Raw genomic sequence first — 72089 nt, 5'->3', positions numbered from 1 at the left:
GAGGTGCCTCTGAAGCCAGGTTCATCCATCCTCAGCTCCCCAGCTGAATTTGTCCCCTTTCTTCAGTTCAATGCCCAATTTGCAGAGTGCCATATGCTGTTGTAGGTGCACACAAGGCTGGTGGGTTATTGGCAGAAGACATTTCAGCAGCTCCCAGACCTGAGGGCATGCTGAGCTGCACTGTGCAGAACTTGTGCCCTTCTCTACCTTCCCTTATCTGCATGGTCCCCTCTATCTTCCTGGCATTGCTGAGCCACCCCATGGTCTTTTCTTAGTGGATCCTCATTTTCCCTTCACCAAGGGTGGGTTCACACATGGGCCAACCCCCCACTCTCCTTGCACAAGGGATGCTCAGAGGGTGTGAGGGGCACAGGAAGGATCTGACACCCCTCTGGGATGGGGTCACCTATGGGAGATGAAACACCCATGCCCAAGCAGTGCCATGAGCTGGTATTGCCATGCCAGCCCTTGGTATTGCCATGCCAGCCAGATTTGACCTCTGAGGATGCTATGGGGGTTTTCCTCGGTGCAAAGATCTGGTGCCCCTCAGTTTCCCACCGGACAAGAAGAAGAAAACAGGAAAGGCTGTGGTCTGACAAGGAGCTGGCTCTCCTCACTCCCACTTCTCACTTAAGTCTTCTTGCTAGTGATATCCTCAGCATTGAGGCTGCAGACAGTTTGGTTGGAGGCAGGTGAAGTGACTCAGTGGTTGAGGACCCCTGGTCTGTAAATCATTGCAAAATAGCCTGTGTCATCCCTTGGGAGAAACACTCACAAACACTCTTTCACAGTGCAAACGAACAAACGGAGCAAGGAGAAATAATAAAAGAATGTTTAATGTTTCATCTAATTTTGCATTGGTTGCAAATGAAGGGCTTTGGGGGAATAATACAGAAGCTGGACTGTGGCCTTATTCCTAAAAAGTTGAATAGTCTCCCAATTAAAAAATTCAATGAACAACAGAGGAGAATTCTCCGGGTTTCTCCCAGCCTGCTTTCGAGGGTATTTTTAAGTGCTTAGTCAATATTAAAAGGGAGGGCTGTGTTAGGGTGAGAAACTGAACCCAGATGTGAAAGTCTTCAGCTAATTCCCTAAATCCTTGGCCAGAACCAAAATGCATACAGGCATTTGTTCCTACATATGGACACACAGATATGTACACATGCATGTATACAAATATCTTTCTGGGGTTCAAAAAACTCCCAGATATTTAGCTTTAGTTTGGATTTTGAGTCAACACTCGTTTAAGTTCTTTCATTTCCCACACCTGCCTGTACACATGCTTTCTCCGAGAGAAAGCCCATCCACATCTGGGGAGGCATCAGGCCGGAGGAGCTGTTAGTTCATGAAGGCAGGAAGCAGAAAGATCCCAAGGAAGGCAAGTCTCATTAACACAAGCAGCTTAGCAAGAAAAACGATGCAAGCAGAAATGTCTGGAGAGATCAGGAGGGTTGCTCAGAGTTAAACGTGCTCCTGCCTGTCCCAGAGCGAAGCAAAGGCTACCTGAGAACACAAACAGAATTTTATTTATTTTTTTTTTTTTTTTAAAAAAGGTAAGAAAGAGGTGAGGGAGACTCAGTAGGTGGTGCTCTTCCCTCTGAATCCACACAGGGCCTGGGGAGAGGCTGGTTGTTGATGGAAAAACAGGTGGGAAAAAAGCTCAAAAACCAGCTCCTGGTCCTGGCTCCTGGTCCCAGTGGTGGACGTACCACCTCAGCACCTGCTGGGCTCCACCCTAGTAGCAGCTGCATTTTGGTACATGAAGGTTTTAAAGCACAACATTCAGCTTCTGGCTGCTGCCTAACCCCTAAATCCACCCAAATACTAAATGCAATGAATGTCAGCAAGTGGCTTGAGCCAGGGGTCAAGGTCCCAAGAGGTATTCAGCCCTCAACCTTATTTCTGACACAGCTGATATTTTAGCACATCCAGGGCACCTCCAGTACACACCAGGACAAAATCCTTGCAGGAATGGGATATGTTGATTAATCTGGTGTTCTAGGAGGAGGGAATCGAGTAGCACCAGCTCCAGACCCACCCAGCCCCCATGCTGGAGGGAAGGAGAGAGCCCGATTGATCCAGTAACACAGAGCCATATATCAGCGCAGCCTCTCCCATTACTTTCCCTGATGTATTCCCATACGATGAGCTGATCTGAAAGTGATAAAGGGAAGACCGGAGCATTTTCAACACACCACTAACTCCAAAACTGGGCTCAATAATCCTGCAGATTGATGGCACCTAAAAAGCAGGGAGGGAGAGGCGGGCAGGCTAGCAGGGAGTTTATTTAATACTCACAGCATTAACCGAGCATATATTTATCTGGGTAAATGAGGGGGCAGGACAGGTACCATGGCCAAGGAAATGTCTCTCCTGGCAAAAAGTAATCTGGGGCTCTCAGGCTGGGGTCCTGGGGTAAGTGAGTCAGCCTGTCCCAGAAATGGCTCAGGTCCAGAATGGGGAACCAGAGCTTGCGTGCAGAAATAACAGCTTTCCCACAGTTCACTTTTTTCCCCTCCTCCCTCACTTTTCATGTGCTTGTGGGTAATCACAGTTACCTCAGAGCCATTCAGTCTGAACAACGGAGCCCTGGACATTGGTGGGACCTTACTTCCTTGCCCTCCTGGCTGAAGGAGTTTCTGTTTCCATTGCCTTCAGATTGAGAGTGGACCAAATATCCTCTCAACAGTTTCTCCAAGGCCAGACATCATGGGGAACATGTTTTCTGGCCAAATCATAGAATCAAAGAATCATTTAGGTTGGAAAAGACCATTAAGGTCATTGAGTCCAAACATTAACCTAACACTGCCAAGTCCACCACTAAACCATGTCCCTAACCACCACGTCTACACATCTTCTAAATACCTCCAGGGATGGTCACTCCATCACTTCCCTGGGCAGCCTGTTCCAACGACTGACAACCCTTTCAGTGAAGAAATTTTTCCTAATATCCAATCTAAACCTCCCCTGGTGCAACTTGAGGCCATTTCCTCTTGTCCCATCACTTGTTACTTGGGAAAAGAGACATTTTCCTTCAGGGTCCCAGCAGGGCCCTTTGTAGCGCACAGGCAGCTTTACTTCCTCTGCTGTCATTGCAATAGGGTCCACTACAGCTTCTGAGGTCTACAACCAAACAATGAAAGCTACTGTTGGAGGACAAAAATCTTGGTCAAGATGTCCCCTGTGCTTTGTCCCACCAGTGAAGCAACATCTTGGAGGCAAGAGCTGCATCTGAGCCATCCTGTTCAATAGCCCCTGGCAGATGTCCCAGCCAAAAAGGTGCCCCAGGACTGTCCAGCATCTCCACCACCCTGGGTGGAGTTGTCATTCCATTGCATAAGGAGCTGTTTAAAAATCCAACTTTTTCTCTCCAGTTGAAACCTGTTGCCTGATCCTTCAGCCAGGGCAAGGAGACCTTGCACTGCTCTTCACGAACCTCACAGGCCCCTGGAGTACACAATGCCAGTCCCAGCCGGCATCCTCATCTTCCAGCTCCCCCAAGCTGTATCTCTACATTTCCATCATCACCGTCAAGACCTCAAGCCAGCAGGGATTTCGATCTCAGGAGGCAGCTATTGTGCTGTAATTAAACAGCAATTGATTGCAAACAGGGTTCTTTTGTGTTTGGGATTAATGAGAGGCAAGAAGATAAATTTGGTCACCACTAATTAACCCCAATTACAGAAGCAATAAATTAGGAGTGTACCAGGCTACATGGCATCCACTGCCACTGTCTGAGCCATGGGGAGGGTCCTGGGTCCTTCCCCCTTCCTCAATTTCCCCCTACAAGTCTGTGAAGCTTTCAGAAGTGAAATGAATCCAGAGAAGGGCTGTGGGGAGTGGTGGATACACTGGGATGTGATGAACGGGTAGCGGTCAGGATTTTGGCCACGCACAGAGCATGAGGATACTGTCATGAGAAAAGCAAGCTGGAAGAGCCTTTTTGATCCCTAATGTCCCAATGGGGAATTGATGATTTCACTAATTCTAAGTACTTATCCCTGGCAATTTTTAAGAGCTTTGATTTTGCGTGCTGGTTGAATATGGGCAGACTTTGTGGGATAGGAAAGCTGCATGTGCTCAGTCTGGGCAGCGTGCATTGCCTGCTGCTAACAGCGTGTTATCCTGCTGGATCCTGGGGGTGAGGTCCATGAACAGCTGGAGAGGGAGTGAGGTCAACCCCTGCTCGATCCTCAGGCAGTGGGTGAATACAAAGCTGAACAAGGCTGGAATTACAAAGATTTCCCCCAGCTCATTTCAGTCCTGGGGCTGAACTGCCATGCTGGGTAGTGGGCTGCAGTACCCCACTCACACCATTATTCCCCAGACAGAGAAGGGGTCGTTTCCTCCCTGCTGCCTTCCTCTGATTTGTGTGACTCCAGACTCCATCCTGCCTGCTGCCCAAAAGCATTCCCAAAGCATTTCTGTCTTTAACCTCAGCTGTTTTCATAGCTGAACAGCTTTGAGGCTGGGCCATTGACCCTTGCACCAACAAAGCATTAAAGTGGATGCTTAAGGTTTTCCCAGGACCCGGGGCCTTCCAAGCTTTTCTTTGCATGAAAGCCATGCAGTTGCAAAAAGGATTCATGCCCCAGTCCGAGGTAGAGCAAGCTCTGGTGTTTACCTAGGTGCAAACCCCCCCATCCCGCACAAGTGCTAAGGGCACCACAGGAGCTTTGGGGCACAGAGAGATCCTTGTGCTCTCAGAAAAGCACCACAGTTGTGGGGAGGGCTGCAAGAAAATCTCTGCAGTGACCCAACCCCCCTCAACAGCCTCTGTCAGCCTTCAGAGAGGAAGCCAATTCCCAAATCTCAACCTAACACTTGCAGCACCATCCCTGGCAGAGCTGTGGCAGGCATAAAAGGCTGGTCCTCACTTGGAGATTTAGAACAGGTTTAATATGTGAGCATCTAGATGAGACCCCAGCTCCCTCTCAGTTGGGGATTGGAGGTGACAATTTCCTTGTTCCCACCAGCTGCTGCGTCTCTAGTCCTGCATCCCCTGTGTACATCTGAGACCCTGGCCCTGGTGCCTGGGGTTGATAATGTGCTCTTTCTCACTGGGAGGAAGAGCAAAGGGTTGAATCACAGCCTCTGTCTGCAACCAGCCTCCACCCCCAACTCACTTTTTCCTATTGCCATTCCCACCTGGGGGGTGCATGCACATCCAGAAGGGGGTCAGCAGGAGCCGGTGCTCGGAGGCCAGGGCAGATCTCCATGGCTAATGCTATAATCCTCCCCCCTTTCAGGCAGCAGGAAAGCCCAGGCCAGCAGGATCCCTGTGCAGACAGGGTGTAAAAAGCTGTGGCAGCTCCAAAGCAAACACTCCCACATCTTCATTCCTTCCACCCTATTGGCCATTGATTTCAGATAAATATCCGTCCGGCCCTGACAGGGCTCAATTCTCCTAATTATAGCCCTATTGACATGTGATCTTTAGCTGCTCAGCTTGTCAGGAGCCATCTATCAGGCAGACAGATTTCTTTGGCTCGGAAGGAAATGAGATGGGAAGGGGGGAGAAAGGAGGAACAGGGACTAAGGAGGGGGGAAATGGCTGTATTAATGTGCCAAAGAGATCCTCTGGCCCAGATTTCAGTTTATTAACAAATATGTTGTGGAGGGCCCCGAACACCAGCCTTTAGGGCAGAAGCAATAGGAGAAGAGCCAAGGTTAAGAGCTCTTAGGTTGGGAAAAACGTATGTGGATCACTGCAAAAGATCGCTGGGCATAAACTGCTCATATTTCACAGGCCTTTCCTCTTCACACACAGATGAACTGATTTTTCCAGGTCTGTGCATCACAGAAAGAGCAAAGATGCCTCCTGCCAGGCCACACTTACTATCTGCCGTTGCTTTCTGCGATCAAGCCAAGGAACTCCTTGCTGCAGGATGTTAAAAGTTTGCATGGATAATGGGCTCATTCACAGAGGAAAAATCCCTTCCCTACCATAATACAGGAGCAACATTTCTGGTTCATGAGGTCCCTGATCATAAATTGTTGGGTGCAGGGAGAGCACTGTTGGAATGCACTGGTTGTTCCTCCTACCTTGCATTTCTCCAGGCATCAGCTGTGGGCTGTTATCAGAGGCAGATCACAGAGCAAGACAGACCCTGGTCTTGACCAGCTCTGGAGAGAACAAAACTGCTGTTTTCTTCTCCCAGTCTCAGCCTTGGACTGGCAAGATAGGGCTAGGGCTTGTACCCAAACTGGATCCACTGGGATGCAGAGGAACATGGCCAGGAGACCTCACTGGGGCACAATTGGGGAATACACACCTCTTCCAGCCTTCCTTCTAATGCCATTATACCTGGATTGCATTGGTGCAAAAGCCAGCTGGTCTGGGGGGGGTCTTCCTGGTTGCTTCTCCTGGTGTATGGACTGCATGGGTAAAGCCAGAAGCTCTGTGGACCAGGAACAGCTGCTTGTATCACCCTCAGAGCCCAGCAATGAAGGAATAAATTCATTTTGCCTTTTGCCTGGCTTTTTGTCTCATAACCTCAGGACTGCCTCAGTGGCTGGGGAGCTCATCGGTGGCTGCTGTTATGGCATCCCAGGCTGGGATACAGGAGAAATCAGGTAGGACGGATGGGACCTAACTCTCCCACCAGTCCTTGCCCTTGGAGAAGGTGCGAGCCACCCTGCGTTCCCCACACCAGGCAGCCGTCAGCCAACATTGGAAAGCGGTGTCAGGCCGGCACTCAGTCAGCGATCAGGGAAAGAGCCCTGTTAGCTGACTCATATCCTGGTCGGCAGTATCTGTATTGTGAAAGGACCCAGACAGCCGGAGTGTCTGGAGATAACAGCCTTTACCGGGGAGCCCTGAGAGCGCAGGGTTCATTTACAAAGCTGGGCTTATTCGTGGCGGGCCAGCTCTCTCTGTATCTGCATTATCGATCCGCTCCCCCCCTGCCCCAGCCCGTCTGCAGTATCAGCCCATCCATGGAGATAGCTGTCTGCAGTACCTGCTTCCACCCCAGCTCGGGTATCCGGCATAGCCTTACTCTTGCAGCACTTTACGAACGGCAAGGACTGGCTTCACGGAAGTGCTGAGTGCTCAGAAAACCCAGCTCCGACAGAAAAAGCAAAACTCCGAGAAACTCCCATCTCCTCTGCAGTGGGAAGGGAGAAAATAGCTCTGCTTTGCTGCTGGGGAAACTGAGGCATGGGAAGAAGGACCAATTTTCCAACATCTTTGGTGCTTACTTCTAAGGCTTCAATGGAGTCACCTGCATCTCTCAAATTTCCTTTGCGTTGGTCCATGCAATGACACAGCCTTGAGAGAGACAGGACTGATGCATTTCTACCATGCAATGGGATGAGGAGAAGTCACCAACGGCACAGTGGTCCAGAGCCGCTGAGCTGCATGTCTTGATGCAGCACAGTCTCCACGCATCAGCCATGGCTGGACTTAACCCATGCCAGAGATGTTCAAGACGGCATCCCTTCACATGCATCTCCCACACTGCCAAAGCTGTTTGAGAGTGCTGCTGACCCACTCCATGATCCTGCAGGATCTGCTTTGCTGACTGGGCACCATGCTGCAAAAGCCCTTGGGGTGTGGAAGTCAGCTGGCCCTGCCAATATGATTCAGTCCCTGCTGTGCCTTCATCCCAGGCATCCCTTCATTCCTTGGGGGTCTCTGGTCGAGTTGGGGACTCCCCATTACTGGTGGCTGCACAGATTAACATGGGATGCCCCCGAGAAGAGGACATGCTTAGGGGATCATGCTTCCTCACAGTCACCTGCATGCCAGGGGTGTGTGCACACCACAGCTTGAAAGCTTTGGCTTCCAGGGCAAACCTGAATTGCCCAAATGAGGAAGACAACCCAAGGTGTTTGGGCTGGGATGGGGGATCCTCATGGTTACACATCTCTAGGCAGAGCTGAAGCCATGTCAGCGAGACCACTGCATGATGTTTCAGCAAAAATGGCTGGAGACCACCTTTCCAAAGGTGTTTTGGAATATAGAGATGTGGTCATTTGCCATTTGAGAGGGCAGAAAAGGAGGTGGGAAGAATGCAAGGTCAGCAATCACTGGAAAGAGCACTGACTGTCTTTAACAGTGCAATCTTTTCTCCTGCTCCCTGCAGAGAGTCTGTCCCACCAACTCTGTATCCCTGGCTGGGTTATCCAGAGCATCTCATCGCCCCTCCATCTCCCCATGCTGGTCCACCACAAGTCCCCAGAAAAGCCTCGTACCTGAGCTGCAGGATGGCAGAGTCCTGCAGGTAAGGTGCAGAAGTAGTTATGGCCAGCAGTGACTCTCCACACCTTCAGCTGGTTCCCATATTACATTTATAGCTGCCATGTATACATTCATTTCCATGTACACATTTATAACCTGATCCCGTATTTTCCACTTTCTGTTTTACTGGAATGCTTCTGCCTGCACGCCAGCAAAAGTTTCTAAAAGGCAAGTTTATTCCCTCACGTGGAACCCTCTGAGAAAGGACATGCAGCCCTTGAAAAGTTTCTTTTTGACTCCTTGGGAGCCTCACTGATATGAATTCCTACTTCTTAGATCCCCCCAATTCTTTTAGTGTCCAAGCAAAACCTTGCTTTCAAATCACCTCAAGCAGAAACAGAATGACATCTTTCTTGTCAAATCAAGTGGTGTGTAGACTAGAATTTCTTTGACTCCTCAGTTAAGCATGAACTTCAGAAAAAGGAGGAGGTTGAGCCCTGAGAGCTGCTGGCAAACCGAGTGCCCCATTGCTGCATCCTTTCAGTCCCCGCAGTCCGAACTTCGCAGTGACACGACAGGTCTTCTCAGCTGGGCTATGGTCCCAGGGAAGTCCCTGCCTCTCCAAGGGTTTAATCCCAGAGGGAAAACCTTATGAAAAATCGGGAAGTCTGGGCAACACGGGGCTAGTTCTAGGCACAAGCCAATGCAGGGTGAAAACAATTTGGTGACTCCAGAGGAAAGCAAAGGGGATTCACAGGAACAGAAAAGCTGGGTCAAGGCTGGCTGATCCTGATGAAAGCTGTCCCTCAGCTCCCCAATCTCTCCCTCTATCCTCATAGCAGGAGCAAATCAGTATTTTCACCCTGGGAAGTTAAAATGCAACTCAGACTCATTGTAGGGAGGTAAATAGCAATTGCGATGAGGAGGTCTCATTCTCTTGCACCAGTTTGACACTGCTGTGATATCCCTGACTACAGGGTCAATTATAATGATTTATGCAGGATCAGCATGATAAAAACAAGGTCTTAACACACACGCATGCCCTCTGGGCTGACATCACTTAGCCTGGACCAGGATCAGTGCCTGAGGGACAAAGCAGGCTCAGCACAACCCCACACCATGCAGCAAAGCCCTCACCTGCCCCACACCCCCACGGGCATGGGAAATGCAACACCCCAACCACCGCTCTGCATCTCGCCAGCCAGTGGAGCAGCAGGCGCTGAGTCAGCATCCCCATCTTGCCTTCCCTGCATGTGACATCCATCCTGGGGAGAGGCAAAAAAACCTCCCACTCGACCGACACACATCTGACTGCAAAGAAAAGCACATCGGCTCCCCTTCGCCCCCAGCCCCCCGGCAGAAGCACCGGCAGATCCTTCACTTTAATGTTAACTGAGTTTTAGCGTTGGCCCCGGGCTCTGCCATTTATCTACAAGGTTCCGAATAGCAGGAGAGCAGAGTTAATAAATCTGCTCATGTGTCGCCTGTAATCAGGCCTGTAAATAAAGTGGAGCTGTCAGGGAGCGGCAGCCCGTGCCGCCGGGCTCCTCACCGTCCCGTGGGCTCGGGGGTGTCGTGTCGGTGCTGTCCTCGTCATGGGGAGCACAGTAGGATGTTCAACTCCATCTGCCCATCCTGCAACCTGGGGTTGCCATCAGCTGCTCTTTCCAGCGTGGTAATATTGTTTTCTCCTGTGCTGGACCAAGCTTCAAATGGTTTAAGGATGATTAAAACTTGCACTCCCCAAATTTGGGAAATCTGCAGAAAGAACAGAAAGAACAGAACAGCTCCTGGAAACAGGGAGATTTACTATCTCAAAGCCAGCCATGAATCATGTTTGTGCAGACCACCAGCTCCAGGATCACCCACTAAGAACTTCCCACCCCCATTTTCCCCCGAAACTGCCCATCTGGGTCTAACCTCTCCAGTAAGATACCTTGATATCTCCAAAAAACATCCCAACTCTGAGAGGGGAAACTGAGGCACACTGGGAAGGAAAACGACACACCAAGGTCACTTAGTTAATCAGTGGCAGGATCCCAACAGCAGCCTGCCGCTTCCTCTGACTGCAAGCAGAGGGGAATTGATTCCAGCCAAGTCCCCCAGCAGGCGCGGGGACTGCAGAGAGGTTCGGCAGAGGAAGATTTCCTGTAAGATGGGAAGTTTTCCTCCCACTGTGCCCTGCTCTCCCCATTCTGGTCCGGCTCTGGGAGGCAATCCAAGTGCTACATATCTTTAATTATTAAGCAATCACCCATTGTAGTTACTTATGTGCTGCGGAGCCTCCAGGATGTTCCTGCCAGCAGTACCAGGGCGTAAAGCATCCCTCAATGCTTCCTCCACAGCAGCTGAATCACCCGGCTCCATTAACTGACATCCACCGCAACCCCGCACACAAGCACATCCCCCTGCTCACCCCCCCTTTCCTCTGCCAGTGGCCTCCCCTCCCCATCCTCACTGAGCCCCTGGGAGCCCTCCTGGCCACTGCTACCAATTGCAAAGCAGTTACAGGAAGGCGGACAGAGGTGCGAGCTCATCCATCACGGCCTAGAAGGAGCCATCAGGCTGGGGAGCATCCTGCAAATCAGCAGATCACGGCAGCTCTGGGGAAGAGCCCAAGAAAAATCTTCCTTGTCCCTTCCTCATGCTTGTAGGCTGGATTTGCACGAACTCCTCTTTCCCCACAAATCCTGAGTATCCCTAAATTGTCATTCATCAGCTGGTTTGGGTAGGGTCTGGGTCAAGCCAGCAAGGAGAAAACTGCACCAGCAGCAGGGGCAACCCATGTCTCATGGCTTTCACCCACAGGAAAGATTTATTGGACAGGGAAGCAGCTTAGTATGGGGTGGCTCTTGGAGAAGCCCCAAGTCGAGATGAGCTTTCTCTGTGCTGGTGGTATCAGCTTTTCAAAAAGCTGTCACCATGCTTGCGTCATTCTCCTAAGGCACGAGGGATCGGCTTGTACAAGCAAGGAGCCCGAATAGGTAAGATGCTCCAAGGTAAGATGCTCTCAGAGGATGTAGCAATACACCCCGGCCTCTGTCCACCACTCTTGGCACAATTGAGACCATTTCAAGAACATCCCATCTCCATTCACCCACCGATAAATGTCTCTCCTTCCTCCTCTCCATCCCCTAAATCCCTCCAGGACAGAGTTAGCATGAAAGATGCTGTGGTCAGAGCATGGGAGGGAGACTCCTATCCACAATTACATGTGTCCTAGATACCACCGTCCCCCGTGACTGTTGCTGGCCTCACACCACGCTGATCTCCTCCTCATCTCCAACAAGAGCTGTGGAGCAAAGCAGTTTTCAGCAGCCCAGGGCAAGGTGAATCCCTTGCCTTCGACTTCCTCAGAGCTCATGCTTGCCAGAAGAGCTGAGCAAATATTTTTCATGGAGCATCAGAAAAATGCTGTTTGGGTAAACTCCAAACTCTTCCAGAGCAGCACTTGCAAAGGAAAAGTCTTCAGAGGTTTGCAGGTAAACTGGGAAGTCTGAGTTTGGTTTATCTATTATCATGGCATGAAACATGGACACAAACATGAATCACTTTTGGCTTTGAGATAGTAAACCTGCCTGTTTCCAGGAGGCATTATGCTGTTTTCATATTCACAGATTCTAAAGATTTCCCAGATTTGGGGAATGCAAGTTTTACTCTTCCTTAAACACTATTTCTGAAATGTCAGTGTTTTCTGAGGGTCCAGATTCCTCTTTCCAAGCACTGAGCAGGCAGAGATACACAACAGGATGGAAGAACATGGATTTACCCTGCCATCCCAAGCTCTTTGGCCCGCTATCCAAGCGCACAAGATGGTTTAGGAAAAGGTGTAACATTAGGGCCGCTGTTCAGCAAAGCTTTCCAGGACACTCGCAGCCTCCAGCATATGCTCCAGGACTTCCTAAACCAGAGGTGGGTCGCTGTGTTGAACCCACACAGGTCTGCGGTCCAACCTTGCACTGCTCCCACTGACTCAAGTTTCTCTAGGGAATTAGACTAAGACTGTGCGATTTTCACCCCAAAAGATGACAGCTCCCACCACCGTACAACCCATGTGCCAGTGTCTGTAGCAGACCAGTGACTACACCAAAACGTACTTGCAATGCACAAAGCAGAAGTCCCTGTCCCAGGAACGCGAAAAAAGGGGGCAGGCTGACAGGGAAGTGCTTCACTGCTGCTTTACAGATGAAGAGGTTTGAATTGAGACATAGCTCTTTAAATCTCTTAAAATAAATAGGTCGTTTTTTGATTGTAGTGCACTGGTCTTTGCTGTTTGATGCAAGCTCTTCAGCAAAAGTGAGATATACTCAACGTTACCGACCTGGAATTCATTAATCATTTTTTCTTCCCTGGCAAAAGAGATTTTCCCCCTTCAACAATCCTCTTTATCAGGTAAATGCCCAATAATTTTCTCTACAGCAAGGTAAATCCCAGCCATTATGCCAAACAGTTCCTCAGACACTCACATTGGGAAAAAAAAATATTATTTTGGTAAACTTTTTATTTCCTGTATTTTGGTGCCACTAGGCATCTTAGATGGTCTCTGCTTATGCAGAATAATTGTCTGTTCCCAGCACACACCATCCTCTGGGCTCTGATGGACCCCATGGAGCCAAGTAGACCTCTCCTATCTCCAGTGCTTAGGAGAGAGCTTATTCATTTTTCAGTGTAACAGTGGTGAAGTACCCCTGGGCCTGATGGAGCAGCTGATGACGGTTCAACATCTTCATCAGTGACCTGGATGAAGACGGATCCTCCACAAGTTTGTGGGTAACAATTAGGAGAGGAGACTGGCAAAACAAACGGCAGAGTCTTGGTCTAGAGGGACCCTGAGAAAGGCTGGGACAACAGGAATATCATGAAGGTCAACAAGGAGGTGTGCAAAGTTCTGTGCTGGTGTTGGAGTGACACCAGACAGATGGGAACTGGCTGGGAAATATATGGTTGAGCAGCCGTGGTGCTATGGAGTGACAGCGGATGCCAGGTTGAACATGAGCTATCAGTTACTCTCATCCCAAACAGGGCAAAACACATACAAGGCTACAGACTCCAGGGATCTTCCTATCAGCCACTCTAGGACTGAACCAGTCACCCAAATCTTAAACAAACACCACTGTGTCCCACCATTCACTGCCTGGTCTGGACCTCATGGACCTGCAGCATCACAGCCTTTCTCCTCTGCCCTGAGCCCATGCAGCAGCCTGAGGTCACTGCATGGAAAAGCCCCTCAGCAATGTCCCATAGTCAAGGCATGAGGTCCAGCTCCCAAAGAGATTTCCTTGAAAACACACACTCAGATGCAGTCTGCTCCTGGTCACTCAGCTCAGCACGGCTGTCCTCCCTGCGACACAGAGAGATCTGCTTTATATTTAACGAGGTGGGAAGTACCGATGAAACCCTGACCAGACAGGAGCTTTGGCACAGTGGTAAATCCAGCATCCTATAGCTCAACTCCCTCTGGTGAGTGTCTGCCCATCCACCCTTGGATGAGCTGCATGAATGGAACTGCAAGCTTTATTGATCTAGACAGTGGTGAGAAGAAAGAGGACAAGCCCTGGAACATGGCCAGGGCAGTGGGAACCCAGCACAAGGAGGGATCAGATGATACCAGGGGTTTGATCTGTCATTCCTTTAGAGACCACCCAGCCAGGGTCACTCCGACCCAAGTGGCTCACACCTGATGGCTCCCCAGCAACGTGCAAGGAAGGAAAGGGCTATGTTTGTCCCTGCAAAAGAGCCTGCTATGTGTCCCTGCTATGTGAGCCTGCAAAAGAATTTACTGAAAAGTGAACACAATTAGGGAAGACAAAATAGGAACCAAATCATGGACACTTAGTTCCCAGGTCATAGCAAGAAATTTCCCTCAGATGGGTTCATATCTTGCCTTATGCTGCAGCCAACATGGACAAGAGGAGCCTGATCCACAGAGCCATTTGTGGGGATGTTGGTATACCCCTCAAACAAGGGCAGCGATGTTCAGTGGAGCAGCCACATGCTGACTGTTGTGGTTTCACCTGGCAGGCAGCTAAAACAACACACAGCCGTTCACTCACACCCCACCAGTGGGATGGAGGAGAGAACAGGAAAAAAAAAAAGGTAAAACTTGTGGGTTGGGATAAAGACAGTATAATATGAAAGAAAAGGAAGATGATGATGATGATGATGGTGATGATGATAATAGAATATATGAAACAGGTTATGAACAGCACAATTGCTCACCATCCACAGACCACTGATGTCCAGCTAGTTCCTGAGCCGTTGTCCAAACCCCTGGCCAGCTACCTCCAAGTTATATACTGAGCATGATGTCATATGATATGGAGTATCCCCTTGGCCGGTTTGGGTCAGCTGTCCTGGCCATGTCTCCTCACAGCTTCTTGTGCACCCCCAGCCTCCTCGCTGGCAGGGCAGTATGAGAAGCTGAAAAGTCCTTGAATTAGTATAAACATCACCTAGTAACAACCAAAATATCAGTGTGTTATCAACATTATTCTCATCTTAAATCCAAGACACAGCACTGTACTAGCTACTAGTACGAAAATTAACTCTGTCCCAGCTGAAACCAGGACACTGACACATTGCTGCTTTTTAGCCAAACTCCTCTCCAGAAAAAGCCCCCAGAGAATGAAAGAAGTCCTATGGGTGAGGAACTGCAAAGGAACCTGTCAGTATTGTATCTAAAAACTGAATCATACACCTGCCCAGGCAGAGGTGAGCGAAAAGACATCCAAAAACTTAAGAGGAGTTTGCGACGTCCCATTGATGCCCATTAACTTTGCCATTTTCTGGCTTTGCCAGCCAATCTTTGAGGACAACATCTTGTCCCTCCAGGTCATTTGCAGCAGTTTCCCACTGGTCTTCACTGAGGAGCTCACCATTGCCATCATCACTGAAAAGGTGGGAAAACTGGTGTTGAAGGATGGGAAGTGATTTGACCAGGAACTCCCACAGCAGAGCCAACAAGGGAACTATCGTCCCAAATCCTGTGCCCTTATTCCCTGTCTGTCCTGTCCCTGAACTGCCTTGCCTTTTCTGAAGAGCTGTGTTTTAAGGAATCTGTACAGAAACCACCCCCAGGAGTCCTTCTGGCTCTCCACAGGCTTCTTGATTACCTCGAGTTGCATTTCCAAGGGCCTTGTTGGACTCCTCCAGCTCAGGAGGGAGCGCAGACCACTCCACTGCCTCAAACAACCTCTTGATGTTAAATTCCCCAATCTTCTAGTGCTGAATCCACCTTGAAATTGGTCTCGAAACCTCTCTTTGCAAGCAGTCAGGAAGGGGGCTTAGGAGGGGAGGTAGAAGGGAAAAGAAATTAGATACATTTTCTGTGAGAAGAAGAATTAAAAGGAAGAAAATTCAGCTCTGCAGCAGAATAATGGAGCTGTGTCTGGGAAATGCCCCGTTGTGAATGAGCAGTGAGGAGAGGTAACCGTGGGGAGGAGGCACGCGAGGTATGCTGGCAGAGGTGGGAGGACTCCAGGAGAACCACTGGCAGCAGCAAGTTGGGCATCTTGCACAGGTCATCCCTGGCCAAGGTCAAAAGCCAGGGCCTAAGGGGGAGGCTCTGATGGGGTTTCCTGGCAGGGGGAGTGCAGAAATACAGGAGGGATTTAACCACAACCGTAAGAAATATTAAAAAGCTGTTTTCCCCCGCTTTCCCACTGTGTGTGCATCTCGGGTGTAGGATGGACTCTTCCCATGGAGAGAGTCACAACCTATACCTGGGATGAGGGCTAGTTCTATTTCAAGCTTGGGGGACCAGATTTCTGTGAAATGCTGAGGGGTAGAGAGAGGATTTTATCCAAACTGGTTGCTCTCCTCTAGCATACGTCTGCCCATCACTGAAGGAGGCACTTTTGGCTTTCTCCAGAGAGGAACAAGAACAGCATCCCCTTAAAATCAGAGGTTAATAGTTGAGCAACCACAGAATTATTGAGTTGGAAGGGACTTTAAAGATCATCTAGTTCCAGCCTCCCTGCCATGGGCAGGGATACTAGATCAGGAAGGTGATTCTCCACTGCTGGGACACAGAGACATCAATGTCTCTTCTCAGTTCTCCTTGCAAAACCCGGGCAAAGAGGTGGATTGGTGACATCTTCAAAGCTGGAAACTTGATCTTCATCCAGCCCTGCTGAAGGCATGGAAAATGGGAAATTTCTCTTGTGCCAGTTTCCCCAGGGAGAATGGTTTACAAATCTCCTTTCAGGACATATGAACTGATTTGAGGTGATAACTGGAAAGGACCTAAGTCCAGTTAGGGACTGGATACCAGCACTGCCTGGTTTTCATTGCTCACCCCGAATCATCCTTTTTGGGGGGAAGGCTATTTCTCCCTCCTCTTTTCTCCCCCTACTTCCCCCTCATCTGCTCCAAGCTTGACAGGGACAGGTCAGTCAGTCCGTCACTGCTAATCTTTGGATACTTTTAGTGTCACTCTAATGACAGCACACTTCTCTGCCGAGTTGCCGAGCCACCGCAATAAAAGCCTCTTAAGACCAGCAGCCCCTCTGAGCAAAGTGGTTTGCCCGCTGCCGGGGCCCTTCCTTCCCCCTGGAAATGGCATCTGGCCAATTAGCCCTGCCGCCCGTGACAAGAATCGGACATGAAACCTTCCACTTTTAGATGCATTAAAGCCCTTCGCAGGAAGCACTCAGAAATGCACTGCTCGTCCCCTTCGCCTGCCCTCCCACCTCTCCCTGCTCCCACTCTTCCTCTCCTCTCTGGGGACTGAGCAGCTCAGGGGATGCTTTCACGAGGACCCAGGGTGATTTGGCTCATTCCCCCACACACAGTCCCTCTCTGTTTTGTGGGTGCTGAGGACCTATTTCCACTCTGTTAGGCTATTAGGGCTCTGTGGTGCATCAGGATGGCTTTGCCATATGACTGTGGGCTTAGCCGTGGCTTGCCATAAAAGAAACCTCGGTCAGTTCCCAGCAGCTCTATCCAAATCAGTAAATTCAAAGGTGCCCAGCCAGCACTTTGGATGCCGTTACCCTGTTTTACAGGGTAAGAGGGTTAGATAGTGTAAAATCATCCATTTCTTGCCCATTGGCCTTGGGAGCCAGCACTGGGAATGTTTAACTTTAGAGAGAAAGCTTTTGGGACTACCAGCCCCAAAACAGATCTTTTTGCCACCCCTGTTCACAAGGAAAATGGAGTCAGATGGCAACCAGGGGGCTTCACAAGGCAATGCTCTTCCAAGCCCCACTCTTCCTGTGGTTTGGCTGTTTCAGTGTTTGGGTTTCACCCCTGTCACCAGAAATACATGTGAGTGAGAGGGCAGCACCCTCTTGGATGGGATGTGAACCCAACAGCACGGTGTCTCTGCGTTTGGGGTGAAAGTCTAGGGCTTCCAGCCAGCTGTCTCAGCCCCACTCTATTCTGGGCCCTCTGCTCCCTCCTCATGGGAGCCAGCATGTCGTTTCCCACCCCAAGTGGCTGCAGAGCTATGCTGTGCACTGATAAAGAGTTGGTGAATGAAGTGTGCAATAATATTAATAATAAATAAGCTTGTCTGTTGGTTTAGAGGATTTTGCTCTGCTGCAGGGCTCATCAAGGCATCCGTCGGGACCTGTTGCATTCAAAGGCAGCATCGCGTCCCTAAACCATTAAACTATCTCCATAGCGGTGTACAACACATTCAATCGCTTCAGACATCATGCGTTGGTACAACCCCTGAACCCCAAGTCTCAGCACCACGGGATGCAGGAAGGCAGCATTAGCTCTGACACAACTCAATGGCAGCACAGCTCTCACAGTGTTTCATTTCACCAAATTTGGGTTTGCAAGGTAAAAGTTTGATAGCTCAGTATGGTTCCGTTCAGCTCAGCAATTCGGTTGCGTTCAGAGAAGTGCACCCTGGGGAAGGTGAGATACGTTATTCCCATGCCCTGGCGCATGTCCCAGGCAGTGTAGGGATGAAGTCAGCGGGCTGCCAGGGGCAGATGGGTGTGCTGAGAGCTGTAGGCAGCCAGCATGAGCTGGAGCGTGGATGAACCAGAACCAAGAGGCAGTAAGTCACCAGGAGTCAGGAAGGGCACAGTGGGAAGCTGGGATTGCACCATGCAGCCCCAGCCATTTGGAGGTTTGTGACTGATTGTGCAACTCGCTCACTTGACTTTATGCAAGGCGTTGGGTATGTTTCAGGCTCTCCCATTAGAAAGCAATGTCACCGATCCTCCTGAGTCACTGGGGCTATGACTGTATTAGAAATCAGGCAGTGGTAGGGAACATGCTCAGGCCCTGGAATTCAATCACTGTTAAAGTATTAGTGCAGTCCCTGGGCACCTGTGGACCAGCCCAATTAGTTGCCTCCCAAATGATTCATAATGATGATCCTGCAATCACCATGGGCCAAGAAGCCATCCCCAGTAGGGCATTAGATATGACCACTGTGTTGAGAAGGGTAAGAGATCTTAATGAGGCAAATATGGCCATTCCATGCATGTGGCCTCTGTGCCACAGCCTGGTCCCAAGCATGTTTAATTTACTAATAGAGATGTATCCTGGGAAGCTAAAATCAATCTTTCTGACCTACCATGGAAGAATGAAGAACCAACACCTCAAGGCACTTTGGTACCTAACTCCCAGCTCTCTGAGGATGACTGAGCTTAAGGGATGTCAGCTGAAGGAACAAAGCAGGGCAGACTTGTACAGACTGGAAGAGCCTTTTTTGTCTCTTTTGTTTGTGGTCCAAAAAGACACAGGAAAATTCAGCTCCCCAAACTGTGTGAGATCCATCAGAGCTGGGTAGGAGACACACAGCTTCCAAATGTTCAACAAGCAGGACACTAGTGAGAGGATCATAATGATGCTCACCTGCTTCGCAAGTCTGAGTTGCCCTTCCTTCACTGTATGAACCCTTTTCTAAGGATAGGTCTAACCTCCCTTTGAAGCAGGAAAGACGATGCCCAGTATTGACTAGGAGAGTCGTGTCCCACTATACAAATCAGAGAAAAGAAGAGTTCAACTCATTAAAGACACCCTGAAGGTGAGGACATTTCCGAGAGGGAAGAGATTTAAAAAACCAAATGGGTGGTGGGCACCTCCACTAGTGTCAGCCATCAGAAAATCAGTGATCTTGTCTAATTCCAGCTCAACTAGCTGCCAAAAAGACACCGACAGTGAAGGCATGGTTCTTCCTGCCTACTTGAGGAGGAGCCCAAGGATCCCACGCAAGAAGCTGTCCCTGGAAACCAAGAGAGATCAAGCTGCAATTCAAACTGTGCAGAAGCCTGTTTGGGCATCTCCAGCCGTAGCTATTCTTCTCAATAAACATCTCATGCTTGGGAAGCATTGCCTGTTGCTGCAGGAGAAAAAGACCAGTGATCATTTCTCAGTCACAAATGCTATGGAATCACCTTTTCCTAAACTGAAAATCAAGACGTCCAAGCAAAATCAAGAGGAAATCAAGAGGAACCCTTCTTACCACTGAGTAGATGACCTTTCTCCTTCCCATGTTTTGAGCAGCCAATTGGGGAGAGTTGCCTTCTTCCTAGTTGCCATCATGCTCTTCTTGGCAAGAAGGGAGGATACTAGGTCAGCACTGTCTCTGTTGGAAGGGGGTCCTACGCCAGAGCCATGACACCCCACTTTGTGGGGCTGGAGAAACCCCAGGAGCCATAGAGGGGATGAGGAAGCAGGGCTGATGGAAAATGGACTGACCTGAGAGCTAAGGGACAGTCTTGGCTTGAGGGTCACAGTGGCCAGCACAAGGCCAGGTGAATGAAAGCATGAGACCTCTTGTTATACCAGTGGATGAAAACACATGAGCCCCAGAAACCACCCTGGCTGCCCCACACCTGTGTGTCTGCATCCCGCATCCCACGTCCACATCCACATCTGAGCTCACTACAGCACATCCGGGAAACAGCCAAATTTCCTTGGATCCTGCCTCTTTCTTTGGCTCTTTCTGCATGGTGCATCTCAAGTGCAGTCAATTAGAGCCATGGATCAATTAAGCATTAACGGGCAAGGAAGATAAATTACTCAAATGGGCAATCCCTGAGTCCGGAAAGGAAAATTCCCTCGTGTTGATTCATGCAGATTCTCCTCTTTTTCAGGCCTGACCGGATGCTCCTTCAGCTCTCAGCACGAGGCCTCACACAGGTATGAGGTGCCGTGCAGTCTGCAGCAGGGTTATTTTTCCCTTTAGACATTTCACTTGGATTGCACGGGGAGACCCACTCACGTAGGGCTTCATTCCTTCCCCCTCCTCCCCTCCTTCATTCTCCCCAACACATTCCCGGCAGCTTTTCAGCTTGGGAAAAGCTTTGCAAAGTGAAAAGAAGCTGAACTCATTCCCCCTTTTCCTGCCCCAGAAGGCAAGGTTTTGAAGACATGCATTCACACTGTGTCTTGCCAATGAAAGCCCAGGCAAGGGAGTGTGTGTGTGTGTGTGCGTGTATTTGTGTATATTTCCATGTGGATATTACCAGTCCTGACCTGGCTGGACTGAGTCTGTTTGCACATTTGAATTTGCACTTCCTTAGTAGCTGGAAGATTGAGTGGGGAAGATCTGGGGACGGGTATAAAGGAAAAGAAATCTCCTTCAGAGACTCCAATTCTGGCACAAATCTCTGTGCTTAGCAGCCTTTTCCCAAATTCTGGCTCCCGGGCCATCCCTTTCTATACAGCTATGGGGCACTCGATCACTCCTCCATGCCTGTGCAAACACAGAGCCCCAAGCTCAGGGCAGGATGGGAACACCATCTCCTGAAGCCTCATGGGGATAAATTTTATAGCTCTTGTGAATCCATACTAAGCTGCATCACTTTCAGCAAGGTGTCCTTGTCAGAGACCCTTTTGGGCGTCTGGCATCACCCACTCCTGAGCTGGAGCAGTTTCAGATCATGTTTGTCTATGGGAGGTCCCAAGTTTGGTCCCAAATTTATTCCCAAGATACAGGGGATGTAAAAGGTCCCTGGTGTTTAATATTTTGTGGGTTTATTTATTACATTTGGCTCTACATCTATCTTGTTTGGAGGTGCCTGGACACTGACAATTTGCAGCCAGGGCAGGCAAGGCAAGACAAGACAATGCAATGAAAGGAAAATCCTCCCCTTCTCATGGCAGTTCCCATGTCTATGCCTGCTTCATCCTTCCTTTTCCATTCTCTTAAACCTCCACAAGCCCTGCTTATACCAGCCATGCACATGCAGAAACTCTTCCTTCCCCTCCACACTCCTCCTCCTCCTCCTCTCTCTCCCCCTCTGGCTGCTTGAGAAATTCAAACCTTCTTCCTATTAGGAAGAAAAAAGGATGTGCTATCAGGTTGAAAGAGAAAGCAGAGGAATGGGTTAAAGGGGTTTAAATTGGAGTTTTATGGATATTTCTCTCCTTTGTGAGAGCATTAAACTTTTCTTTCGTTAAAAACCAAGAGGACAGGAATGGGAAAGGAGAGGAGAGAAGGGAAAGAGAAGGTGGGGGGAAAAAAAGCCCTCAGATATTCATGTGTGACACAGCTCAGGGAGGTGAGACGTACGGCTGATTTGCTTAATGCTGACAGGTCTTTCTTCTTATTGGAAAGAAAACACAGCGGGGATCCTAAAATGTGCCGTGTAAAGGTCCATGGCAGGAGCATTTCCAATCTTCCTTGGTGACGCTGCGGGCCAGGTATTCACACAGGCACATCAGGGAAAAATAACACAAAAAGTTCTTCAGTAGACTCCCATTAACCCGCTGTCTATGGTAATGTTGAGCCTAAAGCCGTTCCAAAGCGCCCGGCGCTCCTGCGCTAGCCGGCACGAGGATGTGTGTGTGTTGGTGTGTGTGCATAGGTGTGCTTGCCAGCCTGCACACCTTGGGCAGACAAAAGGACGAGGGGGGAGAAAAAAGGGAGAAAGAGGAGTGCCAAAGCAAGGGTCAGGGGGGAGGATGCAGAGAAAACAAAGACAGATTAAAAAAGGGAGGGAATCTGAAAAAGGAGAGACAAAATGAAGGTTGGAGTTAGGATGGGGGATGTTTCCCATGTGTTTCTGCTCGCTGCTGGGCTCACGTATGGGGGTCCCACAGGCTGGCCCAAGGAGGTGTCTCCCAGGAGAGGGCAGGGGAAGTATCTGGCAGGTGGGGTTCCTTCCAGGGCCCACCAGCCCATCTCTTCCCAGTGCCCTGGGTTGCTGTGACTCCCTCCCCTGGGAGAAGCACCCTCTGGCCAGCCTGACTGTGCTGCCTGTCTCCTCCGATGAGTGGATGGGCTGTCCTGGGGGATTGCACGTTCGCTTTTCCTCGTGTCAGCGCAGTGGCCGGCGGGACATGTCACAGCAACATCATACACAACGCACAAGCTGACACAGCTGATGGCCCCTGATGCTGGGACAGCTGAGATGCTCAACAGATAACGACAAGACTCAAGGGCAATCTCCCAGCTGCAGATGAGGCCATGAGGATGACTGGTATGTCACCTATCCAAGGGGAACATCCACCCACCATTCTCCTCTCCACACCTGTTGGCACTGTCTCCCTTGTGACAAAAGCTGGAGCAGATATTTATAGAAAGTCATGAGAACAGATGCATACATGGCTGTAACAGCAAGGTCACAAGGAGAAGCTGATGTGAAGGAATAGTGGAGGCAAAGAAGAGGAGATTTAGAAGCAGGATGAATACCTGCAAGGAACAAGAGTCAGGGGGCTCAAGGATTAAGCCAAAGCTGGAAAGGTGGTGGGATTTGGATCTGGGAGCTATATGCTGGAGAGCACAAGCTGATGGCACAGTGCAAGTTGGATGTTTTTCTGAATGGTCGAGCAACACAGCAGGAGTGGCAATAATGCAGAGGGAACAGTTTACAGCTCCTAGTTGTAGGGTCAGCACCCGCATGGTGTATCAGCCGTTCAATTTCTCTGCTCTGAGTGATGAGAAAGGAGCATATAGTAAGTCAGATCAGCGTTGCAAAAGCAGCACTTGAGGACACCTGAAGGCAGAGATGTCCTTGCTGGAGCCACCAAAGAAACAGAAGCACCAAAGCTTCTTCATGGGATTCATCTCACACTCACCATGTGAATGTTTCTTCTGTAGCATCTTCATCCAAGCCAGGCATCCTGGGGTCCCTTTTTGCCTCATAACTAGCCCAAAAAGTCAAGTTTGGGGTATAGTTCCTCTCACCCTAAAGTGGATCTTGTTCAGAAAAATCTTCTCTACCTGCCATTGACTGTCCAACCTCTTGTGCAAAGTGAAGGAGCTCTTTCACTCCTACTCCCCAGCAGCTCCTCCATACAGGGTCCAGGGCACACAGGCCTTTGGGTAGGTGGTATTCAGATGCCACGAGCAAAGGATCCATGAAGGACCCATGGAGCAGGTTCATGGCATGGCATGCCTTGAATTAGCAACTAGGTCTCTTTTGGGAGAGTCTGTACAGACCAGAACAAGCAAGAGGTACCATATTACAACTAGAAGAGGTACCAGCAAAGGAGTACTGTGGTGAATCCCATATTTGTTCCCATATTGTGTCATACATTGAGGAGACAAGACAGATGGAGCAGAAAAGTCATATTGCTCCTCTCCCCATTCCACTGTGCTGAAGCAGCAGTTTTTCCAGCAGAACGAAGTGAGGAATTTCATGGGCTACAGGTCAGAGTTCTGTTTCCTTCAGCTGGAATCTGTGAGCAGGTTGGTGTCCATCTGAGGGCTGGAGATGTGGTCGGGGAGGCTTGAGCACTTTTACTCTCATCCTTAAAATGCATAACAGAGAAATCATGACATAAACCACATAAAACCATGACCGCCCTGGTTTTATCCGCACTAACCACAAAGGGGTGGTGGACATACAGCTGACCTGCAGGTCCCTGAGGTAAATGAGGAATGTACCACCCTGGTTTCTCTTTCTGCTACTAACTCACTTCTCCATGCTTTACTTTCCCATGCCTCTAAAGTGGAGGTTATGGTGTTGACCCCCTTCATCCAGTGCTTGGGGATCAATTGATGAGAGGGGTTGATGGTGATTCCTGCTTGATAGCTATGCAGATAGCTAGCTGATGAGATTTCAGCATTCAGACATGCGGCCATGTGGCCCTTCCCGGCTGTTTAGCTAACGTTTCCAAGGTTACTGGTGTCACTTAACCCTTCAAAACCCAGGCAGTGGTCCAACAGCAGAGCCCTGTCTTTCTGAGAAAGTCCTGCAAGAAGCATTAAAACCCTCTGTCTACCATCCACCCTGGTCCATGGTAGCCATGGTCCTTGTCATTGTCAGCTTCTCTGGCTTCTGCACATGGACGTGTCCTAAAACAGCAGCTTTAGTCAGCTGATGTTCCTTGTGCTGCTCACAGAGATGCTTCCCATCCCAGCATCCCAATCCCAGGCTACCTTGGGATCACCATTTAAAGCAGCCCTGTCCCAGAAGACCAACTATTCTTCTCTAAGACATGCAATTCATCTCCCATTGACTTTAGGGCTTCACCGCTCAAAACTCTACCTTGAAAATATCTCTCTGTAGTCATCCACCAACTGGCATGGAGGCTGTAAATCAGGAAAGGCACATTGCCATCACTCAACTACTATGAGAGTGAACCACCACACGTCCTGAGGTATGTCTTTGTCTGTATGGGAAGAATGGCTCTGGAGAGACCTCAAGAAAAAGGGGAAATCTCTGTCATTCTCTGGCTAAATCAGGTATTTGGGAAATGACTCCTTGTCCTTCCCAGGATTTTATGCCAAGCTGTGAGTCCCTCATGTTCCCTTTTGGGAAAGTAAAAGTTTTTTTCTTGCAAGTCTTGGACTTCCAAAACTCATTTTTTTTCCTGGCATCCTCCAAGACTGCAGCTCCCTGATCCCAGTTTGGCTATGGACCTGCCTCATCATTCCTTCTACCATCTCCTACTGGTGTCAGCTCTGCCCCTTGAACAGAGATAAGGTTAAAGGAGAAACATTCAGGAAAAATACTTTCCCCCAAAGCTCTTTTCTGTTGGCAAATATTAGGTCCACTTACTCCCATTGCAGCTCTTTCTGTGGTGAATCTTGCCAGGCAAGATGAAGGGAGGGACAAAGGGTTTCTCCAGTTCATAATTAAATCTTGGAGCAGCCTTAGAGGTATGATTCTCCCTGGGCTGCCCATACCTTGTCTCCCCACAGGGCTTGGACTGAGGGGACGCAGCCCACTGGTCTTTACTGGCATTTTCCCACTCTCCTTAATTTCACAGCATGAAACTGGGAAGGAGCAGGTGACTTTGCCAAGCACCCTGGCCCCTATGTCCCCCTGGGAATCTCTCCCTTCAGCCTCCCCTCCCTTACCCACCAGTACCAACATGCACAAGACTGGCTCAGGAGAAGGACTTGGTCCCTCTGCTCTGCTCTCCTGCCTCATCCCACCACCATCCCGGCTCCCACCCCACTGCAGAGGAATCAGGGAAACTCCCCATCGCCACAGACTCAGCTCTCTGGCTGCATCCTCCCTTGGTCTCCCCCCACAGTCTGTGACTTGTGCTACCACCCTGGCAGTGAGCAGGTACTTCTGGGCAGCCCTGTTCTGTGCTGAGGGGAGGGTAATGCCCCTCTCGGCTCACTCCTTCCTCCTCCTCCTCCCAGGAAAGCAAAGGCCCATGCAGAAACGAGCTCCGCTCCTCTCTCCTTTCTTCCACTTTTCTCTCCTCCCCTCTCCATCACTCCAGTTGTTTCATCCTTTGAGAACTCTCTGCTTCTCCCTATGGGACCCACTTTAAAAAACAAGGGGAGGGGGGGTGGGGGGGACAAGGAAAGAAAACTCCATTGTCTTGTCAAAGGGAATAAGTGAAAAGTTGCAAGTATCTCTCTGCAGGTTTTGGCTTCTGTGTGTTCTCCTTTCAAACCCTGCCAGCCTCAGGGGCTGTCATTTCGCCTTCATCTCAACGGATCGACCCGTGGTTTCCCACCGCTCCCCCTCCCCAGCATCACTGAGCGTGGAGCTGCCAGGCTTTTCACGGCCACCGCCAGCTTGATCCTATTGACAGGTCTCTTCTCTTTGCTTCTCTTTCAAAGGTGGGGCTCGGGGTCCCTTCCTTCCTCCCTTCCTTTTCCCTTCCTCCCCTCCCTCCCTTTCTTTTCCTCATTTTTCTTCTTCTCAGAGGTGCACTGCTGAGGTGCTGCTGTGCAACGACTTGACAAGGCCACATGCGGCAGAGCTGGGGCCCAATTATAAACCCCTCTTTAAGAGCGGCCTTCGTTTAAAGAGTGAGATCAGAGCTGTCGGAATATTAACAAGCTCTTGCTGGCAGTGCGGCATCCAGCAGCGGCACGGATGGGCTGTGCGTCAGGGAGGTGTGCTGGGTGGGGTGTGTGCACCAAACCAGGGTGATGCCCTGGCCAAGAGCTTCCAGGGGTGGGTATGCTGTTGTGCAACCGGTGTGACAGGAATGGTGTTGGCTAAACCAGCTTGTCCCAGTCAGGCTGGATGGATTGGCAGAGAGGGAGGGCACCATGGAAGTGTCACTCTCCTTCCACCAGACATCACGCAGCCATGGGGAGGCAGCGTGGTCTTATGGTTGAAGCAAGCAAGAGCAATTCAGTCACCACCTCTGAAGGTGGCTTTGGGACTTGTCCCCTGGTGGCACAGGGCTTCCCAAGGTACTGGGGAGTCACCCTCCCACCACCTTTCCTCATTCCTGCAGCTGGGAGGGGATTTTTTTTGGACAACCAGCAACAAACTGGCTGTCTGGTCTCCTATGACTGCCGTTCATCCAGCATTGCTGTGCATGATTACAAGGATTGGCCCCAAAGCCAATTAAAGCCTCAAAGGGGAATCAGACAGGAGGTGGGTCTGAAAAGATCTCCCCTGGAGTGACATCACTTGACTTCACTAGCAAGGGCTTGAGCTACACTACCCAGCTCACAGAAGGCAAAGGCAGGGACTGGGAGAATGAAGATCTGCCCATTGCAGGAGAAGATCAGGTTCGAGAATATCTAATGAACCTGAAGGTGCACAAGTCCATAGGACCTGATGAGATGCAGCTGTGGCAGTTCCTCAGTTCCTGAGGGAACTGGCAGATGAAGTGGCTAAGCCACTCTCCATCATATTTGAGAAGTTACAGCAGTCCGGTGAAGTTCCCACTGGCTGGAAAAGGGGAAATATAACCCCCATTTTAAAAAGGGAAAAAAGAAAGACCTGGGGAACTACAGGCCGGTCAGTCTCACCTCTGTGTCGAGCAAGATCGTGGAGCAGATTCTCCTAGAAACTATGCTCAGGCACATGGAAAATAAGGAGGTGATTGATGACAACCAACACAGCTTCACTAAGGGCAAATCATGCCTGACAAATTTGGTGGCCTTCTACAATGGGGTTACAGCATTGGTGGGTAAGGGAAGAGCAACTGAAATTATCTACCAGACTTGTGCAAAGCATTTGACACTGTCCCACATGACATCTTTGTCTCTAAATTGAGAGACAAGGATTTGACAGATGGACCACTCGGTGGATAAGGAATTGGCTGGATGGTCACACTCAAAGAGTTGTGGTCAATGACTCAATGTCCAAGTGGAGACCAGTGACAAGTGGCACTTCTCAGGGCTCAGTATCAGGGCCGGCACTGTTTAATCTTTGTCAGCCACATGGACAGTGGGATTGAGTGCACCCTCAGCAAGTTTGCCGACGACACCAAGCTGTGTGGTGTGGTCGACACACTGGAGGAAAGGGATGCCATCCAGAGGGACCTTGACATGCTGGAGAGGTGGGCCCGTGCGAACCGCATCAAGTTCAACAAGACCAAGTGCAAGGTCCTGCACATGGGTTGCAGAAGTCTGAAGCACAACTACAGACTGGGCAGGGAATGGATTGAGAGCAGCCTTGAGGAGAAGGACTTGGGGGTGTTGATTGATGAGAAGCTCAACATGACCTGTCAATGTGCGCTTGCGGCCCAGAAAGCCAACCATGTCTTGGGCTGCATCCAAAGCAATGTGACCAGCAGGTCAAGGGAGGGGATTCTGCCCCTCTACTCTGCTCTCATGAAACTCCACTTGGAGTACTGCATCCAGCTCTGAGGTCCCCAACATAAGAAGGACCCATGGACCTGTTGGAGTGAGTCCAGAGGAGGGCCACGAAGCTGATCAGAGGGCTGGAGCACCTCTCCTATGAAGACAGGCTGAGAGAGTTGGGGTTGTTCAGCCTGGAGAAGAGAAGGCTTCAGGGAGACCTTAGAGCACCTTCCAGTCCCTAAAGAGGCCTACAGGAAAGCTGGAGAGGGACCGTTTACATGGGCACGGAGTGACAGAACAAAAGGGAATGGCCTTAAGCTGAGGTAGACTTAGATTAGATATTAGGAAGAAATTCTTTACTACGAGGGTGGTGAGGCACTGGAACCAGTTTCCCAGAGAGGCTGTGAATGCCCCACCCCTGGAAGTGTTTAAGGCCAGGCTGCATGGGGGTTTGGGCAACCTGGTCTAGTGGTTGATCTTTAAGGCAACAGCCACACTGGAAAGTCTTTCAATACCATTGCTAATAACAACCATGCCTAAAATGAACATGAAATTCTCATCAGCGACAGGGAGAGATAAAATTCAATGAGAAGAATCAAGGAAGTCCACAGAGGACTGAGACCCCAGGGACTGGAAGTTCATAAGACTAATGAGTGCACCACAGCAGAATTTAACAGCCAGGCATATATAGATTGGCAAGGTATGGTGAGACAGGTAACACTTTTATCAGACCTTCAGCAGAGAAAACAGGTGGATTTTCAGCACACAAGTGCTTCTTCAGATCTGCAAGAGAGGAAGAAATTGTCAGGTTGGTAAAAAATTGCATTGAGCCTGGTAGATTTATGTTGATCAGGTGGACAGTTTGAGAGGAAAAGGCAGCTGCACCTGCAGACCAGAGGGGATGTTAGTCTCTTGGGACAGAGGGAGGAAAGTGATGTACACAGAGCCTATAGATCACTATAGTTAGCACCTGAGGATGTGTGGGAAAACTGTAGCACAGCATTAAACCCTTGTTGCTCATAAATTCATAATGCCTGGTACGGAGCAGCTCTGAATCTTGAATTGCTCTGTGGCAAAGGTATTTAACAAGTCTGCCTCGAGGATCAGGACTAAGATTAGAGGCTGTTGGGAAGCATTTCTTTACTGGGAGTTCATCAAGCACCATTACTCTGGTCTACGGAGATCATCTGGTCTCACTGGCTTTGTTTCCAGGAGGATGTCCAATGCATTGTTTGGGGACAGTGTCCTTGGATGGGCACAGCCTCTGGGTGGGAAAATTGAGCTGCTGGAGGGTTTAATACTTCTTACCTTTGCATAGGGTATGGAAAGTCATTCTCCAGCCTGGGGACAGGCAGCTTCCACAGGGACATGTGTTCCTACATAAGTCCTTAGCCACTGCAAGAGCTCTTGGGGACCCACATCATCCCTTGCCATGCAGTACCTCCCATAGTCCCAGGAGCATGTGGGAAAGGCCTAAGATCAAAAAGACAAACTTTTAATGTCTTTATTAATTCTCCTGTCAATACAAGATAATAGCTAATAATATTAGCAAAATAATTATGCAGAAGGCATGTTGTCTCCTGCTCTATAAACCTGTAAAAGCAATCTCTCCAGAAACTATTTCTCCTACCCTACCACTTTGTTTCTGTTAAACTCAGCCAGGCTCTTCCACCAGCACATCTGAATTCTCCACTGGGAGCACTCAGATTCTCTGCCTGACTCAAAGGATCCACTTCACCTCGTCCGCTGGATTTCACGAGAAAAAGTCAGGGATGAGACCCTACCGCACAGGCATGTTTCCCACCCAAAAAGTCCCCCTGAACTGCCCAGGAAAATGCAGCATCCTCCATCACTGCAATGACATGATACATGGCTCCAGCTCATGAACACCCTTGAGGATGCACCATGTTGGGCACAGGCACCAAGCAAGCCCCAAAATCCATGGGGCAGCCCACTCCCCACTTTGCCAACACATTTAGAGCTCTGCACAGAGGCTGAAAGCCAGGCTCCAGCTGGGCTAATGGCATTTAGCAATTCCCTGCCAACATGAACGACTCCAAGGAAGCAGGAAAAGGCAGTTATCTACACGTCAGAGATGGATTCACCCCACCAGTTCCTGCAGGGATACCGGTCCTCTCCATGCATGCTGAGAAACAGGCTTTTCCCCTAAAGGATTGCAAACTCCTTGGTGTATGCAGGCATTACACGAGTCACTTCTGGGGGAAAACAGAGGTGGTGTCACTTTTATCTGCTGCCCAAGGCTGGTCTCAGGGAAGGGAAGGAGGTTTTAAACCAACAGGTGATTTGAGGTCTCAGTGTGAGTTAGTTGTGAAAAGTCTCCACCAGGGATCCTTGGGTAGGTGCTCCTCTGGATATCTCAGGGTGACAGTGTCTGGCCCTGAATTACAGACCAACTGTACACCAAGGGACTCATCCCTTGCAGCAGAGAATCAGAAAGGTCTGATTCCCAGGAGGGTTGAAAAAGAAAAGGAGATAGGACTCAAGCAAAGGCAATCACAATATCCATGGGGAGCAGACAGTAGGGGCCAAATGGTGATGGAGCGGGAAGCAGCATCCCCAAAATACCTGCACAGAGGGTCATGCACAGCTCTTCAGGCCAGACAGCCCTTCGCAGGCTTTTTAATCCAATTTGGACCATGGTGCTGCTGTCATCAGTTCCCACCTTCTGAGCCCAGCAAAGGCAGCCGTTGGCTGGGGCAGGCACGGTGCTTGCCAGATCTTCTAACGCTGCTCAGGGCCGCGGGACATTGAAACGTTAAGGGAGCAAAGTGTGATGCCGTGACGCGTTACACGCTCAGCATTGCTGCCCGGGAGCTTTGGGGACTGCTGATGCAGCGTGACAGCGGATTTCACCTACCCCTAACCGAGTCCAGCAACTTTGGGTCAGTAAAACTCCCCCTCAGAAAAGGACCACATCAGGAGACTAGAGGGAGACCAGCCCTTCTCACTGCTTTTTCTGGAGGTAAATCACTAGTGTTATCAAATCCAAGTGCCCTAACACCTCCGTTTGCTAGCTAGCCACAGAGACATTTGCAATGAGCCAAATCTTCTGTCGGCATGTTTTGGAAGCCAGTGGCCATCGTTTGGTAGGATCGCCCAGGATGGGACAGGCAGGGTGAGGGGATGCACCACGCAAAGCTTCAAGGCAGCATCTCTCCCCTTCCCACCCACACGCTCCAGAGAAGCAGGGAGGGGGAGAGAGACCTGCAGCCCCAGCCCCGCCAGCTCAGCGCTTTTGTGCTTTTCTTGTCAGGGGAAAAAAAAAAAAAAGAATAAAAAGACTCTTTTTGTTTTGTTTCCTCTTTTTGTTTGCTAATTTATTGTTTTGTCCTGAGCTCATGCTTCTTGAAATCCCTTGTTCTTGATGCTCATTAAAATATTTTCAGCATGCACGGGCTCAGTTAGTTGCTGCTACGTGCTTTTTGTATTTATTTTTCTCTCCTCCCCAGACCCCCCCACTACACAAGCCCGCGGTCAAAACGTCCCTGTGTTTTCCATGTGCTTATTACCCAGAGAATCAAGGCTCCTTAGCAATTTGCGAGTCACTCCAAAGCAATCAATTATGCATCAAATGACTTTTTGATTCTTTACCTTGTGAGAGGAGAGATGGAAGAAGAGGCTGTCTTTTTATTCTTTTCCCCTCCTCTATGTTATTATTATTTTTATTATTATTCCCCTCTCTTCTTCTCGCTCTCTCCCTTTCTGTGCTCGAACAGGTCTGCCTGCTGGCATCGGGATTATGACATGATCAAATGGCTTGCTCTTAATTGGCAACAGCTCCAAGATTGAAAGAAGGCAGAAAGATTAAAAAGAAAAGGCCAGGGGAGCTGCAGCCCTTGCCTATGGCTTTAGCAGATTGTTTTGGTGTCAGGTGAGGTGGGAGGACTGGGCTGACCGCTTTGGGGTAAGGGTGAGTGGGTGGCTGGATGGGGACAGCCAGATGAGGACAGCCATGAGGACAATGGAAAAGCAGAGGGGTCACTTGTGATGCTGCAGACAAGGAGGGTCTATGTGCAGAGCACTCTTCTCCCTGTCCTGGAGCTGGCCCAGCTTTGCCTGCACCCATGAGTTCAGAGAGCAAGTGACCTAGGGACAACGTGTCAACCACAGCAAGGCCAGGACATCTCCTTCCAAGTCTCAGACATGAGACAAGTTGCCCAGAGAGGCTGTGGAGTCACCACCCTTGGAGATATCCAGTCCCCACCTCCTACCTCCCCCAAGACTACCCCCTGAGCTTAGCGTGTTCTCTAGCCAGCATCCTCCAAAACCCTTGGGTGTCAGCAAAGTCTTCCTATTTAAACCACGTCTGATTCCCTGTCCCCACCAGCAGAGATTCCTCAAGGAAATTTCCTCCATCTCCAGGGAACAGGAGATTCCCTGGAAGGTGCAGAAGACAAAGTCAGTGGAGTTTTCTTGGGTATAAGCTCTTCTTCCTCCCCCTCAGTTTAAAAGCTGCTGTGCCTCAATGACAAGGACACCCAAGTACTCATCTTCAGGCAGGGTTCCAGTGCAAAAGTCACAGCAGGGAAGAGGCAGAAATGGGATCTAACACATCTCAAAGAGTTTCTCCAGCAAGGTGCACAGTCCTGGACTGCCCAAGGTCCCAGGTAAGGTTTATCCATGTCCTGCTTTAAAGCCATGGAGTGAAAGCTGCCCACATCAGAGCCACCAGCCCTGCTCTCTGCGGGCACCATCAGCAGGTGACAGTATTTTACCTGCAGACCCTGAGATTGCAGACGACCCTGCGCATGTCCCTCACAAACAGGCAGCAGGAGCCACATCCTTGACCTCTTTTCCTTTACAGTTGTATCCCTGGATTTCTTTGTCATAATTTGTGGCACTGGCCTGTGCCATGCTGAGTGCAGGCCTCCTGTCTTATCCTCCGAGTGGGAGACTCCCACAACTGAGTTAAAACAGATGCATAGGAAAATATACAGTTTAGAGTGGCTAAAACAACTGTCCATCTTCTCTCCATCCTTCCAGCTCCAGCGTTACACCTTCTGGGTCCAGTTCACATGCTAGAGGTGATCATACTGGGATTATGTATTTGCCAGGACAGACAAGCTGCTTATACTCCTAGTTAAAAAGCCACAAAATAAAACAAAACAACCACACAAACAAACAAACAAAAGAAAACACTCAAAATTGAAACGGAAAAGCAGGTTGTGTTAACTTGTGTTTTACCTCTAGACTTTCCCATCGCAACCCAAAAGATACGGAAATGTGATGTGCACTGAACTTGGGGATTTCCTCAAGTTAGTAAATGTGATTTAAAAATATCCTCCTCCTCTCTTGAAGATGGGGCTCATAGAACAGACAAGCATTACCTAATAGTTGAGCTCTCTGCTCTTTAGAAGTGCTAGCTGTACAACACATCAGACTACAACTTCTCACAAGCCCTTGAATGACCTGATGGGTATGATAAGCACTGTTCCCTCCCGCCATGGCCCCAACCTTCCCTGAGGTTATCTCCCACAATAAAAGTCTCCATTGCCCATCTATTTCTATGACCCCTCAATCAGGATGCTAACAAGCCACCCACAGGTGATGCCTCAGGCTGTGGATGTCCTTTGTAGAACACAATAAGGATCTGACTTGGATATGCTGCCTCCATCAGCAGCATCCCTTTCAGCAACCAAAGCCTGGGCTGCATTTGCAAGAGCTCAGCCAACAGGGCGAGGGAAGTGATTAGTCCCCTCGATGTGGCACTTAGGAGGACATATCTGAAGTACTTTGTTCGGCTTCAAGTCCAATGGGGGACACCAAGATGGGTTGGGAAGTGGAACGCATGAAGTATGGGGAGTGGCTGAGTGAACTCAGCTTGCCCAGCTGGAAAGAGTGAGGTAAAAGGAAGACCTGGTTGCAGCCTTCACTACACAACAGATGTTCGTAAAGAAGATGAAGTCAGACTCTTCTCAGAGGTGCACAGCAAAAGGACAAGTGGAGACAATCACAGGCTGCAGTAAGGGAAAATTTTCAACCTGAAGCTGGTCAGACCCTGGAAGAGGGGCTCTGAGGCTGTGAAATCGCCATTCTCAGCTAGACAAGATCCTGAGTAGCCTGATCTAACTTTGAGGTTAGCCATGCTTTGAGCAAGGGGTTGAACTAGAGATGCCAGCACTCTCTTCTAACCTAAATTATTCTGTGACTCTGATTTACCACCAGCAGGGCATATCCACTGCAATTCAGCTCTACCTTGCTGTCCCAAAACAAGTCACTACGCAGCATTATATTCCTCCCATCCCTCCCATTTCATTTGGAGAAAAGGGGATTGTACATATTACAAGGGAATTGGGAAGAAGCCTCCTTAGGAAATCGGTGTAATAATAGTAGAAGGTCCAGATGTCTGGAAGCCTTCATCTGCTTACAGCAAAAGTTCTTTGTTGGGAAGTAAACAGCAAGGGGAGAAAACACTCCTGCTGCAACACACTCAGAGGTAGTTCTGACTGCTCGAAGACTGGGGGCACCATCGAGCTGGATTGTCACTAGTCCTCAGCCATTTTGGCACAGCGTTCACAGCAGCCAACCTGCGTCCCCTGCACCACATCAGCAAGTCCAGGATGATGCAGGACTCGGGACAGAGCCAGCAGAGCATCCCTTGGCGGCCATAAATAGAAAGGAAGCAGCAAATTGAAGGGATCACAAGCTACAGCTACTATCAACGTGACGTCTACAACACCTATATGCTCTCACTCAGGGACTACAGGATCTGAAGAGGTGGGCCAAAGGGATTAGCTCGCTGGTGAAATCTGTGGGTCGTCAGGGTGGGGCTAGGTAAGGTGGAGGAGAGGTAAGGTGAAGAGAGCAATAGCAAAATCCTGCATGCAAGCCAGCAGGTTCTTGACAAGGGTCCAACACCAAGGGACACACTGAGGACATATTAAGGAGAACATGTCCACAGTTTTATGATAGTATCAGACAAGAGCATTTCAATATCCCATGAGATCTGCAATAGTCTCTGGCTGAGTGAATGGTGGTCTAACATGTCACACACAGCCATTTTTTCCTAGGTGAAGATGCAATCAGGTCTTGGCTGAAATCAGGAAGCGTGGAAAAGATCTGAGCACTGATCCCTTGAATGAGTGAATGAACGTGGCTCATCAGGGGAGGGCACAAAATCAGTGAGAAATTAGACACTTGAGAAGAGCTTGTTAAGTGAAGCAAGACAAAAAGGAAAACAATGAATGTCAATGGAGGGGTCCACATGCAGAGGTGAATCCCCTAGATGTAGATGTCTATGGTGCAAACACCTCAGTTCATACCCACTCTATATACTCTCCATGTACTCAGTACAGAGATAGAAGCATTTTTAGGGAATGATTCATCTCACCCAAAGGATATGTCTTAAAAAGGTCAGCCAAATCATTCCCTGCAGGAATCTCATTCTCTCCAGTGATGATGGATTCCAAGTATCCAGCTTAGGTGGCAGTACCTGCATGCTGAATGCTAGAATGGGATGTATCTTGTCTCTATCTCTGATTGTCTACAATTTAGGGACTATACCTGAGCAAATCACCTTTAAGTCTCTAGTCAGTGGAGAATTAGATAATATGGTCAACAAGTGTGGCGTAAAACACTTCTCATCTTCAAACAGACACCTACCTTTGGTAAATGTAAAGGTACCCTAAAGTCCACTCACTGCACTGATCAGCTCTCCACAGCTATACAGGGATGTAGACCTCCTCGTTCATCTGTTCCATAGAAACGTAAAATCAAGTAGAATGAACCGCACTCAAGAGACTGAGCTGTCCCACCTGCCCAGCAACTGGACTAGCTTCACTTCTGCTCCCCAAGCAGGCAAGTCCAGAGATTCATTACATAGCTGTCTGGCAGTGTGACTCCACCAAGATGTATGTAAGGGTTTCCATCACATGCAGACAGCCGGATGTGTATCTGAAATACAGGGTACGTGAGAAAGGATATAACTCCTGTGGCCAGTGGTTGGCATCTGGGAAGGGACAGGGATTTCTCTCATTGGCGGTGAATGAGAATTCCTGGAAGAGAAGTTGAAGTTGAGTTATTCAGCAGGGCATCAGTGTCCCACCCAAGACATCTGGTGAAGCTGCAGTGGCCTCTCAACTAAAAAACAGTCTTCAGAGAGGTCTGAGATTGTGTTTAAGGTGGTATAAGAGCATTTTCATTCAAAAAATGTGGAAGAGGCAGGATCTCATCCATCACTCTGTGCACAGAGCAGTCATAAAGCATTCCACTTAGTGTCCAATCAGTTTAGCTCGTTAGAAGCAGGTGGACCAAACCCAGGAATGGTAAAAGTAACCATTCCCATGTACAGCAGGACCGGGGTGTGTTGCAGGCTGTACAGATTTCTTCAGTGGGAATATCACATTGGAAACAAAAGTTACTTGAAACTGGTATTCGGGGTGGGGGGAGAAAAAGAAAAAGAATTAGCAATTCCTGCAATTTCCCAGGAATTCTTTGGGCCATTGGGGTGAATGGCTGAGCCATGCAGAGAGCAGCTGTCCAAACACACATGGTGTGAGAGTTTAACTAAGCATGAACAAGAAATGAGGGCTATGGGGAGAAGCCCAGAGAAAGCACATACCGCTGCCATCCATCCATATGTCTCTAACTCCCTCCTCAGATCTCGGAGCATCAGCAGTGGTTAGCGCACAGGAAAAAGGAGAGGATAGGTTGTCACTGCAGTGCAGCTGTGGAAAATCAAGATATAACACTGAAGAAGTCAAGCTCCTGCTGCCTGGAGTCCAGAGAAGGTGTGCAGGGGAAAATGATTGTTTAATGAACTGCAAAATTTACCACCTTGGCATGAGAAGTAAGAACTCTCCTGGGACCAATATTCCTTTTAGTCCGACAAATGCACTTGGAGCTTTCCAATGCCACCTGAATGCGTGTTTGACAAGTCCCAGGTAGATCACATCTCAGCTTTAAAGCTTTGGTTCTGACCACTATGGGGAAGGTAAAAGAAAGGTTTAAATAAATTGCAAGAAGGGGAATAAATTAAAACTATTTGAATGAAACCTCTGAAGAACTGAAGTCAGATATGTGAAAAGATTAGCATGAAGCAAAGGATGGTCTCAGAGAACCTGCTCTAAACACTGGTGGACAAGAGAAGAAACAGATGGATAGACTATGAAATTATTTACACCCCCTCATCCCACACAAAAGCTCCATTTGGAGAAAGCCACCAAGAAAATTTGGGAAATCTGCTTGCTGGTCAATTCTTTATCTTCACATTGACCCATGTTCAAAGAGTCAGTGATGCTTCATCTAAAGAGTAGGGAAAAATTGTACTAATATCAGGGCAGCCTGAAAGCATTATCTACAGATTACAAAGGCAAGAGACATCGTTACTACACAGGGATTTTAGATGCACTCACGTTGCATGGGTTCTTGTGAGGCACTTTGGAAGACTGGACTCACCAGCACTTACAATTCTTGTGTGTGATGGCTACAGTAAAGTTAATCCACACAGACTATTGGGGCGGCTGATTTCTCCTATGGGTTAATCTGTTATGCACGTATCCAATTAGCTGTCAGTCACTTTCTAGTGGCAATTTAAAGTTATGGACTTACACTGATTTTGCAAGTGGGAAACTCAGAAAGCGTGTTACCTTCCTTCTTGGGCGCCAAGGCATGTGAGATGGGGGAAGCTTTCTAGGATGCCCTTACAAAAAGAAAGAAGTAGATTCTTGCTGAATGTGTGAAGCTTTTCTACATTGTAACGTGACTGTAGCTAGAAATGGAGTTGTGAGATGCAGTTCGGTCACAAAGCATGGAGAAAGTAAAGTCCTCTAGCCCTGGACTAGATTGTGGAGAGCTGCAGAAGAATTTTACTTACAATGAGGTACACTACAAAGATCATCTAGCAGTCTATTAGCTAACTGACCACGGATGGCAGATGGCCAGAACCCACTGTGCTGGCTTTGCCCAAACTCAATTCTTCCCTGAAAAAAAAATATGATCTAAACAGACCAGAAAGGAAAAGGTAGGGCCATTCCACAGAGCCAAGGAGATTAAGCCTTTGGCATTATTCTGCATCTGCTCTAGACCTCTGAAGACCATACCTAGTGTCTCAGCCATGAGACCATCCTTCCTCCCCCATGCAGGTAGCAAAGCACTTGGCTAACAACATTCCAGCCCTTGCCAACCTGTGCAAGTGAGAGAAGCAAGCTGTCACCCAGCCCCATCATCCTGATGGACAGGAGCTTATATCCCACGCTGGACCCAGGAACCACCAATTCCAGCAGCTTATTCCAAAACAAAGTGTGCATTGAGAGGTTAGGTTTCAGTTTTTCCGGCTGTGAGAAGAAGAGGCTGCCAAACAAAATAACACTGACAGCTGCTCCGGGAATCATGCGCTGCTCGGTGACCGCAGCCCCTTCGCAGGGTGGCCTCCAAACAGACATTGGCCAGCAGTGCCACCGAGCACCAGGGCAACCATTAGTGGCAACCAGGCCCACGTTTGGAGACAGACAGCATGCAGCCCACCAGCTGTGAAACACACCACGTCCCTCCAGCACTATCCTTCTCCCCTTCTGCCCTCTCCGTGATGCTCTCCCAAGAGTTTGCACTTCAGGATTGCTTTTGGGGGGGGCCTTTGTGTCACAGGGATTTTCACTAAGCTAAAGGCTTATGGAAATGCAAACTGTTCAGAAGGCACTGTGCAGAAAAGGGCTCTGCAATATTTGGATCATAGAGAGAAGCAATCACCTTAAAGGGAGTTTACCTGATGTCACACACAGACAAAGAGGAAACCCACTGCACTCTACAAATCCCTCTTTTATCTTCTTCTTCACGTACTGACCTACTGCACTGAGAGGTGTTGAAATACCAGCCATGCAATCCGCTCATACACCTTGTTTCTGTCTCTCAGGCTGATTGCTAATGACGGACTCATTGAACAGAGATTGCCATGACAGGGGACAGTTAAGGGATGCCCTATTGGGGACTGCTTAGGAACCACACTGAGCCTTACCAGTTTTCAGATCCATCAACAGTTTCAACCACAGTGGATTGATTCAAATCTACTAAAGCTCTGACAAATCCTGTACTCCAGCTGTCCGGCCCAGACCCACATTACGTTCAGGAAGAGAAGATATTCTCACTGTTTCCATTGGATCTGCTGAGCACCTATGCCTTTCATCTCCAGGACCTCAATCCAGTTGTCCACACAGGTGCCTTTGGAGATACGTTAGGGTATGTTGGTTGACTTTCAGTTGCCAGTCCAAATGGGCTCAGCTCTTCCATGGATTCTGGGTGAAATTGCCCAATCCCATGCAAACATCTTCCATCCTATTGGATACCTTAGATGTCAGTAGGCACCATCTTTAGTCAGCTGGATGAAGCCCCTGAGAAATGGCTAATTCCAGATGAGTTTATCAAAAGTGACATTTGAAGACTACTTTCATTCTCCAGCTGGTTGAGAATGATAGTCACCCAATGCTTTAGTGTTGTTTCAGCCAGCATCACACCATCTTGCTTTCTTCTCACGCTTTGTGTCGTGCAAGTTTCCAATCACTCCTCACCGCACTTCTAAGCATTGTTTTAACCTACAAAAGGTAATGATTTAGGCAACAGCTACAATGAGTTAGACAACCAACCTCCAGATCCTTGTGTGCTTCCTCCCCCATTGAGGCACTTAAGGGTCTCCAGCTTGGGACTCCTCTGGCTTGGAGATGGGGAGTTCTCACTGAAGGTCTTTGTTTCAAGCTTTTTCCCTAATTCTCAATCCAAGACAGTTGGTGTTTCATGACTGTTGTGGCTGTGGCCTTTCAGAAGTTAGAAACTTCATGGTTGTATTTGTCAGGAGAGACCATGGTGATATCAGTTATGTTCCTTATACTCCAATTTCCATAAACATCAGATTAAATTACCCTGCAGAGGCAGGTGTGATTGCAGTGCAGACCCTTGCAGCCTATGACTCTGAATCTGACTTTTTCCTTGAGTTTTTCTTGCAGCAACAGGTGATGTGAGGAAGGTCCTTCCAGTTTTGCATGATGGGGAGAGTAGCCCATGGACTAATGATGCTGTCTGAGCCACCTTCACTCTCCTCCAAGATTTCTGACTTTCTTGCATATGTGCTTTCCAGAATACATGACAATTCACTTTCTGCAACAGCAAATTAAACAAGGCTAGGAAACCAGCAGGACCCTCACTACCAGAGGCTCAGGCAATAGACTTTGTACAAGCAGTCACAGCTCTGAGAAGGGGCCTGACACCACCCAGGTGGTCATCTGAAAGGTCAACTTTTGCAACTGCATATACAATTGCAGCATTTGGATGCCCAAACTTCCTGGGCAAAGGAAGTCTTTGGGTCATTCCTTATTCCACACATTTAGAGGAGATAGAGAGGTCACCCTCTGCTTGGGTGAACCTTAACACTTGGAGGCCCGGACAGGGCTAGCTTGTCTGGTTTCCTGGCCAGAAATGCACCCCTTTCCCACCACCTCCTCCTCATATGCCTTCTTGTTCTTTGCAAAGTGGAGAAGTGAACAGATGTTTCTCTGCTTTCCCACCTAGCTCCCCCACACCCCCCGCTGGAGCGAGCTCACCTCCCCAGTGTGGGAAAGCCCCGGAGCAACCTCCTTTGCAACTCTGCAGACTCCGTGTCACCTCACCTGTCACACAAGCTGGTGACAAGGCAAGCAACAGCATGCAACCCGCCAGCCACCACCACGAGCCAACGGGGGAGAGGAAGAGGGGGTGACAGGGGCAAGCAGATGTACCACGAGTTGCTCCCCGAAAGCATTTTTTTTTGCATCAGGAGGTGTGAAATGAAGCCTGCACCTCCCTCTCCCAGTGTAGGTACCACAGCAGCTGCCAATGGCTACAGGCCTACCACATCAGCCTTGCTATTTCTGTGAGATGTCAAACATGCAGCGCTAAGCAATCATCTCTCCTGCCATCTGCCAAGGTGAACATGGCGTGTGGATGTTAGATCAAACAACTTGACAGACTCTCATCTCCCTCTTTTTCTTCTTCTTTTTTTTTTTTTTTTTTTTTTAAAGAGAGAGAGGTGAGAGTAGGAAGGAAACAATACCGCATTAGTTCAGAGACTTCATCCATCACTACTGCTCTATGGCTATCAGAGCAGGAAGTTCGTTTAAAACTGGGTTATCGTCCATTCCCAACCAGGATGGAAATGGGACAGGGCAATGACTTCTGCCCTCACAAAACCAACAACTTTCTGTGAGATTAAAATGACCCTGTTGGACCTGGAAATACCACCAGTCCTAGAGGGCATCCACTGTTGGCCAGCATTGAGTCCCTGTTGAAAAGATATGTCCATTCTTGCCTAGCAAGAGGACTTTCAGAAAACATGGGCATCAGGAAAAGATTGAGGCCTGAGAGCTGCCCTCTCCAGCAAGACAAGATGATAAAGCCAAAAGCTAATAGATGTTCTACATTGTAATGGGATGTTTCCCCGTTCCTGCCCTCTGGACCACACAATTCATGGAACTATGGTGCTGGACGAGCTCAGCAGCAATGAGTGAGTCACTCTTCCCTCATTAAAATGCAAAGTCTAGAGTTATGAGCAGGAAGGGCCTACATGGCCAGACATCCTTCAATAAAACGTGTCAGGAGAAAGATGTCATCTTGTCCTCTCCTTCACAGTCCTTCATTGAAGCCACACTAGAGAGGGAAGGACCTGGGAGAAGCTTTTCTTTGCTTTTCTTGAAGGTTTCTTGCAAGGTTTGGGGCATCTCCAGACCTCCTATGACATTTATCTGGCAGATATACTTCAGCAAAAAAGGCTATGGTTTGAGAAATCCCAATGGATGGTTTGCCATGAGAAGCCCACCATGTTCCAGCTGCAGACGCCTTCAGCTTCATCCCTATCTTGACTTGTAGGTCTTCAAGGGGTCCATATTGTTCTTGCCCAGTGAGACTCTGACATTTCCACATTGAAAAGGTCATTAAATCTTGGAGAATGGGAAGGATGATCAGTAACAGCTACCAAAGGAACTAGTTGCATCTTCAACTCAAGTGAGGAGTCTCTGCCAATGGCTGGAAAGACAATCTATCACCTTCTTGTTGACTCCTTACTATACTTCACATCGTCATAAGACACAGAGTCCTGAAGGAGAGAGAAAATTGGTTTCTAGAAGAGCTGCTCATGTGGCTGAGTCTGAAGAAGGGAAACCCTCCAGAATGGCTTTATCTACAGACCTGACTCATGGTGCTGCAGCAGGCAAGTCCCTTCTCTGTAGTCCACGTGGGACTGTGTTTAGTTGCAGCCCTTGAAGTGTTATCTATCAATTCCCAGCTTCCCATCTCTTTTAACTTCTGTTTTCCTTCCCTTCTCCACTGTCTCCAAACATGTATCTTAAATTTCCTCATTCAACCTGTATATCTCTGAGATAAAACAAAGCCCTCCTCATTCTTTGCTGGAACTTCTCGATTTGGGTATGTCTGATTTTCAGTGTCCATTTCAATTAGATTTTACAATCTAATTTCCTATTTCTCCCACACTTCATTATACATCTGCTATGCTATACATACTGTCTTCTCCAAAGCCTGCCCAAAACCTACCTTCGAATCCTTCTGATAAGCCATCTTGGTACCAGGACACCAAACCCAGAGTTAATTCAAGTAAGGAAATGAAACAACTCTCAATCATCTGGGAAAAGTAGAGTGTCTTCTCATAGCCCTTGTACAGCATTTAATATGATACAGATATGATCAGAATAATAACAGTTCTAAATTCAATATATTTCATAAGTGCCAAGTTGAAATTGTTGGTTCAATCAGTAGACAACATAAGGGAAAATTAGCAAAGCCTGGAGCTAAAGAATGGCTAGATGGTCAGCATGTTGGTGTCTATGGTCTGTTGGCCAACACAATGAAATCAGCGGTCAACCAAATTTTTTTAAAAAGCCCTAACTATGGAATTAATACAGTTTCTACAGTCTCACTGGAAACCTTTCAACTCCAAATCTACTTTAGGTGCAATGATCAAATCACATACTAACCTCAGTGCTAACTATGCTTCAAACTTGAACCAGAAACTAGCGTGCTGGATTTCCTACCACCACTGATGCTCATCCTCTCCAGAGCAGCCTGGCCTGGACTTGAGCAATATTGAAAGACCACAGGTTTGTCTCTGTTTCTACATTATTCAGCTCTGAGTTTATGGGTGGTATCTAGGCCTCTTGTTCACCCTGATGCTTTTATAAAAACTTTTCTGAATTGTGAAAAGCAGACACTGTCCTAGAAGGGAAGGACACTAGGGAAAGTTCATAGGGAAATGTCTTCCTTTTCTGGCTTTGCCTTCTGTTGTGAAACCTGCTTCCAGCCCATATGACTCAAAATCCCAGTGGACAGTATGGATTTTGGAGGACACAATGGCCAAAGTAGGCATTGGCTAGAAAAAGTGCAACTTCCCATGGCAAACGATGAAACACAGCTGTCCACACTTGACATTTATTTGGTGCAGTAGCACAGAACAGCCCTTAAGTTTCATTTCAAAGGAAACTGGCAAATGTAGCTCACCAGGAAAAAAAAAAAAAAAAAGATATTGAAGTCAGTTAGGTGCATTTGGGATTTATCATTCACATCAGTTGTGAGATCGCTCACTCCAATGCAGAATCCAAGTGAGAAAAGAAATAAAGCTTGTCGTGTTCAATCTGTGGGTAAGGACGAGGAAGAAATATAAAAATTTAAAACAGTCCCCAAAGGCTGAACACTTAAATAAATAAATAAATAAATAACATTTTCCATATATTTTTATGAAAAGATATATATATAGTTCCTATAGATGTATATATGTTTACATAGAACAAAAGGGAGATTCACTTTCTTGATGGGGTAGTTAAGCCTAAGAACCTATTTCTTAAAGCGGTGGAAGAACAGATCACCTGTCTATCTTCAAAACACACCTGAATCCTTTCTGAAAGGTGCATACTACTTCAAACTGTCTCTGGATGCTGAGTTGTCAACCAAGTGATCTCGTCAGATTTCTTGATGGGCCCATTCTGCCCTGAATAGCTCTGGGCCAGGCACTTCTTAGATGTCAGTCATGACCACGTAACTACATTACACCAGCTGATGACCAGGTCAGAGGATCCTCCCAGTCAGAGGATCCTCCCAGTCAGAGGATTGGGATCCCTTTATGAATGGGATAATTCAGTACACCCAGCCAGGCACTGAATCGTGGTTTCCTAATGTGCACCCAAAGCTTTGCAACCCCATCTGATGGTCAGGTTACCCCATATGTACCTGCCTCAGGGGTTCTTGTACGTTCTCCTGTTACATGAGACCAGAAGCAAAAGAAAAGGCCAGTCAACCCCTGCTTGGAGAAGACACGCAATACAAGTATTTCTAGGCTGTAGCAATTTAAAGAGAATTTTCTAAGGGAGGGAAGAAAAGTGGTAAGGCTCAAAAGACAAATCATTTTTGATAAAGGTGATGCTGAGTAGAAATCTCCCAAGCTGTTCAGCCACCACCGTGACCAACTGAGCATGGAGCTTCAGAGCAGAAACCTTAGCATGCCCTGCCTGGAGAACAGGGATCAACTGAAATGTCACTAGCCATGTGGTTTTTCAGGGATTTAGTTCAAAGTTAATCCTATGCAACTTTGAAAGACTTGCAATTCACTTACCTAGCACTGTGGGTATTTAACATCGAAGCATCACCTGCTCTCAGAAAATCCCGGAGCAGTTCCTAAGATGGGATTGCATTCCCTTGTCAGGCAGTCTGACCAGCATGTATGCTGTGTGCATGGGGATGTGAGTCTGAACATCTCAGTCCCAAAACACAGGAATGTGCAGGACAGTGAGACTGAGTTTATTTTCTTCTGAGCCAGCTGATTTCACAAAACCAGTACTGGTGCTCTCTAACTGGAGAGGAAGGTGAAGTGCGTGGATCTTGTGATACAGAGCACGAAGGGATCAAACCCATGGTGGGATCATTCAGGAGCTCTGACAGACTATACAGTGCAGATGACTGAGGAGGGAAGGCAGGTCTCTTGTGCCCAAGCATGACACCCTGGGAATCTCAAATTCATCTCCTGGCTGTGCCCCTGCTTTAAATCACTTCATCTGTCTGTGCTTTACGGCATCCTAAATTGGGGAACGTTGCTTCAAGAGAAGGTTGGCAACGCTTGTGTGATTTTTTGTCACACTGGGAGGTGTGAAGAGACATCCTCTACACAGATAACTACATGTTGAATCCAAAACCCTTTGTCCTCCAAGACAGCAGAGGAGATACAATTCCTACCCTTTTAATCCCAAACTCTGACAATTAACACTGAGAAGATTATTGGTCAGAGAGAAGCGACAGAGGGTATTTGAAACTGTGTTCAGTTCTGTGATTCAGGCACTTCCCTTTGTCACAAACTCTGTTCATGAACTTATAGTTGCTTCCTATGCCTCAGGTCTTCCTTTGAATGCTAAAGAAACTGCCTTATAGGATACTTTTATCAGCTGCCGTCAAGAAGTTAAGATATCATAGTCAGGTCAAAGTGGTTTTGTAGTAGGAAGGGAGTAGTTTCATGGCACAGAGCAAGTCTGCTTTTGGAGGCCACATGGTGATATCGCCGCTGACTTGTACCACTAATCACTGGATCATGGATGCATGGAAGATGTCCTGACCCTCTCTTCACAGAGAAGTGATGGCAGAAGTAGCTCTTGGGCAAAAACAACAGATCAGTTGGAGTCACACCACAGCTGCCCCATTGGTTGCCCATAGTCCATAACTCTATGATCCATAACTCAGAATTGATGAACACTACACAACCTGCCTCACTCTTACAGAAAATATGTCTCCACACGGAGGAACAGAACCCATTTGACCCAAGCAACCGCAGTCAAGAAGAATGCCAAAATGTAGGTCTACCATAAGACCTTTGATGAAGCATTTTTCCCTTGGTAGTCGTGATAAAAACAGTCATTCCTCATGCCTCACCCCAGGTATAATCTTGAGGCATGTCACACATAAATTTCCCCTGGATTCTGTGTCAGTGCCAAGTTTTCCACTCCCCAAACTAATCTTTTGCCTGGCTGCAGGGAATTCATGCCCCAGCATGGAGACACTCTCTGGAAGTAGCTCCATCCTGGCAGCAGCTGAAATGAGGCTTCCTTCTCTCCAAGCATGTCTGTCTGTACATGCAGCTGGCAAAATCTACCTGCTGGGCTCCCCTCTGAAAAGACCATCAGGATAAGGATCTGTGCACAGCCCCGTTCCCTGCAAAAAGCACAACTCTGATGAAATCCAGCAGCAACCTAAGCAATGCTGAGGCCAAAGCATCAGAAGAGCGCTGAGTCCAGGTGACTGACCACGTACAGAGGCACTCAGACAGCAGATGGAGATCTCCTGCTGTGAAGCACATGACAACTACACCATATGCATACTTCAAATCCCCCAGGAGTCAGGAGCCCCCAAATACAGGAGGTAGATGCGCAGAGAAGTAGAGAGGATGGACTGGATGGCAGTTGCAGCTCCAGAGAGGTGCTTGTGATTCCCAGACTCATTGTGGTTGCGTCTGCGTTACCAAGTCCCAGACAAACACCAGGCATCTGTGACTATCTGTGACTGATTCTGAATGCTCAGGGCTAACCTCTCTGTTCTCCAAGGCAATGAGATGAGAAGGTCAAAAATGCCAATAAAGCAGGAAATGCGGGGAGCCCCTACGGTGAACAAGACTCGTAAGCCACTGTGGCACCATAGAATCATAGAATTATGGAATAGTTTGGGTTAGAAGGGACCTTTAAAGGTCATCTTGTCCAACCCCCCTGCAATGAGCAGGAACATCAACTAGACTAGGTTGCTCAGAGCCCTGTCCAACCTGACCTTGAATATTTCCAGGGATGGGGCACCTACCACCCTTCAATCATTCATTTTACAAGCTCTTGTAAAAGAATTCCCAGAGCTGGTGACCCCACAGGGGAGGAATGTGAAGCATCTTCGGAGACAGAGCTGGAGACCACAGAAGTTCTCCCATGGGATGCCAAGGGACAGACAGCTTATCCACATAGACATCCTCCAAGACCTGACATTCTCATGATGATTTGTTCCATCCTGGGTTAGGGAGAGATCTGGGGGTTTCCCACCCTGTCAAACCCAGAGGGGCTGGGATATCTGTTCTCACCACCATCACTGGAAGGAAAGCAGGGCAGCTCCTAACACCAGGAATAGCAGCCATTCTTTGCCCTCCAGGGATGCCACATCTAGTAAGTGATGGAAATCTGAGGCCACCATCAAGATGAGTGAGTAGCTCTCTGGAAATGCGACTTGTTTGGAGGCTCCAGCCCTCGTTGCTAGCCAGAAGATGAAGAAAACTAACCCAAGGCTACCAGAGACCTAACTGGGGACCTTGGCGTAGGATCTGCACCTCTGAGCCCATCCACTCCCCTGGATTCGTTCCAGACACTGCTGCCATCCTTCTCTGAAAAGCAAAGAGCCTCAGCAGCTGAATCCATGACTGATGGAGAGCAGCAGCCTGACTGTCCTGGCCCTCCCATCCCCAACTGTAAATCACAGGCCTGTCAGAGGAGTCGGCCCTTTGGAGAAAGAGGGGCAGATAAATCAATCCTGCCAATCGACAGGCTTGCACTGAAATGCATTGTTGGTTTATCAGTCAATAGTTATCGACCGGGATCATGTTCCCAGGGTGATATTCTGCTCTCAGAAGGGAGCCCACACCCTGGTGGAAATGTAGGCTGTAAAAGTGCTCAGCAGCACTGAAAGGAAAGTTGGGAAGAGAGGTTAGAGAGAGAGGTGCAAACTGGAAAGATGGGGAGCAGATTGGCACCCAGTATGGATGTAGGTGAGTGTTATGGACAAGGAGTGATGGTGAAGGGGGAGGAGAGGAGACAGAGCGTCACTGTTTGCACTTGCGAGAGATATAAAGATGAGGAGAAGAGTCCACACATGCTTCACATGCTCCCCCAAAGACAATGAGAAATCCAGGAGTCCCAGTCCTTCTAGTCTCCTCCAGCCAGGTTGCAAGGTCAGGCACCAAAAGTGAGGATTTAAGGGTTATATCTCTGCACTAGGGCTTCCACTGAGACCAGGTGACACAGAAGAGCCCATGGCCATACTACTAAATTCTCCATGTAGGGTGGCAAACTACCTAGTCCCTGGCAAATACACCCAGAAAAGGTCGGGGCAGTGCTAACTGGCTGGGTTTCCATGCATGTTAGGAACCTTTGCAAAACCTAACAGCATGTGAGATGCAGCTTTCCAGGTTGCCTGGGCAGCCTTAGTCCCTGCCTTTGCTTGGGTGCAGTTTCGCTGGGTCAAGACCAGACCGTGGACTGTTTTCTCATGGGACTGCTCCTTCCCTGAATGCAAAGCCTGGACTTTACTGGCCTGAGAATAAAATACTCACAGGTCTGTTTTCTCACATCTAGTATTTACAGTGCACTGTATGACCCCTGGTCTGAATACAGAATTATTAATTTCCCAGTGAGCTTTCCGATGCTCCTCTTTGCTCCAACATCTCTGCAAACACACAGAGATGTTTCCTCTTCCCAACTTCCCCTTTGGATAAATAGGTTTTTCCAGAGGGGGTTCAGCCAGAAGCTCCTCACTCACAGTCTTTTCCATCACAGAAAAAGCAGTTCAAGGCTTCCCTGCAACGCAGATCATCGCATTTTTCTGCCATTTTTCCCCAGCCAAGACCAAGCTGGGCAGCTCCTGCTGGGAGAAAGGGAGAGGGAAGGAAAAAAGGATTGAAGGCAGAAGGGAGAGCCCTGGAAAGCGGGTACTGGTGCTGGGGGAATGAGAGAGGTGGCTTTTCAAGAAAGAGCTGAGACCCTGGAGCAGCAGCAGCTCATGCCCAACACAGCTTATCCCTTCTGCAGGTGCAAGAACCGCCCTGGCTCTGCAGGGATCTGGTATAGCCAAAGCACACATATCTGCAGCAATTTTTCTTCCTCCCCTTCGTCCAGCAAGACCTCTTGGAAATCCTTCCCTAAGCAGCCCTGGGGGGGACATGCCCCTGCCTCCCGATTACAGGAACATGCACCACCTCCCAGGGACCCCTCAGCTCTCACGTTGCTCCCACCCAATTACTGTTTCAATCAGTCCCTAAATTGGCTCTTTGGGAACCCAGGCTGCTCACGGTTGGTCACTGCCCTGTCTCTTTTTAATTGGAGACTTAATCTCTTGCCGACTATGATAATGCGATTGGTATCACCAGGCAGTTTGCGAACGGTTAACTACCCGTGCCGTCCGCAGCCCATTAGACACACAAAATCTGCCAACTGCTCAGATTAGTTGGAAAAGAGTTTAGCACAGGGGGGAAGAGAGCGACTGCAGGCGTGGGGGGCTGTGAGCAGTGATGGGGCAGGGGGGCAAGACTCCTGGGTCCTCTCCTTACCATGTCATTTAGTAGCTGGTCCCAGGGGGGGTGAAAACCTGAGAGTTCCCTTTGCAGGTCTGGAGGAAAGCAGAAAATATAGAAAATGGTCATTTGAAGAGGGTTGAGTAGTTCAGCACTCCTGGGTCCTACTCTCTGTTCTTGGGGGATTTAGTAATTATCTCTAGGAGTCAGTGTCCAGGCTCCAGGCAGGCACGAGAGGTACGGATCGGAGGGTGGGATGTGGAAGCAGTACCCCAGGTTTCCACCACAAATTCATCAGTGATGCTCTGCCAACGTCTTTCTTCACATAACCTGTCAAGTGGCTTCATCCTGCCCCTTTCGCTGGTGGTCATAGCATCCCAGCAGCTAAGCAGAAAGAAAGTACCTCCAGGTTCACCATTTTTAGAAGAGGGGCAGGGGATCTCTGCTAATTCCACTCCGTTGTGTTGTACAGGAGGACTGGACAACAACTGCAAAACAAAGCAGATATTTGAAGAAAAAACTAAATTGCAAGAGCTTTGAGTTTCAGAAATAACACGATTCAGGCAGTTCAGAAATTTTCAAGTGTGTTCATGTGACTATCCTTTTCAACAGAAAAAACTCCAGGATGGTTTGCTATGCTTTATAAAATCCAAGGGGCAGGGGTGGAGCTGAAGTGCCTGGGTTTTCTTCTCAAGCTTTTCCAGCGTGTAGATATGAGGGTGCTCATGCAAAGGAGTTCTGGTTCACTCTATCTCAGGCAGATTGGAAGGTAAGAATTCCTAAATGGTCTTCAAATCTGCATGAAAAATGGGGTTTGTTCCCCTAATGTCACAAATCTCAGCACAGTCCTCCTTAAAGCCCTCACAAATGAACAGCTACGCATGCGAGCACTTCAGGAAGCCTAGCCCTGATCCTGGCAGCAAATCTGACAGCCCTTAGTTTTAATGAGGGAATAATCCAGATGAAAGAATTGCTCCTCACATGCAAAACATTGCAAGGGAAAAAAAAAAAATGTGCTGGCTGTACACATCTACAATGAACGTCCTATTTTCCCAGGCTCAAAGCTTATTGATTTAAGTCTTCCCCTGTAAGGCTCATCCCATGCCATGTTTTGATGTCCTAGAACAACAGCTTCCAACATCCAGTATTACTCTACAGCTTCTCAGAGGAAAAATTCACAATTTTTTTAATATGAATTTGGGAAGTAGGTGGAAACATATTTGGGGGTTTTTTGTCATTGTATTGAAAATGCCGTTTTTCTTTTAACTGCCATTTCTGTTGGGCTAAGAGCAGGGTTGGAAATTTCAGCTCAGAAGGTGAAAGATATTAGACAGTTATGAGCAGGGCTGGTCAAGAAGAGGTTTTGGCTTTTTTTCTTTAATGAAATTATTTTTCACCAGAAAATTGCAGTTAGTGAAGGCAAAGATTACTTCTGAGCATGCCTGGTGCTTAGAGCATACCTTCCTCCTCCTGGAGACCTTTGCTGAAGTCCTTGATCTGAATCAAGGTGAGCAAGGACTTAATGCCTGCAGGATCAGCACCAGTAAGTGGTCCATAAATGAAGAATGGCGAGCAACCAAACTGGTAGAGTATTGTGGTGTGCAATCCTTTAGTCACTGTAAAATAAATGTACACACAACCCAGAGTTGTTTAACCCACCATGGATTATCCTGCTCCTTCTCCCTTTCCCTCCTACATGAGTGTACATGCATGTGTGTGAGCTTGGGTCTTAGACTTGTTTCACGAAATTTATGTCCCCATTGTGGAGTGCACGAATGACAAGGCAAGCAAATCCCATAGCAGCCTCTTAAACAACTCAATAGAAGAGACAACATTTTCGTTTTATTGTTGTTCATAAAATTTTATGGATTGGAACTTGCTATTTTTGTTCCACAGAATGAAAGGAAGTGGTCTTTTATTATTATTATTATTATTTTTTGCAAATCTGCAGTCAGTAATGGAACAGCTCATAAATGCATGAGCCTGATTCCCTTCCTCTGCAGGGAGCTGGGAACCAGGGCAGGAGAGGTCAGAAGGGAAAGGAAGAGAAGACATTCTCCTCCTTTGAACATGCAAGTTACTCTGTTATGCCAAGCTCCCAAAGATGTAGGACCAAATATAACTTTGTGGGTCAGCATGTGTGTGCATGCAGTTGTCCCTTAGACCTAGGGGAGCAGATATAGTTATATAGTGCATAAAGACTGTCTTGAGAGGTTGAAGCAGCTCCCGAATCCACCATGCTATTTCCCACAAGGTGCCCAATCCACCCAGACCTGCCAGATCATACACAGCAAGCAGGGCACCCCCTGCCTGCACCCATGCCCAAGCACTGAGCATCGCCTTCTCAGGGTCTGGTCTCTGCAGCCACCTGGAGATATGTGCCCCTGACTGGAAAAGAGAGGCCACAGCTTCTGATGGTGCCCAGGGAAAGATGTCAAAGCCAGGGCTAACATCCATCACCAGCCAAGGCTGGACCCCACAATAGAAATTGGGGCAGGCTCTGGTCCCGCTGCCTTGCTCCCCCGATGGACACAGTGTCACTGTCCTCGGGACAGAAAACCTAAGTTGAAATGAAAGAGGGTCCAGCTTGATATAAGAAGTGGTTTCATGAGGAGGGTGGTCATGAGTTGGTACAGGTTGCCCAGAGAGGTTGTGTTGAAGCTCGTTGGAGCAAGAGGTTGGAGTACAAGACTTGTTTGCTCTTTGCAACCTCAGGTTGCTCTCTTCCAACCTGAATTACCATTTGATCCTAGGATTCAGGAGAGGACAGCTGGGCTGAGCACATGGTTAGGGACTCAGAATCACCTGCCTTGAGCTATGGTGTCTACCTGTCCACAGCACATGTCACTGCTGGAGTTGGGAGGACCAGTAGAAACACACGTGGAAGATGCATAATCCCCAGGCAGGGATCACAATCCCCAGCTGTGCTGGATGCAACATCCCAGTTCAGTTCATATCAATAGTTATGGTGGCATATCCATCTATTTCCATGCCTTCTTTAGAGGGGCTGAACAGGGGAACGAAGGCCACTCTGTCTCTCCGTCACTGTGAGCTCTGCTAGCCCATGCTTTGTGCTCCTCAGATCTTAAATCACCTGAAGGAGCAAGCCTCTGGTCCCAGGAGATGCTGCAGGAGCCAGGGGAGAAGCTCACCTCGGGGCATTATGAAAGATGACCCCAAAGGCAGCAGAAAAAGGACTGTGATCTTGAATATCTCAGGCAAGCATAACCTTCAACCTCTACACACTAAAAAAACAGATGTATCTCATCACCCAACTTCCATCAGGGAGAGCTGCCATAAAAGAGAGCTCAAGCAATGGAATGAAATTAAACCCAAATTGACTATGTGGCAACACAGGCTATAAATTGTGGTTATTGTGACCAGTGCCTGGGCATTATCCGACTGCCTATTCATCTTCTCCTTTGATTAAAACATCCCACGCTAATTCCATTTCCAAAGCCCAAGTTTATTTACGCATAATCAAATTAATTACATTCCCTCACTCCTTAATCCATTCACATCTCCTGGAATGAAAACGCAGCCCCAAGATTTGACACCGAGATGTTTCTGGCAGGAACACAGGATCTTGGGAAAAATCCTGGGGAGTGGGGAAAATGGAATAAATCACATCCTTCCCTTCATCCTGACTCCCCATACCTTGGGGGTAACTTTTCACTGCCGGCTTAGATGAGTGTTGCCCACTCACACTAGTACCATCTACACAGACCTTCTCACCACTGTTTGAGGGTGCTTTAGTCCCTGCACTTCTACCATGACTGCAGGCATCAGTGTAAATTTGAGTATCATCCCAGCTCCAGATTGGGATGGCTGGTTCTCATGTCTTCCCATGGTCCCAGAAGCTCTTGACAAACCTGGCCCAGCAGCAGAGAATACCTCACCAAGTTTGTTCTCCAGGGAGGGCATTTTTAAGTCACTGCTCACTTTTGTTTCTTCTCTTGTATCACAGTTAAGAAAACTCAGTCCCTCCTTCTGATTATGTTTTCAGACTCCTAGGGCAATTAACATAAAGCCACTCGCAAGGATGTTTTCAGTGCCTGGCTGTGGACACAGGGATATTTCTTTTCTCCTGGAAAACAAGGTAAGGGACAACCCTGCAGGAAGTGTGAGTGTCACCAGAGTGCAAAACTTTCCCCATCCTCCCTCCATCCCTTTATCCTCCCTCTTGGGCTGCCAGAAGGGAACCAGTTTCTCCTGGGAAGAGATGAATGTGACTGCACCGTTTTGCCACGTTCACCCACAAGGTCTCACCATGCCACCACCTCCACCAGGACCCTTGCCTGCTGCACGGTCCCTACAAGGTCCCTACGCCTGCCCCCACGGACATCCCCCCAAGCATACAAGCGTGCACAGCAGCAAGATGTTTCCCGCTGCAATACATGACTGGGTTCTCCACTAATCCTCCCACCCTCCTCAATACCTGTGCTTGCCCAGGCGCCTGAGAGGATTTGGAAAGGCAGGGGAAATATAATTAGACGTGATGTTGCCCTCGGAGTCAGAGATGGGGCCGGCTCGTTGAAGGGCAGCGGTCAGCAGAAGGAGCGAAGAGGAGTCAATTTAGCACGGCTTACAGTGCCGTTCCGGCTGATTAGGGATTTGATGAGGGAAGGGGTTTGATTTTGGTAGCCGGAGTGACAGAAGCCTTACGGTCAGTTGAGATCTTGTTTAAGGAGGGGAAGCGGATCTGGACTGGGGATGACAGATAGGGAGATGGGGACAAGCGGGACAAATTGGCATGGTTCCCCATCCTTCTTGTCGTCTCTGCGGCTCCCTGACCTAATCCAGGTCCACCAGCAGGGAAAGGCAGCCAGAAGGGCTATGAGAAGCTTGAGGGAGGGAGAGAGGGTGAAAGCAGCAGCAATAAAGTACAAGAGGAGGCAAGACAGGCAGGCAGACAGTGAGTCTAAGCGGCATCTTCCCTAGGAGCATGTCTCAGCCTCAGTCATGCAGGCACCTTCTGGTTGTGGGGCCCTCTGCCCATCACCTCTGCCTTCATCCTTCAGCCCTCCATGCACCAAGAGCAGGGAGGAGAGCAGAGGTGGAAAAGGAGACCCAACCTCGCATGGGGCTTGTCCAACCTTCCCCTTCCTGGGTGCCGGTTTGGGGACTTGCCTCCTGGGAACAGAGGGGCTGTTGCACACACATGATTCTCCCATCTCCTCTGGGGCCAAAGCACAAGGGCACGTAGGGCTGACCCAAGGACCATGTCAACCCTGTGAACTTCCACTTGGTCCTTCCTGTGGTTTGCAAGTAGATCCATCCCTGTTAGGCCAGCAGTTCCCTAATTATAGCCCTTTTGGGTGCATGCAATTGTTGATGTAGTCATGTCCACATTAGTCCCATGCTCAGACAGTTAGATTCTCCACTTGGAGGAAGTCTTGAGAAGCCCTGATGCATAGTGAAAGGACAACCACAAAGAGGCGAGTGTTAACATAAGTTACCATAATAATGAGCCAGTCTCCAGGGGGGAAGGCCTAGCAAGCTTTCTTAGATGAATATCAAAGCCATTGCAGCAAAGGACAGTAAGATTTCTCTTACCCCTGCCCCCATCCCAAATCCAGGCCAGAAAGGTATTTCAGGGAATCATCAATGCACATGTCCTGTTCTTACACAGGTTGTTTGCATCTGTTATTGGTTGCTCCTGGAGATGGGCAGAAGGAGGGAACATGCCCCATGGTTAGACGTGGCACTGGCAGGGCTCTAAGCCCAATTTTCACCTTGCAGTGTTGAGCTTTCGATTAGCAGTGATTCTACCCTAAAATATCTCATCCTCTGTTCCTCTCTACAGTCTGACCCAGAGCCAGGGAAGGGAAAGTTAATCTGACACCATGTCTTCACTTCAGTGGTGGGGTATGATGGAGAGGCTTTAGATACCTAGAACTTTATGTGGGCCACGTTGCTTTGTTTGGGGACTCACGATGCAAGTCACACCTTTCTTGCAGGTAATGAAGCAAGACCGCTAATTGCAGTCACTGTAAATAGGGAGAGATTCTTACCCTCCCGTTATCGCACAGGTAAGAGACAAGTTCAGGCACCAGGAAAACTCTGCTACAAAGAGCTCTGGGCAGGCAGAGCTGCTGAAAATAGCCCCAACTCCATTTTGCATTGTCACACAGAGATTAAGTGACTTTCGCAGCAGCCCAGGCAGGGTTGGGTGTCAAACCCAATCTCCTAAGCCCCACGCTGATACCTTAAATGTGGAACAAGCCCACTTCCATCAGCAGGTCGCCCAGCAGCTTCTGAGAAGTTAAACTATTAGGAGAAACCCCGAACAATGTGATCAGCTTTGCAACTCCTCCTGCCTTGCTTGTCCTGAACGTAATTTCAGTATTACTAAATGTCATGGGATTTCATCACACCTGGACAGAGAGCCTTGACCCATAACACCCTGTAAATCACTCACATGAGGAAGAGGATGCTCAGGGATGGAGCATCACCCTCACCAGGGAAAATGTACAGCCTCCAGTGCCTCAAAAAGCAAAATCCTCACAGTGACTGGTGCCATAATCCTCACTCCCCAGCACCCAACGGTGCTCAAATGAGGCTAGAAAAGGTTCGGCGTGGAAGTCAGCAGGAGTGCGGTACCAGCATGGCTGAGTCTTTAAGAAAGAAGGAAACTGCAATCTCCAGCCAGAAACCAAAGTAGAGAAATATTCTGTGTTAATAAACAAAATGAAAGGGAAAGTTAAAACCATCCTTCTCCCTGTTGTACTTGTGATGTGTTTGGCTTTCAATTCTCTTTGACAATCCATAAGAAGTTAACACCGCGAGATATACAATTATTGTCAGATGTGAGCAGGGCAATCAAAGCATTTCAAATCAATGTTTTGTCAACAAAAATAAATGAATGTATTTGCCATGAAAATTCCCACAAAATATTGGCCCTTTTTTCCCCTGCAAAGCTAGGAATCTCATTTTATATCAGCTCTGAAGTTCCTTTTCATCTGTCATCATATCTTGAAACGATAAGAATTACTCTCAGTAGGGAGTTATTTCTTCGCTTCTCTTTCAGCTCAAAATAGAAAACATTTTTTTTTTTTTTTTTTTTTAGCTAATTTGAAATAAGCTTAATATCATCAGTGAAAATTCATCATCAGAACAGAAAGATCAAATCTTTCCACAACTCATATTAAATCAGGGAGCTCTCACCTGGTAACTGGTGCCTACCAGCTTCCAAATGCAGCTTCAATATAATTAAATAATAATAATCCAGAAGATACAAAGCCAGGGATCCTGCAGCAGTACTTAAAACTGTGCCACCTCCATTTCAGATGGCTGAATGCAGATGCGGGTGATTTATTTGATTAATTAGCTAGGTAGGTTTCTAGCAACCCTCCACTGCATTTTCTAGAGACTCCATCCAAAGCCCACTTAAGCCAGTGTAATAAAATCTTTTGCCTACAAAGGGCCTTCAGATAAATCCATGGGCATGTGCCAAGGGTTAATTTCTGTTTCAGCTCATGCTGGGTCTACTCCACTGCAGTCCCTGGTGATTTCACTGGAGTTATTCCAGATTATCCAAAATGAAGGCGAACACAAGCCAGCCCTGGCAACACGCACCTGGCTGTGCAGAGAGGATATTTTCAAAGACATCCTCCCTCAGAGACAATCTCTTTCCTGGAGTAATTTTCCCTGTTCCCCACTCTTCCCAGGGTGGGAGAGTCGTGGAAATGACTTTTTGGGGGCAAATAATGGGGAGGGAGGTGAGCTCTAAGCACCACAGATCCCCTGAAGATGTTAGACTATTTGCATCAACTGGAGCAGAGTGGTTTGGCTGGCACAAAATGCCATCTCCCCATCGCGAGTGGGCTGGCATCCCTCCAGAGCCATGATCTCATTCCTCCCACCTTCCCAGAAGTGCCCCATCTGATGCCCCATGACTGTTTGCTGCTTCCACCCCTTCCCCTGCCAGGGTCCATGCAGGCAGACACCTCCCTCCCTGCGAGCCAGCCCCCTTCCCTGAAATTAAAAGCTTAAGGGGGTTGGTGGTTGCAGCCAAACGTCCCCTTGTGCTGGGGTGGCATGTGTGGGGCACCCATCCCCGATGCATCCCCATCCCCACCTCCCCATCCCATCACCCTGCAAGGTTCCCAGTCCTCCTGGGTGCCATGGAGGGACCAGATACAGCCAGAGAAGGAGGATAGCAATGTTGGTCCCTTCTGGGGATGGGTTCTTCAAGTCAGGGCAGGTCCTGGGGTCTGTCCCCAGGTGCTGCTATGGTCAGGGATAGCCACCGCAGCTGGATGCAGGCGGCTGCGATGCCAGCACACGCGCAGCTGTCCTCCCCGTTCAGCCAGCTCGCCGTCGGTTTAGGTTTCCGCTCGCAGCATGTGGTGGTTTGGGGAGGGAGGAGGGGGTCTTTATCTTATTTTTATTTATTGGCAGGGAAGGAAGAGAAACCCCCTCAGCCCTCCTGTGCTATGCAACAGGGACGGGAGCCGCGCTCCCTCGTCTCTGAGCCCAGGAAGGTAATTGCCTCTCTCGCTCCAATCCCTGAGAAACCTTTAATATATGTCTCCGGCAACTTTGAGGCCTTGTCCAATCTTGACAAATTGTAGTGGAACAAATCCTGTTTGGTTGTAATACAGCGATTTGAGGGAAGATGGATTCGAGAGAGATGGCAGGTCCCACGCAGCTGTTTAATGTGTTTTGACTGGGGGTGCTCGGTGGCGGCAGCAGTAGCAGAGGCGAAGCACGATGCTCGAGAAATGTCCCCCTCATGGGGAGGGACAGGTCGGGACCCCAGTCTGGATCCTGGCAGAGATGGAAGGGCATTCCTCAGGGACATTCCTCCCCACCAGCCGGTGCACGCCGGGAACGCCAGCTATGTTCTCAAAAAGATGTCTTTGCAAGCGAGGCGGGTAGCTCTTCTCATCTCACCAGGGAGGAACGTGGTGGTGGGCGTCCTTTCCTCAATACATCTCCTGAGGATTTCATACCACCCTCCCTCCACCCCAGGATCCCCTGGCCATCCCGGGATTTATTTTTAAATCAAACCATCCAGAGGAGATGCCTGGGGTGGGGAGAGGCGTTTCCATCAGCTGTTGATCATCTGTTTGTCCTGGAGAAAAAGCATCCGTCTGATGGCAAAGTTATTCCCCAAATGGACCAGAGCCTTGGTACCAGGACCTAGTCTCACCAGCTGGCATGGGAACCGAAGTACGTCAGAAATCCCCTGCTAGATTCAGTCTTATTTCAAAAAAGGCACAAATTTAGGGAGGAGAAGAAAGAAATTTTGCATTACCGTATATACAATCATATGCATATAAAGCTGGAGTTTTATTTTTGACAATTAAAACGGCTATAGGATTGCAGTAAGAGGATATTTTAGTTTTAAGACAGTAACAAAATTGCACTTCTAACAGCCTTCTGCATACAGGTATAACCTATTTGTCAGGAGATGAATGTTAGTCCCCACTGCAGAGCAAATAAAAGAAAATCCAAAAATGTACCACATCAGGAAATTGACAGGGAATAAGCTGTTTTACTAAATCTATGACTGAAAATATACCGAGTGATATTGCCAGTATTAGACTGGGTCACAGTTTCAAATTTCCTATCCTGCTTCATCCCAAATCAAGATACATTTATTTATTTATTTATTTATTTATATAAAAACCATGCATAGATACATATATATATATGTATTTCTAATTGTATATTTATATATGTGTGTGTGTATACATATATATATATACATAAGAATTTTTATGAAAGGAGCAGTCCTAAAAATATTTCTTAAGCCATGCATGCTTTGATTTTTCTGCATATTGAAATGTACTGTCAATCATAAAATCAAAACAAACCTTTCTGGCTTGATTGAAATGCTGCCATAATGCCATACAAATACAGGGATGAAATCTGTGTGTCCTTGCAAAAGCTGCTTTTTCCCAATTTCTATTGAGTTGGCCTTTTCCAACTGAAATCTCCCATCTGAACATGTTCAACAAGCGCTGTTCACTTAATGTAAATTAAATTAAAAGTTGTTATTTCTTTTAATTGATTAAAGCTGGTTTTTTACAAGGTAAAACTAGAACAGGACGCATGTTCAGACAGTTTTCAGGCAGAGCCTTTACCCCACAAACCTGTCTCAGCCTAATTTGGTCAAGTTTTGCCATCATTAGATCTAAACAGCAAATATTAATATCTCTGAGACCAGAATTTACATCCCCACTTTGCCTAACCCATTGACAAGAAGGTACATTAACAGGAAAATTTCGTAACTGCTAGTTTACACAATTAATTCTTCCTCAATTTTTGGTCTGCCCCTTGTACCAATAAAGATGAAGATTTACATAAGTAATTTTGATCTCCTGCAAATCTTCATTCATTAATTACTGAAGAGAATTTTCTGTTGCAATGAAATTGTTAAGAACATTTTTTACTGATTCTGGTTCGGCAGCATGGTTGGATAAGTAGATAGCCAGAATACACATATTCTGATCATATGTTCTCTCCCCAGAAGTGCTCATTGTGGATATTTGAGGAAAGAATATATGAAACAGGGCAAGTGTAGAGCAATCCTTCTCCGGACAGATCATCCCCAGCTCCCTTCAATGAGCGGGTTACAGATCGCTGGAGTTGCAGATTTCTTTGATCTCTCAGTTTTCAGGGACATCAAGCCAAATTTCTACTGTACTACTGAAAAATTACAATTTTGACTATTAGGAATTTGATAATTATTTTTTTCCCAAGGAATATTTTGCAAATTAGGGATAATCATAGCTTGAAAAGCTCAGTCTTGCACAGGCATCTCTACCTGGAGATTCTCAAAAGAGAATCGGCTAAAAACGAGTCATGCACTCAGGCACAGAAAGTTTGCTTGCAGGGTTTTTCTCACTGCCTGCTCCCCCCATGGAGGAGGCAAACTCTGCTGCAGAAGCCACCTTGTCCTTTAGGGGTTTAGAGACCCTGGCACAGGAGGACCTGTTTGCCATGGCTACAAAATGCAACTAATCGTTGGGTTGTTCCACAGATGTAAGCAAGAGCAGAATTTAGCACCTGACTGCAGAGCAGTTTTACTTATTAGCTTGTGGTCAAATTCAGTGCAATTATGTGGTGAGATATTGGAATGTGGGCTGAGCTTTACACACAGCAGCGCTATTTGTTTGAAACCGAAAGCAATTGGAAGGAAAACAAGCTATCTGGCCACAGACCATTGAAAGCAATAGGCAGTTGCAAGGTCAAAAGCTTTGGCTGCCTGCAGTGGATTTAGGAGAGAGGGGAATCTGCTATAGCATTTATGAAACTCAGGCACTAAAATAAATACTAGAGGGCAGAGTTGGTGGATGCTGCCCACGAAATTAAGGAGCTGTTTATACCTAGTGGGATGGATGGATCTTTCTTGGCAACACACTTAATTCTGGCCAAAATAGGGAGAGTATCATCACCTTGAGTAGAACTGCGATATAAAACATTTTTTTGATTGTGCATGTTCAGTGTTTGTAACCGTACAAGGGACAGGAGAAGGGATAGGGGATAAGGGCCTTTTTAGTCTATGTTCCTCATGCTCTTGAGACCAGACATTTTGGGAAATATCCAAGCAGTCCTCCCAGGGGAATGCCAAAGTCCACCTCCATCACGTGGGAGGCTGTAATCCCAAGGCACGCTTGCATCCTCAGCAACACAGGACTCCAGGATTATTTCTAAATTACCACCTCCTGTTCAAACAGCCTACGTTTGTTCTCCACAGACTCTGGCTCCCTTGGCAGCTCTCTGGTCTCAAAGACTTCCAAACAGAAGTAGAGTTGAAATAAAGACTCACTGCTCACTGCCAAGGTACTGGGCTTGGGCTGGGTCTGCTTGGGTGTCTCCAAAACTTTGAATCCCCCGGGCATGTTCAGATCCTCATGTTGCAAAAATGGAATTGCAAATCCATATTAAATATTCCTTCATTTCCTAAGTGCACTCCCTCTCTTCCCAGTCCTGCCACTACATTGCAGAAGTAAACAACCTTGAGAGGTCCTGAAGGATCTCATGGGCATTAGCTGGCTGAGGAACTGGGATACAACACTGAACTTCCCAAAGGCCATCTTCCCGAAGACCACGTAGAGATCCAGTGACAAGCCTGGACTAGAGTCCAGATCTCAGCTGAAGACCCTCTTTCAGCTGCACAATCCTTATTCGTTTCTTGACTCCTTGTGAAAGGCTCCTAAAAAACAGAAAGGGAAGAATCTTTTCTTCATGGGTCATGGGGATAGACCAAGAAGTCCTTAGGTTGAAACCACAGCAGGAGGGTTCAGGTCAAGCAAATGCTTTCTAAAAAAAGAGGATTTGAGCATTGGGAATTAGACACCGCATCACTAGAAACTGAAAAACAGGTTGGGCAGGAAAAGTCGATGAATTGACGCTCTGAGGAAACTTATTGCAGACATGTGACTCATCACGAGTCCCAAATATCTATTGGCAGTCCTGGAGGGAAGCACAGCAGCCCTGCTTTCTCTCATCTGAGCAGGGAATGCAGTGGGCAGCATCAGACGAAGACTGAGGAGACAGCCAAGGTAGGCTGCAGTGATGGACAAGCCACAGGAATGGGTGGAAAATGGGAGCAAAGGCTAAGAAACCTTAGCCATGCTGAAAAGAAGTCAGCAAGACGAGCATGACCCTGTTCATCTCCATCTCTGGGTGTTACTCAGAGTCCATAAATCTACATAGCCTCAGATTTGTCTGCCTGTCCGGGGAGAGGGAAGGGAGATGTACTTTATTTCCAGTCCCAGTGCTTTTGATGAGCTGCAGTATTGCCCTTCATACTCCTCCAGTCTCAATAAACCTGGCTAATTAGCATCCTGACCACTCAATTAATTAGGCAGTACACTTAATTATGACAAACTACATTATTCGCTATAGCCCAGAGTCCAATGGACATTAGCGTCAGGTTATGTTCAGTAACAATTTGATTTGAGAGGGAGTTTATTGACCAGAAAAGACATATGATGAGATTAAAATAATCAGTAGAACTAGCTCAGTGCTATTGGCTTGTCGTAGCTGTGGGCTTGGGTTATAAAGACGTCGAGGATGGCCAAATTAGTCGCTTCATTCTCATTAAGAGACACTGCATAAATGGAAAGATATTGGCAGAGTGGGAAGGGAGAGGCAGCCAAGCTACAAGGGGGTCTCAAATAAAATTCAGGATGGTGGGTTTGGTTTGGCTTCTTCTTTCTCTTGGTCATGACCCTGCTCTTTGCCAAAGATAAAAAGAGAAGCCCAGAGACATTGCTTCTCCCAGAGAGCAATGGAATAAGGCTTGCCAATATATAAATGTCCCTCAGGAAGGCAACTATCACTTGCCCCAGAAAGTATCTGTGACTCTTTCTGAATAGATGACATTGACCCCCCAGCATCCCAGCGGGACACATATGTTGCCACGGGGCTGACCTAACCCAACCCTGGTGCATCTACGTGACTGTGTTGGAGCAAGCCAGGCTGATATCTGCTGTCCATACACCCTGCTCATCTGCTAGCATGCGTGCCCAGAACTGCTCATCATTGCAGCGTGCACAGTCATGCACAGACCAGCAAGGGGATGGGGCCCAGCAATCAGTCCATCCCATCTGCCTTGAGAGTATCCCATGCAAGAAGATGGAAGGTGATGTGCAAAATTCTTTTGTTGCAAGGGTAGATGGCATTGACGGGCAGCCAGAACTGAGGAATTTAGGTCAACATGAGCATAAAGTCTTGGGGGGTTCAGAGTCCTTCAGTGATGCTGCTAAATCTTCCCCTTTTCTCCCCAGTTCAGCTGAGTAGCAAAACTACTATTCTGCCTGTTTTTTATATACTGTTTGTTGTTTCAAGAGTGATCGCAGGCAATTCAGACAAAGTAGGGATGAACTCCTCGTTGCAGGTTTAATACCAATGCAGATGATGGACTCTGTGGGTCCTGAAAGGTAGTTCCTGACCTACAAGCCTGACTTGTCAGCACAACCTTGCCCTTCTCAGTCAACACTGAGGTTGTCCCCAGGAGGTGTCTACGGCAGCCTCCAGGTCACATGAGTCATCTGTGGTTACTTTTCCTCAGTTGACAAGGCAAGGATAAACCCAGCAGACAGGCTGATGTTGCCATCAAGACTTCATGCAGAATGTGAGAGCTGCCAGCATCCCCAAAGGCTGTGTGATTCACCACCAGCAAGATAGTCCTGCTGGGAGTCCTTCAACTGCTTCCTGGCTGACATCAAGACATCAAAAGTACTTTTATTGAGATGAAGAACTTCGAGGATCCCTGTAGATGTGGACAAGGAGTGAAAGAACCATGGATGGCCCCTTGGAAATAGAGCATATACATTGCAGTATCAAAGATGGGAAATGGCTTCTTGTCCTTTTTCTTCCTCAGAGCCAAGAAATGAAGGGAATAAGACCCTTTTCTTTGAATTCAGAGGATGTATTTGCTACCCCAGTATTAGCCCAGAGTCAGTTTCCTGATTCAAGACTCTTCTGTGGAAAGAAATCAGTGAAATGGTCAAAACAGGGAGAGCTGAAACACCCAAAGTGGGTGATACACACATAATCAACAAGTCAAGGGATAACCCCCATGGAAAAAAACTAACAAAAACAACAAACAAAGAGAAAGATGGTTCCTCAGTGAGGGAAAGGAAGAGATTCACTGGGAAATCTGATCCAGCGCTTGGCATTTCCACCACAGCGTGGTTCTCCCAGTATCTTCTTGCTGTGGTGGCCAAAAAGGTGGAAGGAGCCTACATTTGTGAACCTCCTGTATCTCCCTCAAAGCTCTGTAGATTAAAGTTTTCACATAGATGTGTCCCTCCAGCTGAAGAAGACACACTGAAATTCCACTTTTGTGCCAGTTTGGATGGGACCATCCTGCACTAGGACACAATGAGTTCAGCTGCACAGACTCAGGTTGCCCTCAGGACTAAGGAAGGTAGTCAACTCCGTTTTATTCACCATTAGGGGCATAGTCCATCCCAGGCCACAACTGAGTATCTCACCACAGTCCCAGGCTGTCCCCAGCCACTCTTAGTCCTTTCCCTCCTATTCCCATTTCCTTCCCAGGTTCACCAGGAGGTGTTCATCATCTAGATCTCTTGGCCTGGCACGTGCAAGGTGGAAGCTTTCCAGAGGACAATGAATTAGCCATATCTGAGGAGAGTTTCCCAAAAGACTATACCTGCTGCACAGTTTACCCCCAGCTAGTTCTTCCTCCCAAATTTTGCTGAAATTTAAAATATTTGTATATATTTGAATCAATGAAGGAGCAAGTATTATTAGTTTAATATTCTTGGTAAATTTTTTTGCCATTATTTGACACAAACGTTTTCCTGTCCTGGAAGCAGGAAACATACTACTTCCTCATCACAAACATGTTATAGAAACATACTACTTCCTCATCAGGAACCTAGGAATCAGAGAAGAAAATAAACCTAGTTATTTTTAAAAGGCTTTCCTGTGTGAAAGAGTATAGGGGGAAGATATTCATATTCATCCTCAAAAAGCCAGTACAGATTCTATACCAATTTCAATGACTTTAAATGTGATTGGAAGTCTAGAGGGGCTGGCCAAGGGCAGAGTTAAGGTTCTTTGGATACTGGGAAACTCTACGTCTTAACATATTGGATTTCTTTTAAGTTTAACATTAACTCTGCATGTCTAGGTTTATTGCCCTTGGCTCCAGGATAATTGTAACATCCCTGTAATTTATTTTGCCATAATTACTTATATGCACTGCCAACTTTAACTGTGTTTTAGGACTGATGCCACAGTCCCGTGAGAGAAGGTGGTGATCCCTTATGTTGTGAATGGCTTGGTCCCATTCAGAAAAATGAAGGGCATCCATAATTTTCTCAAAATGACTCCAGACTAAGGGCAGCACCGGCTTCAGTCCAATCAGGAACAACAAGGGGACCGACACTTTAGAGAGAGGGAGGTCTTCTTCCCAGTAAATGGCTGTATCCTTCAGCCTTCACTGAAGGAGAATCTTTCAGTTATAAAGAGTAATGGAGAAGAGGAGGAATAACCGTTAATCCTAAAGAAAGCCTATTCAAATACAATGCATGTCCAGTTCTGAATAGAGTTTCAGCAATACACAGGGTCCAGATCTACCTTATTCCACTATCAAATGACCAAGGGCAAGGAAAAAATAATCGGCACCCAACACTACTCTAAATTGCTATTACATTCTTGGGCTAATAAACAGGTTTCCTGTTAATTCTCATAAAACATCGCTGGTTCCCACAGAGCAAGGACTGTGATTTGGGAAGGACTGGCCATATTCTGTGCATGGGGTGGAGAAGCCAGATCTCTGTTTCTAAAGCAAACATCAGCTGCTGCCACTCCCATGAGTTGTGTATGCATATGCTCTGCATGCCTGGGCTGCGCTGCCTTTACGTTTGTCTGGCTTGTAGTTTCTGGGAGGAGTGGCCAATACACCAGAAGGCTGTGCTGCCATTCAGCGAGATCTGGACAGGCTGGAGAGTTGGGCGGAGAGGAACCTAATGAAGTTCAACAAGGGCAAGTGTAGGACCCTGCACCTAGTGAGGAATAACCTCAAGCACCAGTACAGGTTAGGGGTTGACCTGCTGGGAAGCAGCTCTGTGGAGAAGCACCTGAGAGTCCTGGTGGACAACAAGCTCTCCATGAGCCAGCAGTGTGCCCTCCTGGCCAAGAAGGCCAATGGTGTCCTGGGGTGCATTAAGAAGAGCATGGCCAGCAGGTCAAGGGAGGTTATTTGCCCTAGTGAGGGCACATCTGGAGTACTGTGTCCAGTTCTGGACTCCCCAGTTCAGAAAAGACAGGGAACTACTAGAGAGAGTCCAGCAGAAGGATACAAAAATGATGAGGGGACTGGAGCATCTGTCATATGAGGGAAGGCTGAGAGAGCTGGGTCTGTTTAGTCAGGAGAAGAGAAGATTGAGAGGGGATCTCTTCAATGCTTATAAATATCTGAAGTGTGGATGTTTAGAGGATGGGGCCAGACTCTTCTCAGTGGTGCCCAGTGACGGGACAAGGGGCAATGGGCACAAACTGGAACACAGGAAGTTCCATCTGAACATGAGGACAAACTTCTTCACTGTGAGGGTGACCGAACACTGGAACAGGCTGCCCAGAGAGGTTGTGGAGTGTCCTTCTCTGGAGAGATTCAAAACCCTCCTGGACACCATCCTGTGCAACCTGCTCTAGGTGATCCTGCTCTAGCAGGGGCGTTGGACTAGATGATCTCCAGAGGTCCCTTCCAACCCCTGCCATTCTGTGAATCTGTAAATCTGTCATTCTGCCTCCAACCAGAGCTGACCCCTAGGGTTTGGGACAGCCTGGCCTCAGGGCTGGCACCTCACACTCCCAGACTGTGATTCCCACAGCAGCATCCCACACAGGCAGGCATTTAGCACAGCATCCAGGTAGGACTACCCCAGAGGTAGCTTCACACCCTGGTGCATCATCATGTCTGGGTGCATAAGGACCTGGGCTGTGCTCTGCCAAAGAGAAACTCCACTCCCTTCCCTAGATGTGGCCTTCCTAAGCTGCTCTCTAATTCCATCCTGTGTAAAAGTATTTGCTACAGCATGGTCTCAGGCACGAGGAAAGCAGACACTTGAGATGGGAGTGTAACCCTCATCTGGGCTACTAAATTAGCCAAGTGTTTGACACGCGCAGTCTCTAGCACAACTGCCATGTAGTGTCCTAACCAATGACGCATGGTTGATGCATCTGCATGATGGTTCTTCATATCAGAGTTCACCATGAAGAGTTGAGGCTGGCCACCTCAAGCCACCCAAACTTGGCAGAAGCAGCACTGCAAATGCTTGCCCCAAATGGAGAGGACATTTTCTCAGGCTAATCTGTGATCAGTACCTCCAGGAGCTGTCTGAACCATTGACACCTCGCAACAAGTCCCAGAACCCCTTGTTACAGCACTCCATTCCCAGGAAACAGAGGCAAAACTCAACCACATGGGCCCAAGAGCACAACATTTTGTTTTCCCATGAACAATTTCCCATGGGTAAGGAAAGCTGGACCAGAGAGTTGCTTTAGCTCTGTGAAATGGAAGAAGATGGATGGGTAGATAGACACAGCCATACACATGAAAAAGTATAAGACTTTCATTTCTTTTAACAGCTAATTTGAAGAAATGAAGCCCAGGAGAAAATGCTGAACTCAGAACCAATCCCTCAGTGAGGATGAGACACAAATCAGGAGATAGGAGGAGAGTTGCTCTTCCCCCCAGATCTCTACTGCAAATGGTACAAAGATATCAGTTGGTCTACACGTAGCTGTAGAGTTTATCACTCACTAATCTCCCAGACAGCAGAGCTTGGGGAGAAGTTTTCTACTGAAAATCTCTTATAGCCAAAAAAATTGAGTGTTAATGATATTGAAGCATTTCTCAAATATATTTCAATTTCATTGAATTTTTGGTGCTTAAGTTCCCTTCTTAATTCCAAGAAATTAAAAATAGAATGAAATGCATTAAAAGAGACATTTTCATTTTGCAGCTGGAACAACTATTCAAATTCATCTTGAAAAAAAAGGCAAAACTTGCAGCCAACTTGGAGTGTTCCTAATTGAAACAAAATATTGCAGCCCGCTCACAACCAAACATCTCAATTGGCCAACGTCAATTTTTTCCAAATAGTCAATCTGCTGAAGTACATAAAGAAATATTCATTTCCATTCCAATCCAATTTTGAGAATACTGATGAACCTGAAGTTTTTATATCAGCCCTGCTTTAAGAACATATACAGAGTCTCTGCCTGTCCAAATTTCCCTTCTGGGTTTCTGTTGCTCTCCCTGCAGTTCCATCTCCCACTGGATGAACCCACAGATTTGGGCAGGCTGGTGGCATTGCTGTCAAGAGCACCATGCACCAGCATCCATGTTTATCTCCCCGCAGCTTCAGCCAATCTCCAACTTCAGCTGATCAACTTCAACCCCTCACCAATCCCTTATACTCACATGGTGTTGGCTCTGGCATGACTTCCAAAGAGACTTGGGCCAACAGCTTCAAATCTGGGATGGACTGTTTCCCAGTTCCCTTCTCCCAAGCAAGGATATATTTCTGGCTGCACCCTACTCGTAGATAATCAGATCATGCTATGGCTTATTTTTCCCTCGAGCACAGCTCCTGGTTCTGGCACTGAGTTCAGCCACAGACAGAGCTTTCCCATGGACTTTAGGGTTGGACCACAGCAGGGGAACATGTTTTTTTCACAGAGGTGCTCTGACCATGGAGCCTTTCAGAGGCTCGTTCCCTGAGGTCCCTCCTGCCTGCAGAGAAGGACCATCATCTGACCAAGACTGGGCTAGGTCAGTGTCAAGTGCATGACGCGGCACACTCAGGCTCCATCTGATTGATGGTTTGCATGGAAAGGTGTGGACAGGAGAAGGACAGGACTCGAAGATTTCTCCCCAACCACATCTACCTAGCACTAACAGAGGTGTGAGCAGTTATCCCCTGCAAGCCCATCCTCCTGCCCTAACCAAGGTGTTCAACAGAAGTGCTATAGACTGCCTGGAAACTGGAGGGACTTGAGCAGCCAGGGAAACTGGAAGGGAACAGATTTCATTTGTTTGGTGGTTTTTAATGATAGAATTTCACCTGGAGGTCCCATAACACCTCTCCAACCACTGCTCATCTGCAAAAGTCACTCCACCTCACCAGCTCCAGATGTTACCCTATGCAAACAGCAGAAAAGCTGGGAAGGTAATTATGAGTGCATTCTCAGAGCACCACTTGAAGCAGCGCTGCATCCAGATCAGCTGTCGGCAGGGGAGGGCAATATGGCAGTGAGCTAACATGAGGGTCTGGTCCACACTCCCACCACTCTCGTGAACACCGTCTGCAGCCTGTGGTAGCTGATTTGTGTCCATTCACCTCTTCCAGCAGCTAGCTGTCTGGGACGTCTCCATGTTAAGGGTGTTAACCACTGACCATATCTGTGTAGTAACACCCTGGCTAACACAGAAACCATCACAGAGGTGCCACTGCCTGGTGCTCCTGGGGCTGATTCAGCTTACAAAGTACAGCCCAAAACAGAGCTCAGATCCTTTCGCACCACAACACCTCCTTTGCTGGGTTCCCCAGGCCCCACAAGTCCCTGAAGCAATCAGAGATACCATGTACAGAAAGCTGGTGTTGAGTGATGGTCCTTGCTGTCAGTCAGAGAGGGCTGCAAGCCACTTTGGAGGTCTGCTTTGTGCTCCCTGCAGAGCGCATCCATGCCAGCAAGCCACAGAGGAGGAGGGAACGGGGCAGAGAGTCTGTGCATGGGCCTATCCCAGGTCTGGTGAGGCTAATTGGCACTTTTTAAAGGAAGACACCAAGGCAGGATTGGCTGGAGTGAAAGTGGCATAGCAATAACTGATGGAGGCAACCCCACGCTGCTGTTGTCAAGAAGATGAGCAGTTGGGGCAGGGAATTCGTCTCTCCTTTGGCTTTGTAAGGCTCAGAATATGAAAAAGCCTCTCTTCTAGGTGTTACTATCACATGTATCATTAAATGCAGTAATCCCCCTGCCTGAGGTTCCTAGTGGGCAGGTCCCAGAAGGGCACAGACCATGGTCCCTCTAGAAACAAGACACATTATGCAAAGAGAGTGTGAAGTAGTGCATGCAGCCTTCACCATCTGCTTCATCCAAGTGGAGAGTCTGCTGGCGGGTGATAGGAAAAAGCACCAGGCAAGGTAGAAACTCACGGTAGAGTTTGAAAATGGGGAATGTGAGCCTGCAAAGGAGACAATATGACTGGGAGGAAAGGGAAGAAAGGGGAAAGGGACATACAGCCTTCAGAACAAGAGGCACTGAAGCACATTCTTCAGAGGTCTGTGGGCTGCAGAAGCCCAAGAAGCAATAATTTGCTCTACTGACCTTTTGGGAGGGGAAAGAGACCTGTGAGACAGTCCTCTCTCTGTCTCACTCCTTCTCTCTCCCTCCCTCTCAGACAATCAAGTGAATTAAGTTTGCAGAGTTACGTAGGAGGCATCGGGCGTCAGATACAATTACTCACCCGCTGCATCATAATTACTGCAAATGGTCCATTAAAGGAAAATTATCATCAATATGATATTATCAGACAGCGGGTAAATGAATAAAGGAAAGTGCTTATTCTTCCATTGTCCTGTTAATAGAGACGTCTTTGAAATTGATAATGTGAAGGATGCCACCTTACTGGGGACTGTGGGCCAGAGGGATGTGGAGGGGAACTGTGAGTGATGACACACAAAGAGGACCCACCTTTTGGGATGGAGGTCCAAATGCAGGTGTGCACCTTCATCTGATTGTCCAAACAGTGGATGAGGAGAATAGACTGGGGCTCTTGGGCAAGGTGTCTTCTCTGTTCAGGACACCTTCACACCACTGACCGTTCTGCCCAAGTGATCCAGTGCTGCCTTCTGCAGATGGTGCTTTAAAATCAGTGCAAAAAAACTTTAAGGGAGCTGAATCCAACCCAACATACAAACCCAGGCCAGGGCCAGGTCATCAGCCTCACCTTGCTGTTAGGAGGCTTTACTTCAATGCTGCACCTGGGACCAGCCGCACCTGGAGATGAAGGGATCAGAGTTGCTCATCATGCAAACACTTTTGCACTCATCATGCTGAAATTAGGCCACAACTGCAGAAAAGCATCAACTAATTGCAGCTCTGGATCAGCAAAGGTGATGGTTTTGTGCACTGTTGGGCTCTCAGTGTTGGACACCTCTAGGAAGCTCAACCTCCACCTTCACAGCTGGGAACTGGTGTTTTGGAGGCAGAGGGTTGGGGACAATTGTGCTGGAGCAATGAATGACCCATGCCCGGGATGGCATGAGGTGTCCTGCAGAATGAGAAAATTAAGGAGACAAGTAGATGAAATCTGGCTCCGGTGCATTACCAAGAGATGTCCTGAATGCTCAGACCACCTGAATAAAGTCTTTCTGCAAGACAGCCTAATTCTCTTGCTGGGAATTCCCAAGGTTTAAGGCAGGGCTGGGGGTGTAGCATCCAGTGTTACGGTTGCAACAGTCTCTTCAGACCTTCAAAACATTGATCAAAAGACACAGAGCAGTGCAGGGAAAGAGAGCAGGGTCCTTCCAGAGCAGACAACATGGGACATGCAGCAAGCATATCTGGTTTTTGAATAGTTACCGCTGCATAGGAATAATACAAGAAAGGTCAAGTCTCTTGTTTCACGCATTAAGACAGTGCTTTTCCACCTGGGGCCCTCAGGCCACAAAAACTAAGTCTATCCTAGGAAATTATATGGGTGCAGAATTATTTTCTAGCAGTGAGGCAAAAACCTTTCACCCTCACCAATGTGGGCAGTAGAGTTCCAGTAGCCAGAGAAGTTCTAATAATTAATCTGGCTAATTAAGTACAATAGATCTAGCCAAAAGTTAGTTCTGAACTATACTTGAAGAGTAACTAAGCAAAGAAGTCTCTTAAGTAGCAGTTTACATTTACTATGGCTGAGGTCTGAACCTCCATTAGAGTACTTTAAGGTCCACAAATGTAGACACACGAAACAGTCCTGCTGCAGTAAACCATTTCCCTGGCAGGAGTGAGGATGAAGCTCCAGGGGATGCCTTACACCACCTCAGTTCCATGTGGGCTCTCTTGAACCTTCCTGTGGAAGAGCTATTTCCAGCTGAACTATTTCTGAATCTGCATATACAGAATTTTTGGGGAAAACACACAAAACTTTCCCCAACCTTCCTGCTTCCAAACCTGGGAGACCTCCTGTGTAATCAGAAAGGTTCAGTCCTAGAGTAGGTGTGTTTTACATACCCATGTCACAGAGATCTGGT

This window comes from Balearica regulorum, chromosome 2 (genome assembly GCF_011004875.1).
Source record: "Balearica regulorum gibbericeps isolate bBalReg1 chromosome 2, bBalReg1.pri, whole genome shotgun sequence".
Taxonomy (NCBI): domain Eukaryota; kingdom Metazoa; phylum Chordata; class Aves; order Gruiformes; family Gruidae; genus Balearica; species Balearica regulorum.
The sequence above is the reverse complement of the archived record's forward strand: the minus strand, read 5'-3'. Positions refer to the sequence as shown.